We start from the raw sequence: 72,089 nt of genomic DNA on the forward strand, positions 1-72,089 counted from the left end.
TGAAGAAATCCAGTCATAACAACTTGCTGCACCCTCTTTAATCCATTACAAGCATAAAACTTTTTAGTAAGGAGCTAGATGAGTTTAACACAAGTATGTTCCTTTTGGAACAAGTTTTCTGTCTGATGTTTTAACTTTCTCCAGGAAGACCAGGAAATGTGCTCTGCTCTGTCCTTTCATAGTATCTAGTGGCAATCTCTACCCTCACCCTCACCACAATGTATTAGAATATCTGACTTCTCTTTCTGACTCCTTTCACCAGATGGCAGTTCGTTAAGGGCTGAGAGGGGATAAAGTTATACATCTTTCTCTTTTCAGCTCTTAGCTTAAGGTCCAGCACATGGTGGGAAGGATAATACAGTCGTTAAGAATTTAGACTTTGCAGTTAGATTGAGGACTGAATCCCAATTACCTAGTTATATAAATTTGAGAAAACTTCTTAAATGTACTGAGCCTTATGTGATAATTGGCATAATAACACCATACCCTTGTGCCTTCTCTAACATCACATTCCACCTAGAATTTTATTATCTTAGTTTGTTTTAATCTCTGTAAAATTCCCAGATCCCTAGGAAAGGTGACATTAAAAACTGCCACTGGACATTTAAAATTTATCAACAGTGATAGATTTGATGGACTTTTAGATGGCAGGTGGGGGTGGGAGAGAGAAGACTGAAGGCCCAAATAGACAAGGAAGCTTTTGAAAAAGGTAAATAAGCAGAAAAAGAGGGCTGAAGGTGAGTCAGCTTTTCTCGGTCTCCTCAGCTCTACAATGGGGATTATAACAGCATCCAAGGTGTTTGTAAGGGTTAAATGAAGAATTTGTAGTTTTCAAGAAATATTAGCTGTTCTTATTGTTGTTCATAAAGATTTGCAGAAGAAAAACATGACCCCATTCTCAACTTACTTTTAAGATATTATTTCCAGACAGCACATGGATTTAGCAGGGAAATAAGGAAACATAAGTTATTTCCTATATTTTAATTTTTCTCCATTGCCCACAGGTGTGCCTCATGTTTTAAAAGCAGAATGAAAAGAAGATACCACAGGTTGCTATTACAAAAATACCACATATTGGGGGGCTCAAACAGCAAGCATATTTCACAGTTCGGGAGGCTGGCAAGTCTAAGGTCAAAGTTCTGACAGATTTGGCGTCTAGTAAGGATCTGCTTCCTAGTTCATAGGTGATTGTTCTCTTACGGGGCAGAAAAGGTAAGGAAGCTCTCTGGGGTCTCTTTTATAAGAGAATGAATTCCATTCATGAGATACTCCTCTCCATGACCTACTCATCTCCCAAAGGTCTCACCTCTTAATACCATCACATGGGGAGGGGTTAGGATTTCAACATACGAATATTGGAAGGACACAAACATTCAGCATGTAACATCTGTCATAGTTCAGATACTGACTTACTGAACAGAGCATATTACATCACAACTGTATGTTAAAATATAGTTGAGCACTTAAAACATTCTGGTCCTTTTTCTTCCAGAGCACAGAAATGCCCGTGTCTCTTTCTCTTTTCTTTTCTTCTTTTTTTTTTTTTTTTTTTGGAGAATTCGTGATGCCTATGTTTCACAATAAGAAGAAGATACAGAGAATGATTTAGTTACATAGATACTCTATGGCACATATTTTTATTTTGAAGCATTTTCATGTAATGTCATTTTTTTTTTTTTTTTTTAACTTACAGGCCAGCCGTGGCACTTGCAAAAGCCCGGGGCAGCAGAGACAAGAGCCTGCTCTCAAGCAAGCGTCCCGGATCCCCCGGGCCCGGACCCTCGGCGAGCGACACGATTGGCCGCCGTCCGGACTAATTTGCTGTAATGTCATTTTTATCTTGTTTAAAATGTATTTATTTTTAAAGTAAGTCCTTTTTAGTTATGTATTTAAAATACAGTAGAGTGCACATGTCAATCCCAAACTCTCAGTCTCCCCTACCCTTCCATACTGGTAACCATAAGTTCATTCTCTAAGTCTGTTCCATGTCTCTTTATGACAACATTGAATACTCTTTGCTTCACCAGGGGAGGTGAATAGGCTTTAGGAATTCATCTTGATATTCCTTTTCTTACAATAGAAGCAATAATAACTACCTCAGAGGATGTGAAGATTTTGGAATTCCGGGATGAATAGCTATTCTATTAACCTGAATATATTCCTACTGTGCAGCACTGCTCTAGGGAGAGTGGTCAAGATTTTCCTTCAACAAATCCAAATAATACGTAACAGTTCACCTTTGGTGGGATCTCCAGAAATGAAAGGAAAGACACAATTTGAAGTGAACATGGAAGAAGAGACAAGATGACTTGAATGGAAGCTATTTCTAGGCATTTTAGGGCGAAATGAACTCATGGTAGAAATAAGTAACGGAAAAAACTAAAGAAGTAGAAATTGATTGGATGAAATAAGACAATTAATAAGGGAATCTCCAACTATCTTGAGCACATCAGGTTCAAAATAGCTGGTCAAAACTGACCCTTATTATCTCACTTCAAATCATGTGATACCTCCCTCAATCAAAGATACAAATTACATGTTATTGCTGGACACTCCATTTTTATTAAATATGGGATTTCTGGGGCTTCCCTAGTGGCTCAGCAGTAAAAGAATCTGCCTGCAATTCAGGAGACTCAGACTCAATCCCTGAGTAGGGAAAACCTCCTGGAGGAAGAAATGGCAACACTCTCCAGTATCTTGCCTGGGAAATCCTATGGACAGAGAAGCCTGGTGGGCTACAGTCCATGTGGTCACAAAACAGTCAGATACTACTTAGCAACTAAACCACTGAAATATCTACATAGTACCTTAATCATAACTGTTGTAAGGTGGCCTGGGTACTTTTTTAGAATTGTCTTCAGAACGATAAGGTACAAATAAACAGAGGGAATTTACAGGGCAAGAACAGCAGGGCCAAAAAGGTTATAGACACCTTATCTTGTTCCAGATTCTCTATACCAATCATAAAGGGAGAGACCATTGACAATCAGAAATTTTGGCCTACCTTGATTCTGGGCCTTGTTAAGAAAAAAAATTATCCAAACTTGGAAATAAGCCAAAAAGATTATTGCCTGCCTATCAAAGCATTGTCTGACAAGTCAGCCCAAAGGTCATCTGCTTCTGGGAGGAGAGAAGTTCACTCAATTAGATATTATCTATGTTTTTCCCCTATGAGTAGTGGGCTATCAGCAACAGGACAGGTTCTCCACCGCTGACCCAGCTTTCCATCTGTTTTTGCATAGCTTCAAACTAAGGATAATTTTTACAATCTTAAGTGACTGGGTAAATAATTCATGGGGTCGCAAAGAGTCGGACACAACTGAGCGACTGAACTGAACTGAACTGAAAATATCTACAGAATATTTTGTCACAGGTGAAAAGTATATGAAATTCAAATTTAAGTGTCCATAAGGTTGTACTGGAATACAGCCAGGCTTATTCAGTTAGATATTGTCTGTGTTTTTTAACTTCACACACTCCTTACTTTTTGCCTCTTTGTAGGCAAGGCTTGCAGACCTCTTACCTAAGGGCTGTAACTGTGTTTTATTGTTTCTTATTGATAAGGGTTCAAACTCTGGTGGTAGTTATCTTACATCAGAGCACCTAAGTTGGTCAAGATTCCCTAACTGTGAGGCACCATATAACCCAAGGTCTCTGTGTCCCTGCAATGGTTCCCCTCTGAGTAGTGAGCTATCAACAGGACAATCAGCAGACAAGCTCCTAGGAAACCACATTCAGGAGGAACTCCCAGCCTCCTGCCCTTTCAAAGGAGCACTCCAGTCTTTCACTTTGCCATTTCATTTTATAATGTAAAAGAAACAGAAGAAAACTTTACACTGCAAGAAAATTTAAATCTTGAGCAAATAATGAGTGAAAATTTTTACTGTTTTAAGTAAACAGGATATGGGAAGCACCCAGTGATGTCTGAATGAAATTATACTTGTGTGGGGTTTCAGTGTTTTACTGCTGTAGGGAAAAAAGGAAGTTCACCCCTCCACAGCCATTCTCACACCCCCAGAGTAAAATCTTTGCAACATTTCTGTCTATCAGAATATCACTGTCACCCAGCATTTTGTTGAAGAGAATTCAATCCATCCAGAGAGTTTAAATTGGATTATCCCAATGAAGGGCTGGTGCAAAGTGAAAGGGCGGGTGGGGGTAGGGGATGCCCAACTAGTGTTGAGTGATGAAGACAGAAATCCGGATTCTGAATCTAGTTGAATTGGACTTTGATTGGGGTAGTTAGGGTTGAAGTTGGCCCTGGCCCTGTGGACCCAGGCTGGAAGTTAAGGAATGTTTTATCCCCTGGAAAACCTGCCCCATAGCCTGAGTTTGTAGGTCAGAAAGGTTATCATTATCCAACAGCACGTTACTGTTTTTTCTGTCATCCCAGAGTCTTGGGCCAGCCAACCCCACCTCTGCTCTGTCTCCAACGACTTAACAGAAAGGAGCAAACCCCCAGTTGAGTCGCGGGGATGAGACGAGTCAACCGCACCCCGCCCCGCATTCGCAGCTGGAGGCAGCCTCAGCGAAGAGTCTGTCCCCTCATCGCCACGATTCTCCCTCCCCCGACCCCGAGAACTTTTGGAACAAGATGGGCCTGGCTCTACAGATGAGGCCGAGCTTGCCATGGATACGAGACGGCGCCAGAAGCGCTGCTCTTCCTTGTCGGGTTCTTGTGAAAGTTAACGGAGCCGATGAGAGTGCAAAGTACAAAGTCTGGAACAGCATAAGCTGTCAATCAACGGTCCCCATTATTATCACTATCATGAACCCGTTAGCTACACCTCAGGGTAAGGCGGGGTGCGGAGAAATCAACAGAGAACCGAAAAGGTCGCAAAAGAGGCGGGAGGCGGGCATTTGGAATTGAGAGGAGAGGCGGGGGAGAGCCCACGCCAGCAGCCAATCCAGCTGTCCCCGGGAGGAAGAGGAGGAGCCACCGTCGACCCCGGGACCTCCCTGCTCAGTCCCGCGCCGCGCGCCAGCACCCGCGCAGCTGCTCTGTTCCCCGCCTGCATTCAGAGCGTGGCCTCCGCTCCTTCCTCGCCAGACATGTCCTCAGGTGCCACTCCCGCTGCCGTGAAGGTGAGATTAGTCGTCCTGGCTGCTGCGATCCTCCCTGACCTGTACGCTGTCTCTCCCGTCCGGAGGGACAGCGCCTCTGGGCCGTGCGCCTAGCCGGGGCGCCCCCGCCGCGGCGGGGAGGGTCTGCGGCTCTTTAGCCCGGAGCGGCGAGCGAGGGACAGGAAACCATTGCCATTGCCCTGCCTTTGGTCTCAGCTGCTCACGCAGGGCGAAGGCACGCCCTTCGGAGAGGGGCCGCGAATCGGTACTGCAAGTACCTTTCTGAGCAGATGGGTCAGGCTGGGGCTGCGTGTACCACGTGGGTGGGCACCTACAACCCCTGAGGGTCTCCTCGAGCCCTGAGCCCTGCCCGACTTAAACGCTTCCGCTCTGACTTGGCCCTCTGCCCGCGGCCCACGTGAGAAAACTGCATACTTGCTCTTTTGCAAGCTTCCGGCTTTTTGTGTTATAAACGTAGGCCTTCTCCGCTTTGGGGACTCTTGAGAGTTTTTACAACACGGAAATGGAGTATAGCAGTACTGGGCCGTTCCTGTTTGGAGGCCTCTGGCTTTAACCTGCTTTGCTGTTGTTTAGTCGCTAAGTCGTGTGGGACTCTTTGGGACCGCATGGACCACCATAGCCCACCAGGCTCTTCTATCCGTGGGATTTCCCAGGCAAGAATACTGGAGTGGGTTGCCATTTCCTTCTCCATGGGATCTTCCCGACCCAGGGATAAAACCCCCGACTCCCCCTTGGCAGCGAATTCTTACACCATTGAGCCACCAGGGAAGCCCAAACTGCTTTGTGGGGAACCTTGAAAGGTGGAGATCAGTTTCCTTGTGCCCTCGGTCCTCAGGAGTCTCCATATAAGGGATCATTGTGCTGTGGGAGCTTTGACCAGAGGAAGGCCCTAGTTTCGAGGTTTGCAACGAGTTTCCCAGGGGCTTTTAAGCACTTCTTCCTGTTGGTCCCGGTTGCCGGGGGTGGGGGGAGAATGTAGAATTACAGTCCACAGAAGTAAATTAATGATCAAAGTTAACATTGCTTTCAGGCCTAACCAGTTAAGAGGTCAGTTAACTTGTCTGGCTTTAGACATTCTTGGCTGATGAGATAGGAAGGTCCATGATTCCATGTTTTGTGGAATCAGTTTTCAGTTCCCCTGGAGAAAGCAAATCAGTGGTCAGTGTGTACTCAGCCAGAGTGACTACCTTAGTAGCCCTTGCAGCTATCAGAGACACTAGATGAAAAGGGGGTGGGGTGGACAGAGTTGCAGTCACACTTAAGATACTAAATTCCTTTTTCCATTTTGAAAAGAATTTTGCATTAAACAAGTATTTGTAGACTGCCTCTTCCTTATCAGGCATCGAGAACAAAGCAGAATTTTTATGAAGCTCTTCTTCATTTCAGTAAAATGGGAACCTTACTGTAGGGTTTGCTGGGACATTAGAATTGTATTGTCTTTTAGCACATGGCTGAAACTTATTCAGTGGTAGCGCTTTCAAGTGAGAGGGTTGAGATTAATTTTGATTGTCTTTTTTCCAAAAATTAAATTAGGTTGCAGCTTTCAGTGGGCAAGCAAGAAACTATTGCCTTTCTCTTACAGGAATACACTTAAAGTGATGTTAAAGATAGAGAGGGGTGATATTTAAAACAGTATCACTTTAACCTCGTTTGGCATTCTCCCTACCACGCAGTTTCCTTGTAAAATCAGTGCAGTGTATTTAAGTGAAGAATGGGCACTGTGATTAAAACTCTGATATAAATATTGAATGATATATATTTGTTCTTGACCAGCTGCTGAATATAAAATTAATAGGTACAAATAGTGCTGGGCCTGCCTGCTGATTTCTCTTTGGAGTCAGAACAGGTGAAAACTTTGCTGTTGCAATTCCTTCATTCCTACACCATTTCTGCCAGACTGTTGAGGCAACATCCTATATAAAGAACATGAGATGCTAATGTCCTGAGCAAAATAAGCTAATGAAAACCATATCCTAGCCCCAGCTCATAAAATGTAGAGCTAGAGTGTTTCTTAAGACCAATAACCACACATACCTCTTTTTTCAGAGGCCCAGAAAGGTCACCTGAAGAGTCCAGAATTACACAGTTGGACCTAGACAGTGATTGAACTGGTGTAGATATTCCACCAGTTAGATGCTGTGAGCCATTTCTGAACTCTTGACACGTGTGGTCCCTGTGCCCTGTTTTACTGTGTTGAGAAAGGTCATGCAGCTTTAAAGAAGAGGGGTTATAAAGTGTGTCCATACGCAAGCAGCCTCCTAAGTGCCTTCTGGACACTCTCCCACAGAATTAATAGCAGCCATTGTCTGAGAGGACCTCAGAGATACCATATCCTACAGCACCAGGCATGGGCGGGTGGCATGCTTAACCATGTAGAAGGTTTGAACCAGTCTTTACCATTCTGAGGGGCTCCTTTAATGGGCCATGGCTCCCTTAGGTAGCTGCCCAGCTTTTACTCTGAGAGATTAAAAATCTATCGTGTTTACATGACTGCTATGACAAGGAGGGGATGTGGTCCCATCATAGTCGGGTAGTGGGCTGTAAACTAAATGGTAGTAAGGGGGATGATGGGCAAGTTATGGAGTGTAGATTGTGGAGAACAGGCCTTTGAAACTCTCCTTTTTGCTGGCTGAGTGTAGACCTTACACTGAAAAGTCCTTGAGTGACCTTAAAAACTGGTAGACAACCCACAGACCCCAACTGGAAACCAGATGACAACGAGCCTTTGTTTTTTGCCTAGAGACCCAAGGACAGGACGGTTCCTCCCTTAGTAGAACTGTCATGAGCACTGTTGGACATAAAACAAACACATCCTGGGTCCCTTCTCCCCACAAAATGCTGGTAGCACTCCCCCCAGTCATGGTGACGGCCAGAAATATCCCTGTGGGTTCCCAGGCACCTCCCAGGAGAGCCTCCGCACTTGGTTGGGCACCCCTGAGGCACAGACCACCTGGTGAGGAGACGACACAGCCAGGGTTGTGTTCTGAGTAGCAGAGAAAGACAGAGATAAGGGGCTTGTTGTTGTTGCATTAAGGAAAGCTTTTTTTATTTTACTTTTGCTGGAGGTGAGAAGGTGTATAGGAACAGTGACAGATATACATGCATTATTTCATTTGATTCTCACAGTTGTACAGATTAAGGAGAGGCTGGGCTTACCTGGTGGCTAAGAATCTGCCTGCAATGCAGATTGCATTTTTTTTTGATCTCTGGGTTAGAAAGATCCCCTGGAGAAGGGACTGGCAACCCACTCCAGCATCCTTGCCTGGAAAATTCCATGGACAGAGGAGCATGGCAGACTATAGTCCATGGTGTCACAAAGAGTTGGACAGGACTGAGTGACTAACACTTTGACCCATTAGAATAATACCTTGACTTTGCAAGGAGAACTGGGTTAAATTAAAACCATGATGCTCTGACCCTGCAGTTATTTTGGATTAGCGCCCCCACCCCAAGACCTCAGTTAATGTTACTTGTTCAAAGACCATTCTCCAAAAATAGTCAAATTCTGCTCAATGTCACTAATCATCAAAGAAATACAAATCAAAACCACAATGAGATCACTTCATACCTGTCAAAATGGCTACCATCAAAAAGTCGACAGGACTTCCCTGGTGGGCCAGTGGTTAAGAACATGCCTACCAGTGTAGGGGACATGGGTTTGATCCCTGGTTTGGGAAGATTCCACATGTGCAGCAACTAAGCACCTGCACCACAGCTGCTGAGCCTGCACTCTAGAGCTCGAGAGCCACGACTTCTGAGTCTTCACGCCTAGAGCCCATGCTCCCCAACAAGAGAAGCTACTGCAGTAAAGCCCACGGGCCACAGTGAAAAGTAGTAGCCCCTGCTCACCGCAACTAGAGAAAAGCCCACATGCAACAATGAAGACTCACACAGCCAAAAATAAATAAATGAAGGGTCTACAAATATCATGTTGATGGGAGCAACCTAAGTACTCATCAGCAGATGAATGGATAAAGAAATGGTGTGTGTGTGTGTGTGTGTGTGTGTGTGTGCACAATAGAATATTAGCCATTACAAAAAGAATGAAATTCTGCCATTTGCAACAGTGTTCATGGACCTAGAAAGTATTAGGCTTAGTGAAATAACTCAAAGACAAATACTCTTTATCACTTGTATGTGGAATCTATGAACAAATGTCTATAACAAAAAAAAAAACAGACTCAGAGAACAAGCTAGTGATTACCAGTGGGGAGAAGGAAGAGGGTGGGGTAAGATAGGAGTATAGAATTAAGGGATACAGACTACTATGTATAAAATTAAAAACCAACAAGGATATACAACACAGGAAAATAGAGCCAATATTTTGTAAGAACTTTGAATAGAGTATCATTCAGTTCAGTTCAGTCGCTCAGTCGTGTCTGACTTTTTGCAACCCCATGAATTGCAGCATGCCAGGCCTCCCTGTCCATCACCAACTCCCGAGTTCACTCAGACTCATGTCCATTGAGTCAGTGATGCCATCCAGCCATCTCATCCTCTGTTGTCCCTTCTCCTCCTGCCCCCAATCCCTCCCAGCATCAGAGACTTTTCCAATGAGTCAACTCTTCGCATGAGGTGGCCAAGGTACTGGAGTTTCAGCTTCAGCATCATTCCTTCCAAAGAAATCCCAGGGCTGATCTCCTTCAGAATGGACTGGTTGGATCTCCTTGCAGTCTAAGGGACTCTCAAGAGTCTTCTCCAACACCACAGTTCAAAAGCATCAATTCTTCAGCGCTCAGCTTTCTTCACAATCCAACTCTCACATCCATACATGACCACTGGAAAAACCATAGCCTTGACTAGACAGACTTTTGTTGACAAAGTAATGTCTCTGCTTTTGAACATGCTATCTAGGTTGGTCATAACTTTCCTTCCAAGGAGTAAGTGTCTTTTAATTTCATGGCTGCAATCACCATCTGCAGTGATTTTGGAGCCCAGAAAAATAAAGTCTGACACTGTTTCCACTGTTTCCCCATGTATTTCCCATGAAGTGATGGGACCAGATGCCATGATCTTCGTTTTCTGAATGTTGAGCTTTAAGCCAACTTTTTCACTCTCCTCTTTCACTTTCATCAAGAGGCCTTTTAGTTCCTCTTCACTTTCTGCCATAAGGGTGGTGTCATCTGCGTATCTGAGGTTATTGATATTTCTCCCAGCAATCTTGATTCCAGCTTGTGCTTCTTCCAGCCCAGTGTTTCTCATGATGTACTCTGCATATAAGTTAAATAAGCAGGGTGACAATATACAGCCTTGACGTACTCCTTTTCCTATTTGGAACCAGTCTGTTGTTCCATGTCCAGTTCTAACTGTTGCTTCCTGACCTGCGTATAGGTTTCTCAAGAGGCAGGTCAGGTGGTCTGGTATTCCCATCTCTTTCAGAATTTCCCACAGTTTATTGTGATCCACACAGTCAAAGGCTTTGGCATAGTCAATAAAGCAGAAATAGGTGTTTTTCTGGAACTCTCTTGCTTTTATGATGATCCAGCGGATGTTGGCAATTTGATCTCTGGTTCCTCTGCCTTTTCTAAAACCAGCTTGAACATCTGGAAGTTCGTGGTTCACGTACTGCTGAAGCCTCTCTTGGAGAATTTTGAGCATTACTTTACTAGTGTGTGAGATGAGTGCAATTGAGTGGTAGTTTGAGCATTCTTTGGGATTGCCTTTCTTTGGGATTGGAATGAAAACTGACCCTTTTCCAGTCCTGTGGCCACTGCTGAGTTTTCCAAATTTGCTGGCATATTGAGTGCAGCACTTTCACAGCATCATCTTTGAGGATTTGAAATAGCTCAACTGGAATTCCATCACCTCCACTACCTTTGTTTGCAGTGATGCTTCCTAAGGCCCACTTGACTTTACATTCCAGGATGTCTGGCTCTAGGTGAGTGATCACACCATCGTGATTATCTGAGTCGTGAAGATCTTTTTTGTACAGTTCTTCTGTGTATTCTTGCCACCTCTTCTTAATCTCTTCTGCTTCTGTTAGGTCCATACGATTTTTGTCCTTTATCGAGCCCATCTTTGCATGAAATATTCCCTTGGTATCTCTAATTTTCTTGAAGAGATCTCTAGTCTTTCCCATTCTGTTGTTTTCCTCTATTTCTTTGCATTGATCGCTGAGGAAGGCTTTCTTATCTCTCCTTGCTATTCTTTGGAACTCTGCATTCAGATGGGTATATCTTTCCTTTTTTCCTTTGCTTTTTGCTTCTCTTCTTTGCCCAGCTATTTGTAAGGCCTCCCCAGACAGCCATTTTGCTTTTTTGCATTTCTTTTCCATGGGGATGGTCTTGATCCCTGTCTCCTGTACAATGTGACCAACCTCTGTCCATAGTTTATCAGGCACTCTGTCTATCAGATCTAGTCCCTTAAATCTATTTCTCACTTCCACTGTATAATCATAAGGGATTTGATTTAGGTCATACCTGAATGGTCTAGTGGTTTTCCCTACTTTCTTCAATTTAAGTCTGAATTTGGCAATAAGGAGTTCATGATCTGAGCCACAGTCAGCTCCCGGTCTTGTTTTTGCTGACTGTATAGAGCTTTTCCATCTTTGGTTGCAAAGAATATAATCAGTCTTATTTTGGTGTTGACCATCTGGTGATGTCCATGTGTAGAGTCTTCTCTTGTGTTGTTGGAAGAGGGTGTTTGCTATGACAAGTGCATTCTCTTGGCAAAACTCTATTAGTCTTTGCCCTGCTTCATTCCGTATTTCAAGGCCAAATTTGCCTGTTACTCCAGGTGTTTCTTGACTTCCTACTTTTGCATTCCAGTCCCCTATAATGAAAAGGACATATTTTTGGGGTGTTAGTTCTAAAAAGTCTTATAGGTCTTCATAGAACCATTCAACTTCAGCTTCTTTAGCGTTACTGGTCGGGGCATAGACTTGGATAACCGTGATATTGAATGGTTTGCCTTGGAAACAAACAGATCATTCTGTTGTTTTTGAGATTGCATCAAAGTACTGCATTTCGGACTCTTTTGTTGACCATGTGGCTACTCCATTTCTTCTGAGGGATTCCTGCCCGCAGTAGTAGATATAATGGTCATCTGAGTTAATTTCACCCATTCCAGTCCATTTTAGTTCACTGATTCCTAGAATGTTGACATTCATTCTTGCCATCTCCTGGATGACCACTTCCAATTTGCCTTGCTTCATGGACCTAACATTCCAGGTTCCTATGCAATATTGCCCTTTACAGCATCAGACCTTGCTTCTGTCACCAGTCACATCCACAGCTGGGTATTCTTTTTGCTTTGGCTCCATCCCTTCATTCTTTCTGGAGTTATTTCTCCACTGATTTCCAGTAGCATACTGGGCACCTACCGACCTGGGCAGTTCCTTTTTTAGTATCCTATCATTTTGCCTTTTCATACTGTTCATAGGGTTCTCAAGGCAAGAATACTGAAGTGGTTTGCCATTCCCTTCTCCAGTGGACCACATTCTGTCAGATCTCTCCACCATGACCCACCAGTCTTGGGTGGCCCCATAGGGCATGGCTTAGTTTCATTGAGTTAGACAAGGCTGTGGTCCTAGTGTGATTAGATTGACTAGTTTTCTGTCTATTCTGTCTATTATGGTTTCAGTGTTTCTGCCCTCTGATGCCCTCTTGCAACACCTACCGTCTTACTTGGGTTTCTCTCACGTTGGACGTGGGGTATCTCTTCATGGCTGCTCCAGCAAAGCACAGCTGCTGCTCCTTACCTTGGACGAGGGGTAGCTCCTCACGGCCACCCCTCCTGACCTTGAATGTGGAATAGCTCCTCTAGGTACTCCTGCACCCGCGCAGCCACCGCTCCTAGGATGTGGCGTTGCTCCTCCCGGCCGCCACCCCTGGCCTCAGGCCGGAGGTAGTTCCTCTCGGCTGCTCCGGGGCTGTCGCAGCCTGGCACTCTCAGCCACCACCCCTGAGCTTGGACGTGGGGTAGCTCCTTTTGGCCATTCCTGTGCCGTCGCAGCCTGGCACTCTCAGCCGCCGCCCCTGACCTTGGACGTGGGGTAGCTCCTCTTGGCTGCCACCCCTTGGGCATGGGGTCCTCCCGGCTTCTGCCCCTGATCTCGGACGTGGGGTAGCTCCTCTCAGCCACACTTGTGCGCTGTCGCAGCCGCCCGCGTATCATTACAAAAACTGAATCACTTAGCTGGAACTCCAACACTTTGGTCACCTGATGTGAACAGCCAACTCATTGGGAAAGACCCTGATGCTAGAAAAGCCTGAACACAAAAGGAGAGGGAGGCAGCAGAAGAAGAGATGGTTAGATAGCTTCACCAACTCGATGGACATGAATCTGAGTAAACTTCAGGCAATAGTGAAGGACAGGAAAGCCTGGAGTGCTGGAGTCCGTGAGGTGGCAAAGAGTCAGGCATGACTTAGCGACTGGACAGCAACAATGCTATACACCTGAAACAAATATTGTAGCATAACTGTACTTCAGAAATTTTTTAAATAGTCAAATTCTGAGGGGTTAGGAGTTAGAACTTCAACATGTGGATCTGTAAAACACAATGGCATCCATAACCATCACCTACTAGGGTGGCTTACAGAGAAGGGCCTCTTGTCAGAGATGGAGCAGCTGGCTCTCACCATGGACCATATTGCATGTTCTGGACAGGCTCCCAGACTGAGACATTTGGCCACGCTCCCAGACTGAGACATTTGGCCACACTCCCCATACAGCTGACCTTCCAAGATTTTGCAAGACTCTGGCTAGAAGGCCTCACAGCGAGGTCAGCCCATTAAGAGGAGGACTTTTGTCTGCTGTACTTTCAGACCTGTCAGTGGTGACCAAAGCTGAAGGACTGCAGTGCTCAGAGCAGGGGTTGCTGCCAGCTGGAGCTTTGGCTCTTTCCTCATCATGGGCTTGACGAACTCAGAGGCAGCCCATCTCCCTGGCAGGGGCTAGTCTCACCTGCTTAGGGTTATGGTATTTTTGAGAGTGCCTTCATGGAGTTCTAGCTTCCTCCATGTAATATTTCCAGGCTTCAAAGTGATGGTGAGTGGTTGTTGAAAGCAAGTGAGGTATGTGAAATCAGTTGCCAGTAGAGTTGCACACAGAGTAGGGGTTAGCATGAACCCTTCTGGCATCATTGGAAATAACCATTCTTGCCAGCTAAGCCAGCATTTAGATAGAATGCTTTCACAGTCTCAGAAGAAGTGAAGCCCTCTCTTGTTTTTGAAGAGTCTGACTTGGACTGCAAGTGGGAAAAAAAAATGTGGGCAGAATCAACTTAATGTTAAAATCTAGCAGTGGCCTTAAATGACCAGGGGATTCTTATTTCCAAACTTTATCTTGTGTAGTGAAGAAATCCTGGCTGGGCAGAACTGGCACAGAAATTCCATCTCAGACCTTGAACGCTTCTCCTGAGCATTCTAGGGTTGCTTGGATGCATGCCATACCTTGAAGACCTGATAAATATGCATGAGGTCATGGATGGACTGCCCCCTCCGTTCTGAGGTGGTTCACTCAGGCGCCCAGAGTTGCATTTCCATGCTTCTGTGACTGTAGTCCAGAACTTGAACCGAGCATCAGTTTCTTCCTAACATGAAGACAGGTTTCTAATTGTTGTTGTTGTTCAGTCGCAGTCATGTCCAACTCTTTGCGACCCCATGGACTGCAGTACACCAGGCCTCCCTGGCCCTTAGCATCTCCCAGAGTTTGCTCAAGTTCGTGTTCGTTGCATTGGTTCTAATAGGGTAGGGTGTTATTATGGATTCCAGGGTATATTGGGAGGTAATACATCATAGTGGTTGAGTATGAAAACCTGGGTTCCTATCCCAGCTTTGCTCTTTGAAAAAAATTTCTTAATTTTTGTGTTTCTGTTTGCTCTTTGGTAAAATGGGTATTAACACTATAGAGCCTATTTTACAGGATGACCGTGGAAAGTAAATGAAGTAAGGCCACTGAAGCACTTGGCACAGTGCCTATGATGTGTAAATGAGAAGACACAGCTCCTTTATCAAGGCAGATACTGTGTTGACCATTTGAATTTAGAGACTGGAGGGGAATGACAAACACCCTCTTCCAACAACACAAGAGAAGACTCTACACATGGACATCACCAGATTGTCAATACTGAAATCAGGTTGATTATATTCTTTGCAGCCAAAGATGGAGAAGCTCTATACAGTCAGCAAAACACAAGACCAGGAGCTGACTGTGGCTCAGATCATGAACTCCTTATTGCAAATTCAGACTGAAATTGAAGAAAGTAGGGAAAATTACTAGACTATGCAGGTATGACCTAAATCAAATCCCTTATGATTATAGGGATTATAGGGAAGTGACAAATAGATTCAGGGGATTAGATCTGATAGACAGATGTGCCTGAAGAACTATGGATGGAGGTTTGTGACATTATACAGGAGGCAGTGATCAAGACCATCCACAAAAAAAAGAAATGCAAAAAGGCAAAATGGTTGTCTGACAAGGCCTTACAAATAGCTGAGAAAAGAAGCGAAAGGCAAAGAAGAAAAGGAAGGATACACCCATTTGAATGCAGAGTTCTGAAGAATACCAAGGAGAGATAAGAAAGCCTTCCTCAGGGATCAGTGCAAATAAGTAGAGAAAAACAATAGAGTGGGAAAGATAGAGATCTCTTCAAGAAAATGAGAGATAACTAAGGGAACATTTCATGCAAAGATGAGCACAATAAAGGACAGAAATGGTATGGACCTAACAGAAGAGATTAAGAGGTGGCAAGAATACACAGAAGAACTATAGAAAAAGATCTTCATGACCCAGATAACCATGATGGTGTGATCACTCACCTAGAGCCAGACATCCTGGAATGTGAAGTCAAGTAGGCCTTAGGAAGCATCACTGCGAACAAAGCTAGTGGAGGTGATGGAATTCCAGTTGAGCTATTTCAAATCCTCAAAGATGATGCTGTGAAAGTGCTGCACTCAATATGCTAGCAAATTTGGAAAACTCAGCAGTGGCCACAGGACAGGAAAAAGTCAGTTTTCATTCCAATCCCAAACAAAGGCAATGCCAAAGAATGCTCAAACTACTGCACAATTGCACTCATCTCACATGCTAGCAAAGTAATATTAAAAATTCTCCAAGCCAGGCTTCAGCAGTATGTGAACTATGAACTTCCAGATGTTCAAGTTGGATTTAGAAAAGGCAGAGGAACCAGAGATCAGATTGCCAACATCCCCTGTGTCTTTGAAAAAGCAAGAGAGTTCCAGAAAAACATCTATTTCTGCTTTATTGACTATGCCAAAGTCTTTGACTGTGTGGATCACAACAAACTGGAAAATTCTGAAAGAGACAGGAATACCAGATCACCTGACCTTCCTCCTAAGAAATCTGTATGCAGGTCAAGAAGCAACAGTTAGAACTGGACGTGAAACAACAGACTGGTTCCAAATCGGGAAGGGATTATGTCAAGGTTGTATATCATCACCCTGCTTATTTAACTTATAAGCAGAGTACATCATGAGAAATGCCGGGCTGGATGAAGCACAAGCTGGGATCAAGACTGCCGGGAGAAATATCAATAACCTCAGATATGCAGATGACACCACCCTTATGGCAGAAAGTGAAGAAGAACTAAAGAGCCTCTTGATGAAAGTGAAAGAGGAGAGTGAAAAAGTTGGCTTAAAGCTCAACATTCAGAAAACAAAATCATGGTATCTGGTCCCATCACTTCATGGTAAATAGATGGGGAAACAGTGGCAGACTTTAATTTTTTGGGCTCCAAAATCACTGCAGATGGTGACTGCAGCCATGAAATTAAAAGACACATACTCCTTGGAAGGAAAGTTATGACCAACCTAGACAGCATATTAAAAAGAAGAGACATTTACCAACAAAGGTCCATCTAGTCAAAGCCATGGTTTTTTTAGTAGTCATGTTTGGATGTGAGAGTTGGACTATAAAGAATACTGAATGTGGAAAAATTGATGCTTTTGAACTGTGGTATTGGAGAAGACTCTTAAGAGTCCTTTGGACTGCAAGGATATCCAACCAGTCAATACTAAAGGAAATCAGTTCTGAGTATTCATTGGAAGGACTAATGCTTAAGCTGACACTCCAACACTTTGGCCACCTGGTGTGAAGAACCAACTCATTTGAAAAGACCCTGATGTTGGAAAAAGTTGAAGGCAGGAGAAGGGGACGACAGAGGATGAGATGGTTGGATGGCATCAGTGACTTGATGAACATGAGTTTGAGTAAGCTCCGGGAGTTGGTGACGGACAGGGAAGCCTGGCATGCTGCAGTCCATGGGGTCGCAAATAGTTGGACAGGACATGACTGAACTGAACTGAACTGGGAATGATAGAATTATGCCACTGGTGCTTAGGAGTTTCATCCCTTAGTTGTACTTTACCGTGGAACCAACAGGTGGCGACTTTGCCACATCTTTTCACTGCTGGCCTCCATAGGCAGCAAGAAAAAGGTGAGTGATTCAGTTCCCTGGTTTGGCTCAGTTGCTACACTTGTTCTGTATCCCTTATAAGATAATGGGTTTTCATAAACCACTGAAGCCATTTTGACTGGACAGGCTCTCCTGCGGATAATTCTAGTACTAAAGACCATATCCTGGCCTTTCTGAGTTGTAACAGCTCTTGTTTTCACATCCAATACTAAATAAATGAAATTAAAAGATGTTTGCTCCTTGGAAGGAAAGCTACGACCAACCTAGACAGTGTATTAAAAAGCAAAGATATCACTTTGCCAACAAAGGTCTCTATAGTCAAAGCTATAGCTTTTCCAGTAGTCATGTACAGATATGACAGTCCATAAAAGACTAAGCTTCGAAGAATTGATGCTTTCAAATTATGCTGGAGAAGACTTGAAAGTCCCTTAGACTGAAAGGATATCAAACCAGTCAATCCTAAAGGAAATCAACACTAAATATTCACTGGAAGGACTGATGCTGACGCTCCAATACTTTGGCCATCTGATGCAAAGAGCCAACTTGTTGGAAAACACCTTGATGCTGGGAAAGATTGAGGGCAGGAGGAGAAAGGGGTGGCAGAGGATGAGACGGTTGGATGGCATCATCAAGTCAATGGGCATGAATTTGAGCAAATTCCAGGAGACAGTGGAGGACAGAGGAGCCTGGTATGCTGTAGTTCATGGTGTTGCAAATATTTGGACACAGCTTTGCAATCGAACAGCAACTAAATCTTGCCCACTGGGGCTGAGTTAATAGCTACCTAGTGCATGGTCACTATGCAGCCAGAGTGGTATGGGCTGAAGCTTAGGGCAGCTGAGGGTGAGCTCCAGGGCACTGAACTTGAGCAAGACCCCAACTGGCATTTCTTATTCACTGCTGTGGTCCTGGGCTAGCTTGCCTAAACAGAGAGTGGTTTCACAGCCAAGTTAGGTTTGTTTTGTATGTACGAGTGAGTCCACTGTTAAATCCAGAATGGGAGATGTCTTGACCCGAGGAAACAGTCAAGTCAAAGTGGTAGTATTTTTTTAAAAATTAAAAAGAAACAAAAAAAAAAAAAGCACCCAAAGTTTGCATCCGTAGTAGAATCCCCAAAAGTAGGCTGAGAGTGATTTCAGAGTCATCAACTGAATTTGGCGGTCTAGGTGATGACATGGGCTGAACAGTTCATTACATCCCCTACCCATCCCAGCTATGATCTGCAATGCTTTGGCAGTACATAAAATGATAAAATGGAGATGCCAACTGGAGGAAGGATTAGGATTTCATAAAACAGTGTGATTTTAAAATTTTCTACTGAACTAGAATGACTTAAACCCACTGACTTAAGTGAATGAACACTTCCATTGATTTGAAAGCTGCAATACTGTACTGGTTAGTCTTCACCTATGATTAACAAAGCAGAAAATGTTGAATTGCTATACAGTATTTAACCTGTTGTGGTTTCAACAATGTGCCACAAGGTGGCAGCAACCTCAAAAACTGGTTTAGCCACCTGATTGGGAATGCTTTCAAAGTGCTGTCATATAACCTGATTTTGTAAAAATTTTAAAGTTCTTTGTAAAAATCTTACTCAATTGTGCTTTTTCTTACCGTGCTGATGTCTTTTTCTAGGGACTAGAACTAGTAGGGTAAATGCTTTCCCACATATTAGTATAATTCAACTTGTGTAACCCTATCTGAAAATTATTTAGATATTCAGTTAATTCTTAACTTGGAAAATTTTTTTCTCAAGGAGCTACTTTCTTTCGTTGAATAGAAATTTTACTCAGGTGACAATAGATTTAAAGCTATTCATTGAAAAAAAAATGCTCAGGTGACTTTTCATTAGGTTTCTAGTCATGAGTCATCTCTGTAGCTTATTGCTGACAATTTAATATTTTTCCTTTAGGAAGTATCAGCCCAGGGAAGGCTTGCTAATGATTTTAGCTATTTAATTTTTAGTTTACAGTTAATCAGTTATCTTTGTAATTGTTTTTGTTCATGTGTCTTAATCATCAAATTAGATTAACTCTAGAGGGTAATGTCAGGTTTTTTTAATTCAAATTAATCCCTGAGGATAAGCACAATAAAGTTAATCTCTGGAAAATGTAATATAACACTTAAAATTAATTTAGGACTATGGCCTTCGAATTACTTTTATTTACATATGTATGAATGATAGTTGAATTTCATAAATATACATGAGGCTAAATTTAAATTTCTGTATTCCTCTGTGATCCCTTACAGCTCTGATTTTAGTGGCATAGGAAAGAAAATCTCTCATTTCTTTACAAGTGGGGTAATGAGAAATCCTTACCAAATGGAAATACCAACTATTTTCTATCCTAGTTGTCTTTTGAACATTTATTCCATTACTTATTCAATAAAGATAATAAAATTGGTTAGAAAGTACTTTCTCCAACCATATTTATTTATCTTTATGTTTGGTTTTATAACTTAAACTAAAGTACTTTTCTATGCTAATTTGTTATTCAGATAGTCAGTAAAAATGTGATTTAGTCCAAAAAGCTGACTCATGCTTTGGTTATTTCTCAAATACAGAAGGCTTTCGAATACTTGTTGAATAAATGACTGCTTTTCAGTAATGCTCAGATTTTTAAAAATAATTTAGGGCTTAGCAGGAATGGAGAAGAGCATATAAGTATGGATAAATGAATTTGCTTAAAATGATGAATTTGTTTCTACTGAAAAATGATCAAATGTGGTATCTTTTTATTGTCTCTTTTAGATTGGAATAATTGGTGGAACAGGCCTGGATGATCCAGAAATCTTAGAAGGAAGAACCGAAAAATATGTGGATACTCCATTTGGCAAGGTATCCATTTATGGAGACATACTAGCTTTTTTCTTTTTCCTTGCTAGCTTGATTTTTTTAAGTTACAAAAAAAAATTTTAATTGCTTTTGTCTTGGCAGCACAGGGCTGCCTGCCCCAGGCACAGAGGGGCCAGGAGTTCTGCCAACTGAGACGGTGTCCCTAAGGATGCCTTGTACTTGACTACCAAGAACATAGCTTTTAAATACGTACAAAAAATTTCTTAATTATATCCCTAGAAGCCAGATGCTCATTTCAAACACAGGAACTGTACCCTCTAGATCAATGCATTCAAATCAGCTTCTAATTTGGGGCCTGTTGGTCATGCCACAGTCTTTAACAAATGGGAGGAAATATCAAATGGTCTTTTCTTAGTAAACCCTGGCTCAAGGGGAGATTTTGGGGGGGACTGAGAACACAACTGCGGAACAGAATTGGAAGTAAAACATTCCTCCTTGTCTATTAAAAGGAGGCTGTTTAGTTTTCCCAGACCATGCGTCATCCAGCCAGGGGGAGGGTGTCTGTCTTCTCCTAATTCCATGAGGGTACTTCCAAACCTGTGGTTCCTCTGATCCTCCTGCAAAGATCCCTGCACCCGGCAGTCCCAACCCAAATCCCTCTTTTCTGCCAGGTCCTTAGATTTGATCTCTCATCCTCCCAAGTCCTGCTGTCAACTCGCTGACATGTTTTCTTCACCTCCTAGGTTCTCAGACCTTTATCTGAAACCTAGTTAACACAGTGAATGCTCCCAGTGCTGAGCTCATAAATTGCCTGAGAGTGGCCTCCTACTCCTTTTGCATTTCACTCTCACACACCTGTTCTTGAATCTGCCAAAAACCCTTGACACATCTGTGTATGATCAGTCTGGCATCAGAGTCCCCAGGGGTGCTTGCTACAAATAGATCTTACTAAAGGGTACCTACCCACGCACCCTTCTAAGTCTTACATGTCTCTGTGCTAGTAGAGAGGGCTCAGTAAGTACTGAGTGATTAAGTTGAACCATCAAATCTAGACTCTTTTATGTCTTTAAAATATATCTTCAGATCTCAAGTTTCTATGAATCCTGTAGGTGAGCAATTGAAAGGGCAGCTTTTTTTGGTTGCTCTATGTATTTTCAAATCACTGACTTGTAACCGTTTTTTCATTATGTGCAGCCTTCTGATGCCTTAGTTTTGGGGAAGATAAAGAATGTTGATTGCGTCCTCCTTGCAAGGTAAGGTATTTCAATCTTTTGAATGTTACTACTAAAGGACAGTTTAACTTAAATTCTGAAAAGAGTATTGGTGCAGGTATGAGTTTTTAATGTGTTGGTGGAGCCATAACATCTGAGTCCTCTTTATTGCTTATGGTTTGGGGGTAGGTTTTACTGACTTAGAAGATTAAAGATCTTGCCCATACACACTTAGGTTGGGAAAATGCTTAGAAGAATCTAATAACTGATGTGATGATTTGACTAAACTTGAAGCTCTGCTTTCAGTTCTAGCAGCAAGAAGCAATGTTTTCTTCTGTTCTTTTTTGTCTTTTATCAAGATCAAGAAAAACTGTTTTATTCGTGACCCTTTGTTTAATAATAGTTCTGGATCTTTGGGAGAGGGTTTCAGGTCCCTGAAGTTGAGTTCTCTATGGTGTCTATACCCTTGTTCCCTGGACAAGGCTCATGCGCTTCCGTAAAGAAAGGAACAAGTCATTTTTCACGGTTAGAAATTAGTGAGACTGCATATATTAGCTTTCTATTGCTGCATAACAAATGACCACAGATTTAGCAGCCTAAAACAGCATACATTATCCCACAGTTTCCAAGTAACCAGAGTGTGGCCACAGCTCATCTGTGTCTTCTTCAGGGTCACACAAGGTCACATGGGTATATTTAAGTGCTTGTTTTTATCCGGAGCTCTGGGTCCATGCTCAAGCTCACATAGTAATCGGCAGAACTAAGTTCCTCGGGGTTGAAGGACTGAGGCTGTCACTCCTAGAGGCTGTCCATGTTCCCTGCACTGTGGCCCTCCCCATGGCCATTTCAGGAGACAGTAACTTGCTTCTGCAAAGCCAATGAGAGGTCTCTGGTGCATGCTGGAAGGAGGGGCCTGATCATGGGAGTGACTTCCAGCTCCTGTGTGTCTGTGTTCTATTGGTTAGAAGCATCTCAGGTCCATCCACAGTCGAGAAGGAAGGAATTATTCAGAGCATGAAAATGAAGCCCACCCTAAGGTCTGTGCCACACTTGAAACAGAAGTGGCTTTGCTGAAACCAGTGAAACTAAACTTTAGTTTTAGATGGTCACACAGGGTTGGTTTCAGGCAACCTTGTTGTTAATCTGTGGTCATTGCTGGAGAAACACTTAATTTCTTCCAGACTTTTAAGAGAAAGTGGTTGGTGTTGTAGCCCCATGGTGAAGGTTTTATACTCCTACCAGCTGATCTGAAGTGTGTCGAATTGTGAACCACTCTGTGTAGTGGTTCATAACTCCTTTTGATGTTTGAACTTCTGTTGAAAATCTAATCAGAGATTTGGAGACCAGCCTTAGAAAAATGCATGTAGAGTAGTAGTCCACTCTCATTGGAGATTTCAGTTACCCATAGTCAGCTGTGGTCCAAAAATATTAAATGGAAAATCTAGAAAGAATTCATAAGTTTTCATTTCTGTGCCATCCTGCTCCATCTGCTTGGACCAGGAATCACTCTTTATCCAGCGTATCCACCTGTTGTAGGAAAAACCTGCATAGCAGCCACAGGGGGTCTTGTAATGCATTTCCTGTGGATAAGGAGGGGCGGCTGTACTTTCTGGGCATTCATGGACTTCCACCTACTGAGAGGCCATTTTTGACCTTGGGGTAAAAACCCTGATATGCTATGCTTATCTGCAGTTAACGTACAAATTATTTTGATAGTCTTAATTCTGTTGTTAGTGATCAGAAGAGATAAAGTTATTTCAAAATATAAATATGGAATGATATAAGAGATACTAACAACCCTGTGGTACTGGTTTTTATTATCTGTTTTAACAAATCCACCCCCCCTCCCACCACCAAAAAAATCGGGGCTGAGAGAGCTGAGTGACTTTGAGGTCACACAGCTAGTAAGTGACAGAGGTAGGATTTAAACCCAAGCAGTTTTACTTCAAAGCCCAAGCTTTAAATCATTATGGTACACAGTAAGATTTTTGTGTGTCAGTCACTTCCTTGAGAGGCTGCTTATTTCGTTATTATGTGTGAAGACCACTGGTCTCCTGAGACTTAGCCTTGTTATAGTCTAATATTACCCGTGATGTCTGTAGTTTTTCAAGCAGCTCGGGATAATTTTAACTCTGAAATACTGCTTGTAAATATACAAGGTGTGAGTTTTTAAAAAATAATTTTAGAAATTGGGTTCCCTTCACTGGCTGTTTCCTGGCACACTGGAAACACTGGGTGGGTGGCACTGGAAACACTGGCACACCCACACTGGGTGGGTGGGTGTGGGTGGATGTGAGAGAGAGAGAGTGGGGAAAGAATGTGTGTGTGAGTACTGTTTTTTGTCCAATGAATGAACTACTCATGGCAAGTCCAGTTCTAGGTACCAGCAGAGAATACAGATAAGGAGCTCACCCTCTCAGCACTGATGCTAGTGGGAAGATGGGTGTTGAGAAGGAAATATATAGTCTGAGTGGCCAGTAGGTGCCAGGAAGAAAAATAAGGTTACGGGTAGTGATGTGTTGTAGATGCCGTGGTCATGGAAAGCACGCCTCTGGGGAGGTGACGTGGGGGCCAAGCCTGAGCAGCCATGAGTACAGCTGAGCAGCCAGGCCAGCAAGGCCAAGCAGGCGGGGCAGGAGAAAGGCGAGGGCTGAAGCGGCCATTTGTGGGCTGGGCCCAGATGACCTGAGGGCCATGGTAAGGTGTTTGGATTTTGTGTGAAGTGTGACAGGAAATCATTAGTGGCTGTATGAAGTTTCCTGGGGCTGCCACAATAAGAAGCCACAGGCTGAGTGAAATGGGAATTTGTTCCTTACAGTTCTGGAGGCCAGAGGTCCGAGACCAAGGGATCATCAGGATTGGTTCCTTCTGAGGTTAGGAGGGAAGGCTCTATTCCAGGGCCCTCTCTTTGCTTGTAGAGGACTGTCTTCTCCAGGAATCTTCACATGTTCTTCTCTGTGTGTGTCTGTCCAGATTTCCTTTTATAAGAACACCATTTGTGTTGGATTAGGACCCACCCTAATGACCTCATTTTAACTTAATTACCTCATTAAACAGCCTGTCTCCAAATACAGTCTAAGAATTTGGAGGGGACATAATTCAGCCCATAACAGTGGTGGTGTGTGAGGTGACCCCTTCCTGGACCATACCTGCTGATGTCAAACAACTGGGAAATCTGGTATTTTAAATGTTTCAAAATTTAAATTTATTTGGGTGATCAGGCAGAAAAGAATAGATTAAACTGGAGTTTCTATTTCTGTGTGTTTCTTCATTGGCACCTCTTGTTTTCTGTGTTGTGGCTTAGGGGAGACCAGATGCCTCGGATTCTGGGGTATTGGTACCCCACAGGATAGATATGGCATGTCTTCCCGGGGAGTGAATTCTAAGTTAGCTGTTACCTACTCTCAATAGGAAAGTCAATATGGAGAGTAAAGTGAGTCCACACTTTAAAACCAGATAGTTTAAAGTTGGCCGGTAATTGCCTGACCTGTTTGCGTTCTTCCTCTGCCAAGGAAAGCACTTTGGTGAAAAGGGCTGGAAGGCACTGCTGGAAATGAGTTTTCTTTTCCAGGAGTGTGAAAATGCCCTGCTCACTCCTCTCCTGTGTCTACTCTCCTTCCTTAGGCATGGGAGGCAGCACACCATCATGCCTTCGAAAGTCAACTATCAGGCGAACATCTGGGCTCTGAAGGAGGAGGGCTGCACACATGTCATAGTGACCACAGCTTGCGGTTCCTTGAAGGAAGAGATTCAGCCTGGCGACATCATCATTATTGATCAGTTCATTGACAGGTGAGCAGTCACCTAAGATGCTTCGGGCTCCTGTAAGGTATTCCTAGCCCCGGGGGATAGTGTGGGGACCTGGGGGAGAGGTGGCACAGGCCTACAGAAACAAAACAGAATAATCCTCGTGAACTCTCAAGTTCCTAATTCCCAGCTTCAACATTTATCAGTTTGTAACTTTTAAAGATAAGAATTCTTTGAATAACAAATTACTTCGTGTTTCTTTAGAATTAGGTATCTAGGCAATATTTTTTTCCCTGTTGTCTCACAAACTTTTTTATAGTTGATTTGTTCAAATGAAGATCCAAAGAAGCCTGTTTTTCTGTTTTTTTGTCCTTTAGTCTTCCCCACATGCTAGATCTTACTGATTGCATCCTCAAGTGTCATTTAGTGTGTTCCTCTGTCCCATGCATTTACCTTCTAAAACAGTGCTTAATTCTGGAGGCCTGATCAGAACCAGGTTCGAATTCTTGGCAAGAATCTTTCTGTGTCATATCAGGAGGCATGTAATGTCTGGTTGTCTTTTTCTGATGTTAAGATCAATAGTTTGTTCATGAACTAGGGGATTTTTTTGTTACTGAATTGCACAAGGAATATATAATGTTCCTTTACTAAAATATTAAACGAGGATGGACTGCCAAGATCCTGGGCTTTGCATTTAGAAGTAGGAGAAGAAATGACGAGAGAGAGTGGATGGTCTCCTAGGGATCCCATCCACATACTGCCTTCACCTCCCATTCCTGGTGGGAGTAACCGCCTACTGGAATGCACTCGATGGAGATGGGTAACTGCACTCTGCTACTTGAGATGGGGAGAAGTACCACAGAGAATAAACCACCCGGTAGCTCCTATCGGAGTCCCCCACCCAGTCACCCAGACCGTCACCTCTGTCTGTCCTGCTCTTCCTGCTCGCTATACCCAATGCCTCTCCTACCGCATCTGTTACAGGAGGAGGAAAGTTTATTCAGTCCTATTCTGTGTCTTCTGTTTTCACGGATTTAAAATGATCCCTAGTCCATCAGGAACATTCTCAAATGTTTCCTGATGAAATGAAGCTCCTAGCTTGAACCAAATGCAACTGTTTGTTCTGTAAGTTAATGGCTGAATCCCAGCAGTTTCATGTGGTTCAGTGTGAGGACAGAGTAAAATCATTACCTGCCCCTTTGATTTTTTTCCAGTCATTTTTCTGCATCTGACACTACATGTTTTACAGTTTGCCCTCTAGAATGTAAACTGTGAAGGTTACAGACCCCATATCTCCTGTTTGCCACTTTATGCCCAACACCCACCACACTACCTGGCCTGTGGTTGTTCAGTCAGTAGTTCCTGAGTGAGTGCGTGAACATGATTGTTCGAAGGGAGAGGGAGGCTGGAGTCTGTGTTTAGGGGGTATCTTGATAAAAATCTCTATGGCTGTCAAAGACGAGTGTTTGCAGGTAATGACTTAAGAAAATGGGTGTAATGTGGTTTTTTAATAATGCAATACACAAAGCTCTAGAATGATGCGGATTTATAAAGTATTATATATGATACTGGAAAGAAAAGTTTGGCTTGGTTACTAAGCCTGGGATTAATTTGTTACTTAAGTGGTGTAACTATACACTGTTGTATTTCCCAGACCTTTTTCTCACGTAGTAAATGTAGGTGTTTCACATACTGGCTCCCATGAGAGCATTTGGGACACAAAGAGGATAGAAAGAGTGTTGCCATCAGACCTGGTTTCTTCCTGCCTTGGCACTTAGCTGTGTGACCTTAAAGTCTTCTGGTATCTGCTTCTGTGTACCATGTCCATTAACCTGCCTCCTTACTCTCGACTTGGAGAGTGCCTTTAATGGAATCTAGTTTGTGTTACCTGCCCATAAACACCTTTACTGTGAGTCTGGGCTGGAGTATGTCTACTAGTTAACATCACTTGGTAAAGACAGAAGAAAAGATCTGTTAAAAGGAAGAATCCCCTAAGAATCATTTAGAATGCAATCTCAAATTTTATATTGATTATATAACAGTAACACTTTTTATATATTAAGTTACATAAGATATAAAGCTAATTTTACCTATTTCTCTTATACTTTTTTAATGTGACTGCTAGAAAATTTTAAATTACATATGTGACTTGCATTATATTGCTCTTGGAGAGCATCTTGAAAGTATTACTGCTGCTGGCTGAGCTGTGTGGTTTCTATTAACCAGGCTTGAGAATGTCTTATAGGATAGGAGAATCAGAACTTTTTACCTTGTGGAAATGGCCTATATGTGTTTTACTGATAGTACTTTATTACTTTAACGGAGTAAATCCTGGTGTGTTGAGGCAGGCACCTCCACTTACTCCTGTCATCAGGGAGGAACAGTGAGCTGGAGGCTGTGCTGTTTGTAGACTGAGTGCCCACAGCTATAACCACAGCCTCAACATGTTGAGTAGAATTGCAACATCCTGCCAAGCTGCACAGTGGATTAGCGCTGTGGGGGCAGGAGCCCTGGACTAGAAGGATTCATCCTGGCTCTGTTTGGCCTCAGGCAGATCATTTTACTCATGTGGGCTTTGGTCCTCTCTTCGGAATTACAAGTTGAATTCTATCACCTAAGCTCCTTTTCCTTGGACGATCCATGGGTTCTTCTCCAGGGATTGATCTGGAAACACATATTTGCCTACTGCTATAACTTTGCCAGCACATCATCTAAGAAACAATGTCCTCGTCCTAAAGTGTCTTCAAAGGCTAGAAGGATTGTTTTAATCTCGGACATACACTCATGATAAAGAATCAAAAGGGAAGAGTGTGGCTATTCTTTTTTTAATAGATGACAGAACTGGAACCTCTTGCTTTCTCTGCCCTTGGTGCTTAGCATAGGGAAAAAAGACATCAACCTGGCCTCTCACCTATGCTGTGCATACCTTAGAGGTCATTAACATTTAAGAGTGACAGGCAGCTTTGATTTTTATGGTTGCTTTTTAAAATCATCAGATTTTTATAAGCTAAAAATGAAAAATATCCTTGAAAGGTATCTGACAGGCTGAAGGCTCTTTTAAGAAAATAAGATCATTCTCTTCTAAAAATCATTGGGATTGCTCATGCTACCTTCCAGCCTGTGAAAACTTGAAAGCCTGGGCATGAGAAAAGGGGAATCCTGGGTGTGGCTGACCTGGAGAAATCAGAACAACAGACAGGTGGGGAGAGGAGTGGTTGCAGTATTTTGGGGTGTGTCCTCTTAGTCCTTCTGTTTCTCAGACATGGAAGGAAATAACCTTTGCTAACGCGCAAAGTGAAAGTAATTATTCATTTGTGATTAGGGCTGCTGCATAAAGGAAAACGGACATGGATCTAGCACTTAAAGCTGAAAGAAGGAGTCCTTTTGTCATTTTCCCATGTCTGTTACACAGTGACAGGTTTCCCAGTGACTCTTCCCTCATCCTGGCTCACATGTGCAATATTCTTCACAAACCAAAAATAGTAACTCATTCCAGGGACCTGTAAGAGGCCCACCCACAGTAAATGTCCTCAGCGCCTTGGGCCTCCTGATGCACTGGTTTGGTTAATCCCTTTCTTCTGCCTGGTGGAGGCCTCCACTAACAGAGTCATGAGTCATTTGGCAATTCAGGATAAAACATGGTTAAGCATGGGGCTTGTTTTGCTTCTTGACCATCATTTAACAGTCCGTATGAACTGTGGACAGAATGTGGCTGACCTTTCATCTGTCTTAAGAGAAAGCTGTGAGGCTATTTCTACTTTAAAAGGATCTTATAAGCGACACGCTCCCAAGATTCATAATCTGGGGTACTTCTGTGGTACAAGTCTGTGCCTGAGCAGGGCACACCTGGTTCTCACAGTATCACTGCTGGGGAAGCAGGACTCTCTGAGCGAGGGAGAGAAAAGATTTCATAGAAAATCCTAGTCCATTCCCCTCCCCAGAATCTGGCTTTGCTCAGGAAACTGAGACAGCAGTCTAAGAGCTCAGCTACTCTCAGGTTTTCACTACGCTTTTCAAATTGTTTCTCTGTTGTGCTTTATACCTGCCTGCATCCTTATGGTCTGGTGCTCTCCCATGTCTATTTGCCACCACCCAGCAAGCAGTTTGGACAGTCAGCTGGCTTTGTTTGTTCATTGGTTCTGCTTCCCTCCCTTCCTGCTGATAGAAGTGCTCCCCTCCTTTGAGCCCAGCAGGATCAGTGATACTTGTTCTATGGAGCTGGGTCCTCCCTGCCTGAGGTTTGGTGATGGCTCCATATAAGACTAACCAAATTCTGAGATGAGACTTAGAAATTTAGAGGCATGACTATGCATTTACTTGGCTTTTGTTTCGTTTTTGCTTTTCAGCCTTGCAGGTAAAGACATAACCGTCCCTCACATCCTACCCCACTTTTAAAGCCTGACTTTAATGATACGTTATAAATGGAGTGTAGAGCTGATCTCTGATGAGATTTTTGCCATTACAGAGTAAGCAACACTGTTTCCCCACTAGCTGCTTTTTTCAAAGCATGAGGCATTTTGTTGTCTCTTCCTGTTTTCCTTCTGTTGCCCATCCCTGCCATTGTGGACCAGTTAGGTACTTCCACAAATTCATTTGTCTTTGGGGTGGGGGGTGAGCTGATTATATGGCCTTTCACTCCAAACTAGTAACTGTCCATGCCATGGAAGACGCACATGGGCAGGGGATTCTAGAAGTTTCCACAAATGACCTTTCTCCTCTTCACCATCAATCCTGATTATTATCATTGAAGGGAATTCAACTTACACATTTATTAAAGGAACAACTGGCTCTGAAGAGTGTTTGGAAAGATGCCCACATTATATTAGGTTTTAAAAAAATGCAAACTAGTTGGATCTCTTAAATTGCTTCTGTTTCTACCAGAAATATCTCAAGGTGAGGCTGGATAACATCCATAAGGGTAAGAATAAGATTGTCTTTTTAATAGTGGCCTCTTAAGGGGTGTTTTTTTGTTTGTTTTTTTAATAATGAGAAAAGTATGACCAAAAAATTAAGATTAAAAAAAGGCAGGAAGTAATTCCTAATGCCAGGTGTTTTTTGCAAAACGCTGTTAACACACTGGCCTGCAGCCCCCGGTTAGGTTCTATTAAAAGAATGCGGTAGAAGTCCTGGCTTGGAAGTGAGGACATCCAAAATTGTTTCCTGGCTCTGCCCCCAAATTCCTGTGTCACTTAGTGTCCTCATCTGCTAAGTGAGGGTGCTGGATTGATTCCTAAGAGTTCTGATGTCCACCCTCTTAAGAGAATTCTTTTCTCGCTAGAGTCAGGAGAGGTTGGGGGTTGGGACAAGCGTTGGCTGGTGATGCAGACTTACTCATCAGGAAAGTCCCGCTGTAACAGTGGTAAGGGATTATGTCAGTTTATTTCCCTCTCCCAAAGACACAGCCCAGCCTTGGGCTTCCCCGACGGTGTCACAGTGCAAAGTTCTTCCTCCCCACCCTTGGGAGGTCAGCCTGGGGAGGTTAAGATGTGTACTGATGTCAGTTCATGAGTCCTTCCGCCTCTTGGGCAGGGGTGGGTTCTCACCAATAGAAATGGAGGTTTATGATAAAGAATTATACAGCAAACCTTTGCTCCCATTCCTGTCAGCAGTTATTTTAAAACCTTACTGTTCTCTCACAGCTTCCTGCTCATATCCTTCGCTCTTGGTTGAGACGGTTGCCTCTTTACAAGAAAACAGATGTTATTAGGCACAAACACGTCATCTTCCTTCACCCTCCCTTTCACCAGTTACTTGCATCCCTGTTTGTCATCATGCTATTGTCCTTGAAGTGGGGGCCTTTATTCCCTGTGTGAGGTTAACTCCTTTCCTTGTTCTGCAACCTACCTTCTCACCTTCTATCCTTACTCTTGTTTAAAAATGCTAATAAGCTCCCAGTGTTTGAGTTCCCACCAAGTGCCACAAATCAATTAACCCTGTTTATAGCTCAGTCAATAAAGAATCTGCCTGCAATGCAGGAGACCTGGGTTCAATTCCTGGGTTGGGAAGATCCCCTGGAGAAGGAAATGGCAATCCACTCCAGTATTCTTGCCTGGAAAATCCCATGGACAGAGGAGCCTGGTGGGCTACAGTCCATGGGGTCGCAAGAGTCAGACACGACTTAGCAACTAAACCACCACTGCATAAAAGGATCACTTCTTCAGTTTAAATTGACGTTACTTAAGCTTAGAAATACTGGTCATTTGCTAATAAGTGGGGCCTATGGGATCTGAATTTGAGTTCATCGCCAAAGACTGACCTCAGCCACTCCTGATCTGTGGACTTCCCAGATCTGTCCTCCCCCTTGAGATCCACACTGGCTCCCAGATACAGGACAAGGTCCCAGAGACATCTCACACTTTGTAATTCATGTGTATGTTATCAGATCAAGTGTATAATATTGTATATTAATACATATATGGACTCTAGAAATTGGTACAGATGAACCTATTTACAAAGCAGAAATAGACACAGAGAGAAAAGGTATGGACACCAAGGTGGGAAAGGAGAAGTGGGATGAACTGGGAAGTTGGGACTGACATATATTCACTACTCTGTGTAAACCAGGTAACTTAATGAGAACCTGCTGTACAGCGCTGGTAGCTCTTAACTCAGTCCTCTGTGGCAACCTGAATGGGAAGGAAGTCCAAAAAAGAGGGCATGTTATGTATAACTCAGCACTTCACTGTACAGCAGAAACTAACACAGCATGGTAAAGCAACTATACTCCAATAAAAAGCTGTTTTTAAAAAGACTGAATTATCCCCCTTGGTTGTCTTCTAAGCCACACCTCCCCCTATCCTGAGCTCCCTCCTCTCCGCTTGGTAAGTTGCTGCGTTGGTAATACCATGGCACTGCCATCCACCGTGGTCACTGCTGAGGATCTGTCACCCCTGTGTGCAGTTGGTCTCCCAAGTTGTGCCCGTATGTGCCCTGAATCCACCCTGTTGTCCATCACCACTGTCCTCATCTGGGTTATTAATGTTTCTTAACATTTTTGCTTCTCTCAGCTCGACTCCCTGGTTTCCATTACTACTCCCTGGAAATAGAAAGAAAGACACAGTCACAAGAGAGCTGGAAACCAAGCCCAAACATCTGTTGCCTCTGGGAGGGCTTGCCCTGAAATCTGTTACTGTAATTTGATGTAATTTTTCCTCGTTCCTTTTGTCACTGATGGTAAAATCTTTGACATAAACTGAAAACTGTCCCGTCACCTTTGTGGTGGTTTCTTCACTGCTTTTGTACTTTGCATCCTTGCTCATGTTCCTTTCCCCAGTGAAGCATTAATGTTTATTATTTGGTCATCTCTGGTCTTTGGAACATGAAGTTATTTCTGGATATTTATGAAGGGGGGGCGGAATACTGAGTTGTTCCCATCTATGCGATGCTGTTAGGTCCTGGGTAATTAACATACATGTATGTATTACTGGTAGAGATGGTTAGAATCATAAAAGGCAGTCTGCCACATAACTGAAGTTTTAGGACACACGCCTTTCCAACCAGCCTTCCCCCTTTTGCAGTTTGTAATCTTATGAGTAACTGCACCAAAGGATGTGTTTTTCAATTAGGGGTTCTCCTGAGACAGACTGGATAGACCTTAAGAGATGTGGGTGCAGTCATTTCCCTGAAACCAAGCTCTTCATAAGGAGGCCTTGGCACCACCTTGCTGGTAAATTAACTGCCTAGTATCCCTGTGTGCTGAGGCTTATGGACACGTCCTGTGCTCCAGAACTACCTTGGAAGTGTGCAGGTGTGTGACAGGTGTTTCTGCTGTGGGACAAGTGTTTTCTCTCAACTTGTCTGCAACTCAGCATTTCTTCAAAGGAAAACTATTAACAGATAGCAATCTTTGTGTGCAGATTCAAGGTCTTGATCCTGAAAGAACCTACCAGTCATTCTTTCTCTGCGTTTTGTTCCCTGCTGTGTCTGAAAGTGCCTGGTGTTCTCTCCTCGATGGCCTTGAACTCATTTCCCTTGCCAATACACACGATAATTTTGTCTCCTTCACTCCTCCATAGCAGTTTGTTGTTTGTTTTCTAACTTTTATTATCACATATCCCTTTTGGGGGGTACCCTTGACTTGAGGCCCACGTACAAGTCACCCTCAGAGGTTGGCAGACGAGAAATGCAGAAGCAGATTTCGACGGGCAGTGATGACTTGGGCTGAGCACTTGCTTCATGTGCTCTCTGTCTTCACACTGACCGTATTTCCTCTTCATGTCCCCATTTTAAATATGAGAAGACCGATAAGAGACTGAGGTAGACAGAGGTCAGGCTGACTTTCCTGCAGGCACACAGCTAGCCAGGGAGTAGTAAAGCCAGCCAGTTGGGCAGTCCCTGAAGTGTATTTCCAGTTCGTGTCCCAGGATGATGGTGGGGTTGGGAGTGAGAATTAGCAGTCCCTTTGCTCCGTTAGGAGGGTTCACCAGTTGAAGCAAGAGTTGGAGAAAGACTTTTGGCATCAGATCTTTCCTACCAGAGAAATTACACTGTGTTAACCAGGTTAAACCATATGAGCACATGTATTAGCTTCCTTTTGCTGCTGTAACAAATTCCCACAAATGCAGTGGCTTAAACAACACAACATTATTAGCTAATTCTGCAGGGTATGAGTATAACATGGGTCTCAGTGGGCTGAAATCAAGGGCTGAATTCCTTTCTGGAAGCTCAGGAGAATCCCTTTCCTTGTTCTTTGTCACCTGCATTCTTGGCTCCTGGCCCCCTTCCATCTACAATGGAAGGCAACATATGTTCTGGGCATTAGGGTATGGATATTCAGGGGTATGGTGGGAGGCATTATTCTGCTTACTACCACATGCCACTGTTACAGGTTGGTAGGATGGAGCCACTGCCCCCAAACTGTCATCCTTGGTCTAGGTTGCTTCTAGCAACTGGGTGATCCTTCCTGTTCTTCTCACCCACAGTCTAGAACACTGCTTCCCCATGGATCCAGCCAGTCTGACGTGGTCTAAGGCTAATTTTTTTCCTATGGCCCAGGAATGTATTTCAGTTCTATCTCTTGATGGAAGGAAAAAGATATCCCATTAAGGCCCCTCTTTATCAGGAAAAGATGCTCACGTGGGCACCGCTCCAGATCTAGAGAAATCTGCAGGTGTCTTGCATTGATGGGCTCCATGTGCTTGCTTCTGCTGCGCCTGCATCCATCTGTAATGTGGCTTGTGTGATCTGTGTGCTGGATGCTTTGTCTGTTCCCTCACTGATCCTCAGGGCAGTAGTAGTAGTGCTTTGTAACAACTATTGTTTATCCCCAAACTCACATACTTGACATAAAAAAATGGAGGAGTTATTGCATCTGCCTGTTGGGATGTCACTACTGGAGATTTCTGTGACCATGTTTTCATATTTAAACAAGGGTGTAAGTGTATGTTGTTAATACCTTATGAAGAACGAACTCACAGAGGTTAAGTAATTTGCTCAAGGACACATGAAAAATCAGTAACAAGATTGAAATCCGTGTACAAAACTGAGGATGAGCCACTATCCTGTCTACAGAAGAGCTTTTCTTTTTTGACTAGAAATTAGGAGTGAACAGGCAGGGGAGTCCCATCAACACAGGCTCAATCAGGTCACAGTCCCCCCGGGGATGTCCCTTGCTTCTTGCAGACTTGTAGAACCTCTGACTTCTATTTAAAGTTCTCAGGAGGATAGGAGATATTAAAATTACATGTATTTTCATTTTAGAATTTCCCTTGGGTGTGTCCTTCAGTACCTTCACTTGTGATTGCATACCTCATTGTTCTTGATCTGAATTTCACTCAGCATAATCATGCCTCATTTTATGCAGTATCAGAGTATTGACAGTAATTTAAATTCAGATCATTACTTGAATGTATTGCTATCTGAGTTATGTAGAACACCATGACTAGGTGGGCAGGCTGTGTGAAGAGATGTTTCTTATCAGCATTTTCCTTCCTGGGATCTTAACAGTATAACCCTGAAACTATTAGACACATGGGTATTAAAGTCCCCGGGCCTTCCTGGGGCTACCCCTCCTGCAAGGCTGGGTGTTCTGAGCACCAACTACAGCTTCTCCTTGGTGCTGACTCCTGATTCAGCCTCCAGCTCAGACCTCAGTTCTGAGCTGCTGTGGGGAAGCTGGGCCTCAGGGCTGACTTAATCCTCGTAGCACTCTTACAAATGGGTGGTGAACAATACATTTTATAACTGGAAAATGAAGAATCAAAAAGATATAGTGGTTTTGCTATAAACTGTACAGGTGGAAGTTGGGGAGCTTTGTTTAAAGAGAAAAATGTAAAATGTTAAACTGTAGGCAGTTAACATCACGTGTTTATAGCATAACATAAAGAATTACTCCTTGGAAGGAAAGTTACGACCAACCTAAACAGCGTATTAAAAAGCAGAGACATTACTTTGCCAACAAAGGTCCATCTAGTCAAGGCTATGGTTGTTCCAATAGTCATGTAAGGGTGTGAGAGTTGGACTATAAGGAAAGCTGAGAGCCAAAGAATTGATGCTTTTGAACTATGGTGTTGGAGAAGACTCTTGAGAAACCCTTGGACTGCAAGGAGATCCAACCAGTCCATCCTAAAGGAGATCAGTCCTGGGGTGTTCTTTGGAAGGACTGAAGCTGAAACTCCAGTACTTTGGCCACCTGATGCGAAGAGCTGACTCATTTGAAAAGACCCTGATGCGAAGAGCTGACTCATTTGAAAAGACCCTGATGCTGAGAAAGATTAAGGGCAGGAGGAGAAGGGGATGACAGAGGATGAGATGGTTGGATGGCATCACCGATTCGATGGACATGGGTTTGGGTGGACTCTGGGAGTTGGTGATGGACAGGGAGGCCTGGCGTGCTGTGGTCATAGGGTTGCAAAGAGTCGGACATGACTGAGTGACTGAAGTGAACTGAGCTGAAGAATAATACGTTATTGTTGCTTAGTCACCAAGTCAGGTCTGACTCGTTTGCGACCCCGTGGACTGTAGCCTGCCAGGCTCCTCTGTCCATGGTATTTCCCAGGCAAGAATACTGGAGTGGGTTGCCATTTCCTTCTCCAGGGGATCTTGCCAAGCCAGGGATCGAACCTGCATCTCATGCATCTTCTGCATTGGCAGAAGGATTCTTTACCACTGAGCCATCTGGGAAGCCCAATAATGATGTCTTAAGGTAAATGTTCAGAACAGAGAGAGGACTAATTAGGCGAAGAAGGGACGGAGAGAAAGAGGGACAGAATAGATAAGATGGGGTGTTACTGCATAGATGTCTGCTGGGACATAGCCCCTGCTGGGTTCTGTGGCCCTGTTTTCACATTTAATCATGGTTGTAAATAGGATTATTGCTAATATTTGACTCACTGAAGGCTGAAACCAAGCCAAAGCTGGAATACGTGGCACCATTTTATTAGTAAGTTTTACAAAAAGAAAACAGCCTCTGTTTATATAGGCCGGAAGAGTCATTTGACCTGTTCTTCAACCCCATCTGGAATTGCTTGGGGTTAATTTAGCCTTTCCCTTAAGACTCATGTGATAAGGGGGTTGAGAGGAACATGAACTTTGATTTCATTCCTCCCAAGCTCTGAGGCCTAATCTCTGAGAGAGGTGGCTTTGATGCCAGCTGGTATCACTGTTTAATGTGTGATGGGGAGGAAGTGACAGGTTAACTGTGAGAGGTGGACATGCCAGCTGGGTAAACTGAACCAGAATGTTTCTCCATGCTGTTCTCTACCTTCCCAGTAGAAGTAGAAATGAAGTGATGTTCCTTCAGCTGTTGGTTTCCCATGCCCTGTTGCTACCCTGCTCTCCCCTCTCTAGGAAAATGAGGACTCTCTCTTTCCTATATTACTCATGAGTTCAAGTTTAGAACAGTGCAATGGATATAAAAAGTGCTTTATTCTGAAAACTTTGAGAGAGAAGTAGCTGGGTGACTTGGCACTGGGTTAATTTTGGACTCTCTTATGGACTCAAAAATGTTTTATCAGAACGTTAACTTTAGAACTTTCATGAGACTTCAGAATTAATTCTGGCAGGCAGACGCACAAGTTTAAGCAAGACAGCAGAGACAGATGTTTCGAAATACAGAGCTGGATGAATGGCTGCTGTCTTCAATGGATCAAAGGCATGAAAAAATAAGGTTGAGGGTGGAGGGCAGGAGTTACTCTCAATTTAGTGACAGGGCAGTCAAGTGCAAAATTTAGACCTTAGACCTTGTTTGGAATATGAAACTAACCAAGCAACAGTTTTTAAAAAAAGAAAAAAGATTTTTTATTTTTTGAGGACACCAGGGAAATTGGCAGATGGTCTATATATTAGATAATACTTGGGAATTGTCATTTTTATCAGTTGTGATAATGACATTGCCATGGAAAATAATCCATATATTTTGGTCCATTTGAAGTAGGGATAAAGTGACAAAGTCTGGGATTTGCAATAAATGAAGTAGGTTTGACGAAATTTAGGAAATTGTTGAATCTAAATATATATAAGGGGTTCACTATACAATCCTCTATATCTGAGATGATGGAAAATGTTCATAGTTGACTTCTTAAGTGTTTCACCTGGCCTCCTGAGCCCACAGTTGACTTTCACCTACTGTTCAGTGTGGTTATCCTGTCACAGTCACCAGACCTCAGATACTTTAACTCCTGTTGGGAAGCAGGGTGCTACCAACTCAGAGCCAGAAAAGCCAAGTACTATCAAGAAGCTCTCTCTCTTTTTAAACAGTTTCTTTCAGCTTATCCAGAACTACTGATTCTAGAGTGAGGACCAAGATACTGACCTAGATACAACTGATTACCAGCTCTAAAGGGTGGAGAGGTAACTTTTTAAAAAAATAATCTTTTTTACTTTATTTTGTAGGACTACCAGAAGGCTTCAGACCTTCTATGATGGAAATCATTCCTGTGCCAGAGGAGTGTGCCATATTCCAATGGCTGAGCCATTCTGCCCTAAAACAAGAGAGGTTCGTAATCTTTCTGGAAGGTGCGCCAGAATAAATCATGAGGGCTTGGGGTGGCATCTACAGACAGATTAGTTGGCCAAGCATGTGGTCTCTCTTCCGCTCTTTAGTTTGATGCTTACGTAAGGTTTTAGGAAGAGTTGTTTCCCTTTGTTAATAATCCCTCCACTACTCTCAGTCATCTATAAGCTGAATCGCTCAAATTTGCAACCTGCCTTTTTTTTTTTTAGTAAGTTTTGATTTTAGTGTCAGGATATCTGGATACCTTTTAAAATAATTTAGACAGCATAATATGGAGTATACACTCTGGAACCAGATTTCTTAGGATCAGGTCTTTATTCTTCAACTTAATTGTTGCTTGTTTCTGGATCAGAACCTTGGACTCTGGTTTCCTCATTTATAAAATAAAGTAATGATAACATATTGATACCTCACAGGACTGTGAAGGATAAAAGAGTAACTTATAAAGTGCTTTGAATGATGCCTGTCAGTTATAAGACATCTAGTGACTGGTAACTGCTTTTATGAATTAAATGATTAATAATCTATAAATAGATTGGCATCATTTGCCTTTGAGCTGAGTTTGACTTTTCCTGTCCAGCCTCCTCTCCTCTCCAGGATTATAGTAAGATCTCAGGACTGTAGAGGCAACCCTTACAAAAGCCAGTGGTGGTATAAAGAAAGAAATCCTAGCCTTAGCTTTCAGAGAATAAAACTGGCTACCATGGTTCACAAGTCCATCCATGGTACTTTTCTTATAACCCCAAAATTTGAAAGTCAGATGCCACCTAGTAGGTCAAAAGTACTGTCAGAAGCAAACTGCCTAGTAAAATCTTACTTAGACAATACAAATAACTAAACATGTTACTCATTCAGATAATTTTAACATGTGATGTGAAACACAGATTTATGTTCAACCTTGCATAATCATGTAAAACTAGCCTCTTTACAGGCAAAGCTGCTGCTGCTGCTGCTGCTAAGTCGCTTCAGTCGTGTCCGACTCTGCGACCCCAGAGACGGCAGCCCACCAGGCTCCCCTGTCCCTGGGATTCTCCAGGCAAGAACACTGGAGTGGGTTGCCATTTCCTTCTCCAATGCATGAAAGTGAAAAGTGAAAGTGAAGTCGCTCAGTCGTGTACGACTCTTAGCAATCCCATGGACTGCAGCCTACCAGGCTCCTCCATCCTTGGGATTCTCCAGGCAAGAGTACTGGAGTGGGGTGCAGCTAGAGTGCCCTAAATAACCACACCCTGGTCTCAGAAATCTAGAGTCCAAAGCCAGGCGTTGAAGGGAGCTATTTCAGATATATCACTGCATGTTTATGCTTTGTGACTTCTGTGAAAGCACATTTTTAAGTAGGCGTTTAGATATACATTTGAGCCTTGAACAACGTGGGGCGTGGTTAGAGGCACTGACCCATCATGCAGTTGAAAATATGAGTATAAATTTACAGTTGGCCCTCCATATCTGGCAGTTCTGCATCCAAGGATTCAGCCAACCCACAGAGTGAACAGCATTGTAGCATGAATCTATTGTGAAAAAACATGTAAGAGTACACCACACAGTTCAAACCTGTGTTGTTCAAGGCTCAACTGTATATGTTCCTGGGTAGTTATCAGCAGAATATATCAGAATGATGTTGGTCTTAACCTCTGAAACACAGATCTGTCCACAAAATACATGTGCTCTCCAAGAGAACTTAGAAGTGTATAATAACATTTTTGTCCACTTCAGATTGGGAGAAGCTTGGAAGAAATAGACTAGTGAGAGAATATGCATGTTAATAGTAAATCTGAGGTATTGCCCCAGAGATTTGGGTACTAGGAGTAGAGGTGTGTAAGGGAAGTGCTAATGAGGTATTCAGAGTACATGTAAATGTGGTGGCTGAGTGATAGTTTCCAGTAATAAATACAGTTTGGCCTCTTTTGAGACTGAATTAATTCAGCTATTATTAGTCTAGCCAAGCTAAGGACCCTCACATAAAGATTAAGAGTGCTAGGGAAGGCAGTTTAAGAAAATGGGGAGGAGGGAAGAGGCCTTCACAATATTATTTTATTCTTATATACCCTAAAAGGGATTTTTAAAATACTATCCAAAAATGTAAAGAGTAGATGGTGTTGCCCCTCGGTAATCATCACTTAAACTTTCAGTATCCTTGTGATCTTTTGTGTACTGACGACAGATTGTCAAGATGAATTGTCCAGTGGCAAGCAAGGTACATAATGGTTGTACTGTATCTTATCATTTGTGTTAAATATGTGTGTGTGTGTATATAAGGGGCTTCCCTGGTGTCTCAGTGGTAAAGAATCCACTTGCAATGCAGGAGACATGGGTTCAATCCCTGGGTCCAGAAGATCCCCTGGAGGAGGAAATGGCAACCCAATCCAGTATTCTTGCCTGGGAAATCTCATGGACAAAGGAGCCTGGCAGGTTACAGTTCATAGGGTCGCAAAGAGTCAGACATGACTGAGCCTCTGAGCGCTCACGCATGTGTATATAAAAGAGATAAATATGAAAATATTTATGTGTGTGGGCTGCTGTCTATGGGGTCGCACAGAGTCGGACACAACTGAAGTGACTTAGCAGTAGCAGTAGCGTGTTTCTGGAAAGCTGACCAAAGAACTAGGAACAGTGATTTCCCATGGGGAAACTGAAGCCCTTGTACACAGGCAGAAGAAATACTTGTCACAGAATAAGAACCTTTGTGCTGTTTACATTTTGTACCATGTGCAAGTATTACCTATTCAGAAAACCGTCACTTCTAGTCAAAAAGTAATCTGAAACAAATTTCTTCAAAAAGTCCTGACACATTAAAAAGACCTCTCAGGCTGGAGCTGTATTTCTGGCACCTTACAATGGCATTATCTGTTTGTGTGAGAGTGCCAAGTGCTGCTTCGGGTGGCAAGCCCTCAGGGTCTGCCACTGGCTGGGCCATGCCCATAGCCTCCACTTCCTCCTCCCCAGCGTGGCACCCACCCCAGGGTGATAGTGAAGACTTACATGCCATATGCCACTGGCTTTTGAGACTTGTGATCTCCCTTCACACATCTTTAGAAGCACTCTGAAGTTTGGCCAAGACAGACAGCTCAGTTATTTGGGACTTTTAAAGACATTTAATGAAGACAGGACTGGGCTGGTTATACCTTAATTTTGAAAGGGGGTGGGGACAGCAGGGGAAGGAGTGATTTAATAAGGCTTATTATTTATAACTTCTGCTCCTTAGGAAACAGTTTTGATTTAGCATAGTCTTATTTTCAGCATGTACAGGATAAATAAACATGCTGCTGCTGCTGTTAAGTCGATTCAGTCGTGTCCGACTCTCTGTGACCCCAGAGACGGCAGCCCACCTGGCTCCCCTGTCCCTGGGATTCTCCAGGCAAGAACACTGGAGTGGGTTGCCATTTCCTTCTCCGAAGCATGAAAGTGAAAAGTGAAAGTGAAGTCGCTCAGTTGTGTCCGACTCCTAGCGACCCCATGGACTGCAGCCTACCAGGCTCCTCCGTCCATGGGATTTTCCAGGCAAGAGTACTGGAGTGTGGTGCCATTGCCTTCTCCAAATAAACATGATGGAGCATCAACTAGTCATTGGCTAGGGCTTGTCATGGTTCTAAATTTAGAGTTGCCAAGGCTCTTACTAAAATTCTTTCTTCTATTGCCATAGGACAATGTTATTTTTAAGGAAATAGGTTAATTTGCCTGTGTGTTTCAGACATGTGCAGGCAAGACTTTGGCCTAAATTGGAGCTTTCTATTGACTTTGAGTCACTCCATTTTGTATACAGTAACCTAGGAACTTTGACCAATTACTTGGGAAATGTGTAAAAGCTGCCAGTGTTAATAATTTGAAGAGGACTTCCGTGGTGGTCCAGTGGTTAATAATCTACCTGCCAATGCAGGGAACATGGGTTCGATCCCTGGCCCGGGAGGATTCCACGTGTCGCGGTGCAACTAAGGCTGTGCACCACAATGAGCGAGCCCGCGCTCTAGAGCTGGTGGGCTGCAACTACCGAAGCCTGCACGTCCTAGAGCCTGTGGGCCATAACAAGAGAACCCACCTCAATGAGAAGCCCAGGCACTGCATTTAGAGGAAGCCTGTGCACAGCAGTCCAGACCCAGTGCAGCCAAAAGGATTAAAAAAAAATAATTAGAAGACCAGTTAAGCACTTATATATTGTATTGGGCACTCCTTGCCATTTATTCCTTGGAAGTGTTGCCCAGTCGTGTCCAGCTCTTTGCAGTCCCAATGACTGTAGCCCACCAGGCTCCTCTGTCCATGGGATTCTTCAGACAAGAATACTGGAGTTGGTTGCCATTTCCTTCTCCAGGGGATCTTCCTAAGCCAGGAATTGAACCTGCTTCTTCTGCACTGCAGGCATTCTTTACTATCTGAGTCACCAGGAAAGTGGAAGTGTATTCCTTAGCTCGTTTAATCTTCACAGTATCTATGAGTTATATTATTACTCCCATATCACTGATGAAAAAACTAGGACATAGGGAAGTGAATTCTTGTCAGTACTTTAATAGTTTAAAGGACTTTTTTTCAATTAAACAGGAATGTTTAAGCACAGAGTAAGAGAAAAATGAAATTAGATTAAATATACATTATTAGACACTAGAAAAAGTGATCAAACTTTTAAATAATGTTTCTAAACTCATATATGGCCTTGCCTCTAAAGGGTGCCAAGATAAGTTTATCTCTGGATAGAAGAAATCAGCATAGCTGCATTCTGTTTTTTATTGTATGTCTTTAGAGAGGCAGCAGGCAAAGAGATTATGAAAGTACCTTCTACTCCAGAAAAGCTTTCACATAAGCCCTCAGGTTTTATATAGAAGAGCAATGAGAATCGGTTTCTCAGGAGCTTGGAAACTTCACTCTGCACATCTCTGAGACGTGGATGAGGAGGGCGCCTTGTGTTGCTTTGAAGGTTAAGAGCTCAGACTCAAGCCCATATTCACAGTCCATGATAATCTATTAAAGCAGCTAAAAAGTGAGATTAAAGCATGTAAACAAATGCCTGGTGTAAAGAAAAAGCCCAGTATTTGCTCTTATTGCTGTGAGCTAGAGGTTGGGTGGGACAGAGCGTTATGTAAATAGATGGGGAGCTAGGAAACTCCCTTCTGTGATCACCCAGGTTCTCTTTGAGGGCCTGCAGGTACTGGGTATTTATAGTAAGAATCTTTTAAAGTAGCAGGGAAGAAAAAATAAAGCTTAGCTTCTGTTTGTATGTTTTGAGTTTGGTTCTTTCTGTTCTAGGTCCTCATAGAGACTGCTAAGAAGTTAGGACTCCGGTGCCACTCAAAAGGGACAGTGATCACCATTGAGGGACCTCGTTTCAGCTCCCGGGCAGAAAGCATCATGTTCCAGACCTGGGGGGCAGATGTTATCAACATGACCACAGTTCCAGAGGTGGTTCTTGCTAAGGAGGCGGGAATTTGCTACGCAAGTATCGCCATGGCGACAGATTATGATTGCTGGAAGGAGCATGAGGAAGCGGTAGGTGGAATTCTCTTTGGTACATGTATGGCCTGGGTTTCCAAGTGCCATGAGAGCCAGTGACAGAGTGTCTTAACTTTTTGTTTCTATTACATTAGTTCCAGAAAGTGCCTTTATACCAAGTTTTAAAGTCAGCTTTTGATACATTATCATTAGGTGTTACCAGATTTTTTTTCTGTAGTTCCCATTGGAAGAACAAAATCTTCATAGAGAATGAAAGGACACTTAGGCAAGGATCAACAGGGAAGAGTACATTGCAAACATGTAGGTGTGTTGGGAATCTTACTGAGACTCAGCTCTTACATTACAGATAAAGACTCTTGGTTATAAGTTCTTTATGCTCCTGTTTATTATGTAGCAGGGAAACCTATTAATGTACCTTTCCTGGTAAGAGGATTCTGTATTCATGTCTAACCTGCCATGGATGGGTACTGTGCTTGGTATAAAAATACAATAGCAGACAGACAAGTCCATAAGGAGCTAACATTTTGGGTTTTGAAGGAACTGGGTAGAGGTCAAACAAACCAGCGTGAGAAGGCTCGGGGTTATATAGAAATAATGTGGTAGGATACAGAAGTACGTATCGAATGGGCCCAACCAAATACTTGACATCCAGGAAGCCTGGCTTAAGTGTGATGGGAAAGAGGGCCATGCTGGAGAGGTGAGGAGCGGGAAGAGGGAGGCAGGGCCGTGTAGACTATGTAAGGATTTCAGATGGGAGGTCAGTGAGGGTTTTGAAGCAGAAAAAAACATCAAGATCCAGCTGGTATTTGAGGATAATGGGCCACTGAGGTCAGGCTTCCAAAACAAATATGTCCTTTGTGGAAAACTTCAAAACATCTACAAAAGTAGAGTTTAGTGTAATGAACACCCCAGGTGCCCATCACCCAGCTTTCCACAATCATCAGCCGTGCCAACTCTTGACTTACTTATATGCCCCTATTCAGTTTTCTCCCCCCTACCCTTATGATTTTGAAGTAAATTTTTCTAAAAGACCTCTCTTTTAAAAATAATTTTTTTAAAACCACACCATCACTGTTGTACAAAAAAATTAGTGATATTAATTCTTTAAAATCAAATGTCCAGACTTGTCACATTTTCCCTCCTGTCTCATCATTTTTAACTGTTCAAATCAGGATCCCTTATAATCCACACATTGTATTTGAATGATAAGCCTCTTAAATCTTTAACCTAATATTCTCCTCCCTTTTCATTGCTTGCATTTTACTTGAAGAAACCAGATCATTTGTCTTGTCATTTATCTCATCTTAAAAAGAGAAAAGGACAAAACTGCAGCCAAGAAATTTTGAAGGAAGGAGTATGGCAGTGGCTGTTCTGGAGACATTTAGGGGAGGTGACATCTTCTCTAGGGGGACTGTAGCACCATCTCAGAGCTGCTTGTTTCACCATCCAGTTTCATGTAAAACAGGCTAAGATATTCTAGCTGCCTCTCCATCCATGGGTATGGAGTTTAGGTCATGGATGAACACAGATTCTTTGAGGATGTTTGTTAGTTAAGAGATTTGCAAATCCTGACCCAATGTAGTCTCTGACTTGGCAGCTTTGGTCACCTCAGTGGCAGCTCTGCCTCATGATGTTGAGAAGTTGCTTCCAATTAATAGGAGACTCCAGCCTCTGCCACTCCCCGAGAGTAGACTGCTTCCTGCCTGTGGCTTTCTGCGTGGTTTCATAACATTTGTCTCCTTTGCAGAGCTAATGGTGCTTTCATTTAGTAGGCCACATGAGGTTTGGAAAACAGTCAACTGGAGCTACTTCAGTTAAAAGCAAAAAAACTAAGCTCTGTGTAAGTGGTAAGGCATGAAAGCAAATAATGTTAAATCCCACAAGGAAAGCATAGACAAAGATGGCATCATCTCAGTCAGCTATGTGTGTCATTGTGCTTTAAACCAGATGTGCAGCCTGGCACAGAAAAAGGTTCTAGAGTTGCCTAACCCCTTCTTCAAATTCCCATTGTTCTTATTACTTGTAATATTGGGTGACTTCTTTAACCCTTCCACATGAGTGGGGGGTGTTAATTACATTTCTGACCTTGTAGGATGACTGGAAGAATTAAACATGATAAATACGGAGCCAATAGTATAGTACTAGGGCTTCCCAGGTGGCACTAATGGTAAAGAACCCGCCTGCCAATGCAGGAGATATGAGACACAGGTTCAATTCCTTGGTCAAGAATGTCCCCTGGAGGAGGGTATGGCAACCCACTCCAATATTCTTGCCTGGAGAATCCCATAGACAGTGGAGCCTGGTGGACCACAGTCCGTAGGGTCGCACAGAGTTGGACACGACTGAAGTGACTTAGCACGCACAGTATAGTACTGGCCCCTAAGAGGGTCGTAGTCAGATGATAGGTGTGATGGAATGGTGGAGGGATGTAGTTTCCGAAGAAAACTCTGGAGATTTAAGCTGGATGTTGAGTGAGAATTTATTGTGAGAAAGCAGAAAGGACTTCTGGGTGGAGCACAGCAGCAAAAACACAGAGGAAAAGGAGGTCAGAATCTGTATAGAAATAGCAGCCACAAAGGATGAGGAAAAGAGTAAAATATAAGGCAAATCTCTTGGTTGTTTCACGACGCTGCAGTTGACGTTGCCTACCTGGCAGGCACCCAGCTGGCCGCCTCCTTCTGCTGTGATCCCTCCCACAGTGATGGCACTCCTCTCTGCTACGGTGCTTATCATTTTGTTGTAAACACATCTCCATATTGTGGGAGGGGTCTAGGAAGGTAAAATCATGGTGCCCCTGAATCTTGGGTTTCTTCTAAGCATAGTTAAGCATGACAAGTACTCTTTCTGGTCATCTGTCTTATACTCAACTTCCTTCAGCTTCCTTAGGAAGCAGTTTCAGTCATACACAGAAGCAATGGGGTAAGCTTCCGTGAATGCAACTTCAGTCATAAACATAACAATTTTAAGCCAACCATGTTTCATCTACATGCTGATCCATGAACTTATCTGTGAACATTTTAGGAGACATCTAACATAACCACATTGCTGTTATCACAGTCCAACAATAATTCCTTAATATATCCAGGCAAAGTTCAATTTTCTAGTTATCTCAAGTAGCGTAAGTGATTTTTTGCTTCCAGGTGTTCTTAAAAGAAACCAGGTCATTTGTCCTATAGAGTTTCCCACAGTCTGATTACTGAAATCATCTCCTTAGGATGGTTTATCCAATTTCGCAGTGTTCTATATTTTCTGTAAATTGGCAGCAGGATCCAGAGATTTGATCTAATTCTGACATCATAATCCACAAGGAAGCTCATGAAAGTGGACTGTTTGTTTGGTTTGGGTTTCTGGTTTTGTGATGTTAACAGCCCATCCATTAATTCACTGGGACTATAAAAATGGTGATGCTTTGATTCCATTATTTCTATTAAAGACTTCTCTAAAGGGAAATGTTCTTATCTTCTGATTTATCCAGTATAGCAACAGTTTTAAAACTGGAATCCATTCTGTGGACATGAGAAGAGCCACAAGCTTTCTAGGCCATGCCAACACATTATACAACTGAAAAGGTTTCTCAGACACCATGTTGAAAACTAGTTGTGCTTTTCAGAGATGTCATTGGATTTCTCTATGACCTCTCCCCTAATAAATGCAGAACTTGGGTTCAAGTTCTTGGGAGTAAACTGACTTCAACAGATCAAGTAGGAACTCAGAAAAAAATGTTCTGTGAAAAGCAGTGGAATTTTAAATTGCTGGTAATGTCCTGTGCTGTTGTTTTTCTAGGTTTCAGTGGACCGGGTCTTAAAGACCCTGAAAGAAAATGCCAATAAAGCCAAAAGCTTACTTCTCACTACCATACCTCAGATAGGATCCATGGAATGGTCAGAAACCCTCCATAACATGAAGGTAAGTATCCTCTCCATCTACAAGCAGACACTTCCATAGACTCTCAGCTGCCCTTTTCTCTAATTTGCATTGGACCCTTGGTCCATCTGTTCATGCATTTTATACTAGACTAGATGTTTTCTACATGTTTTCATGTCATTTACTAGCATACTAACCATAAATGGAAGAGAGATATATTCTGGCTGGTAATGCAAGAGCACTAAAAGTTGAGGTGAAGGAGTTTTATTATCTAGTCTATCAGGTTCTTGACACTGTCCTGCTTTGCAGTGTATCCGTAAATTTTACTTCAGAAGATTGGTAGTGTTTGCTCTGTACACGTATTATACTGCAGACAAGGCTGTTTTCTCTTTGGCTGCTGCTGCTAAGTCACTTCAGTCGTGTCCGACTCTGTGCGACCCCATAGACGGCAGCCCACCAGGCTCCCCCGTCCCTGGGATTCTCCAGGCAAGAACACTGGAGTGGGTTGCCATTTCCTTCTCCAATGCATGAAAGTGAAACGTGAAAGTGAAGTCGCTCAGTTGTGTTCGACTCTTAGCGACTCCATGGACTGCAGCCCACCAGGCTCCTCGGTCCGTGGGCAGACCTATGCTAAGTACTGGCAGCCTTTAAAGCCAAAACACTGGCATACAATACCAAAATGGTGCCAGGGACTGTTTACTTATAGTTAATGTTGCATCAGACAAATTAAGATAGTAATAAACATGTGGAGGGTTGCAGATTGGTAGCTTTTCAACTCTAGTATTAATTCCCAGAATATGATTTGAACTGATTGCTGAGCTCAGATGTGTGGTTTTTATCTGGACCTCTTGTGTCTCTTGATTAACCACCTTAGATAAGGGGTTGGCTGAAATTGATCAGATGTTACATTCACCTAGTATCCAAAGAGGGTAGCCAGCATATCCAAAGGTCTCCTAGAATACATCTCTACTCTTAGGTGTTAGAGTTGAGAGAGGATTTGAAAAGTTGATAAAAGCCCCTCTCAACCTGAATAACCACCGAGGAACCCTGGAATGACAGCCATTGTTTTAGTGTGATGACAATACTGTGGTAGTAAATGACTGCCGACTGCTGGGCATGGAGGAGCCATGATTTGTAGTTTGCTGACTGCCATAGTATAAAATGCTCTTGCACAGCCCATTTCAAGCTATCAACATGAAGCCACCGGTAAGCTGGGAAGTGATATACATAATGAGTTTTTACAAAGCTGGTACAAGCAGGCTCCAGAAAACCAGTGTAAAATGTCTCTCAGCCTTGAGGACTGGCAAAACCAGGAATACTGGCATTTTGTACTCTGTCTTCCCTGCTGCTGCTGCTGCTAAGTCGCTTCAGTCTTGTCCGACTCTTTGTGACCCCATGGACTGCAGCCCACCAGGCTCCTCCGTCCATGGGATTTTCCAGGCAAGAGTACTGTCTTCCCTACTAGATTTTAAATCCATAAGGAACAGGAAACACATCTGTTGGTTTCAGCCTATCTACTCAGGAGATAAATGTTCTTTAATGATAGGTCCTTTCCCTCATGAATTATTTCATCATAATTGAAATATAGGCAACTCTTTTTATATGGATGAAGAAAAAGGGAACAGAAAATCAGTTCTAGGAATTGGAGAATGTCACTTTAAACTAGAAACAGTTACATCTGGTGAAACGTAATGAGTGTAATGCGATTGAACAGTATGACTTTGGCTTATCAAAACAAACACACTGTTGACTGGCAGGAAATGTGATTCATTCTTTTGGTACTGCTGAGGCTGTTACCTGCTGGATGGGATGGTGAGGTTTGGGGTTTGGGTTTTTTTGGGGTTTGGGGTTTTTTTGGTTTTTTGTTTTTTTAAGGTTTCTGATCCTTGGTCAGAATTTTACTAAGCCAATTTGACCATAGCCCCTTGAACTTTCAAAGATAATTTGTCAAGGAATAAATTTATTATTTCAGCTTCATTTTTAAGTAAAAATATTTGGATAGTAGATTGGTGTTCTCTATTCCTTCTGTGAAGCTTCTGAAAGTGTGTGTAAAACGGCATTTTTTTTAAACGGGTTAATATGTGTAGAAGAGAGAAAATGAAGAATTGCTACTCTAGACAAAATTGAGAATCATAGCCTCCATTCTGTAACATATAAGGAATACCACACTAATAATCCCTTATTCCAAGGCAGTATTTTCAGCTCTCTGAATACTGAAGTGTGTATCATTAATTCACTAATTCATTTCAGAATCACTTAGTGAGCACCAACTATATGTCAAGCTATGGTTTACACAGATATGTAAGATGCTGTTATGGAGAAGCTCCTAGTCTATTTGGAGATACTCGCATATTAAAATTTCAATGACATTTTTCAGTGGAATAAGACAAAGGCTAGGGGTTGGTGTAAAAATATGTCCCAGTGGATGTAAAGGGGCAGGGGTGGAGATAAGTGAGAATCAGAACAGTCCTCTGAGATAAACATTCTAAACCTCACTTTACATGAAAGGAGAATAAAGAACGAACAGTTAAAGATTTATGCCCAAAACTCCATATGTGGTTAGTGATTATTAAACTTTCAGTGAACATGAGAATTTTCTGGAGAGTTTATCAAGTATATATCCCATGAGTCCTCACTCTATAAAAATCAAAGTGAAAATAAGCACTCCAGGTGATTATCATGCCCCCAAGCATGAGAATTCCTGCCTGTACTAATTGTTTGATTAATCATAATCTGTGCCTACTTCCTTTCAGAAAATGGCCCAGTTTTCTGTTTTGTTACCAAGACATTAAAACAGCATGGCTGCCCAGGAGACTTCGAAATTCCAGTCCTTTTGGGAATTCCTGCTTGAGAAAACATAGAAAAGATATGCAGCTTTCATGCCCTTGCTCCCCAAGGAAGAAGTGATAAGACATTGCACTCATCAGAGATGCCTTCTCAAACACTTGGACTGCTTCAAATAATTGAAGGAAAGCAAATTACACTTCCAGAAAAGAAAAAAAAGAAGACACCTTTCACCATTCCCCTATTAAATTTGTAACAATAAAGGTAGTCAGTAATATTCCTGTGCTGCCAAGGAATTTGAAGAAGAAAAGCTCTTAGACTATTTACTGGTGTGACTGTAAGTTGGTATAGTCTTTTTTGAGGGCAGTTTGGTAAAATGTATCAAAGGCTTAAAAAATACTCTTTGTGCTGGTTAAACTCCTAGGAATTTATCTTTAAGGAATTATCAGAGATACATATAAATAATTATGAATAAAGAAGGATGTATAACATAGTTATCATAGCAAATATTCAAAACAATCTGAATATCTAACAAATGGAGGTAAATCATGGTCAAGCTCTTAATTAGACTGTGAAGCAGCCAACTGAACATCATAGCTTCACATAATGTACAAAAGACATTGTTGCTGTATAATATGGAATGAGGATATGTAAGCATTTTACAATACTGATTTTGTTTTAAAATTCTACATAGTTATGTACAAAGAATAGAAAGAAATATATGCACTCTTCTGTTATTGTATTTGGGAAGAGGGATACTGGATAATTTTTTATTTTTTCCATTTCTTCACATTTTTCTACAATGAATATAATCGAATAGTGAAGTTTTAGAAATCAAAATGGGATTAGAAAGATCCAGTTCTTGAAAACCCACTGTTTTTGGTAATGCAACAGAAGTTAAAATGGCACTGCTAAGAGGAGTTCTGTTTGAGTTCCATCTTTATATTGTTAAAAAGGCCATTAATGACTGTATGGTTAGAACAGTATTTGGATTTGCAACAATGTGAGAAAAGCTGAGTGTTTAATATGGAGCTAATCTTAAATTATTTAAGAGACCATATACACACATTATAGTGTGTGAGATATTTTTAAAACTGGTATTTGACTTTTTGTTTCTACACCTTTTCATGATTTGATGAATTATTTTACATGAGTTGAGTTTTTTTAAATAAAAAAGTGGAAGCTTCTTACTGTTTTTTATTCTTAATTTTAAAGGAATGTGGTTTGTTTTCTTATCAGAGAGAGATCATTTTTCCCTCAGAATTACTCCTCACTGTAGTCTGTTACTCAGTCCTTTAGTAATGTATATCTCTTGGCTGTTTAAAGAGAATGTAGAATGAATGTGTTTATGTCTAAGGAATTGTCTTCAAGATAATGAGCTGCTAACTGTAAATAATAAACCAGTTACCCTTCAGCGTTAATACAGAGCTGTCTGGGTTACATGTAAGTATGGCTCTTGGACTCTGATGCAGCATTTCAGCTCTGTGCATGAGACAGCCACAGAGGACGTGATGAATCTGAACCCAGGGTTCTCTGGCTCTGTACACCATGATTGTTTTCACTACCCTGTAATATACGCTATGCCTTACTATCCTTCTTTCTTGGTAGACATCTGAGGATGTCAAGGCCGAAATGTAGGCATTTTTCTTGTTCCTTCAAAAGTACGGTGGTTTCCAAATTCCGTTCAGTTCAGTTCAATCATTTAGTTGTGTCCGACTCTTTGTGACCCCATGGACTGCAACACGCCAGGTCTCCCTGTCCATCACCAACTCCCGGAGTTTACTCAAACTCATGTCCATTGAGTCAGTGATGCCATCCAACCATCTCATCCTCTGTCATCCCCTTCTCCTCCCACCTTAAATCTTTTCCAGCATCAGGCTCTTTTCAAATGAGTCAGTTCTTTGCATCACATGGCCAAAGGATTGGAGTTCCAGCTTCAGCACCAGTCCTTCAAATGAATATTCAGGACCGATTTCCTTTAGGATGGACTGGTTGGATCTTCTTGCAGTCCACGGGACTCTCAAGAATCTTCTCCAACACTACAGTTCAAAACATGAATTCTTCCACAGTCAGCTTTTTTTATAGTCCAACTGTTACATCCATACATGACTACTGGAAAAACCATACCCTTGACTAGACGGACCTTTGTTGGCAAAGTAATGTCTCTGCTTTTGAATATGCTAAGTTGGTCATAACTTTCCTTCCAAGGAGCAAGCGTCTTTTAATTTCATGGCTGCAGTCACCATCTACAGTGATTTTGGAGCCCAACAAAATAAAGTCTGACACTGTTTCCACTGTTTCCCCATCTATTTCCCATGAAGTGATGGGACCAGATGCCATGATCTCAGTTTTCTGAATGTTGAGCTTTAAGCCAACTTTTTCACTCTCCACTTTCACTTTCATCAAGAGGCTATCTTTAGTTCTTCTTTGCTTTCTGCCATTAGGGTGGTGTCATCTACATATGTGAGGTTGTTGATATTTCTTCCAGCAAACTTGATTCCAGCCTGTGCTTCATCCAGCCCAGCATTTCTCATGATGTATTCTGCATATAAGTTAAATAAGCAGGGTGACAATATACAGCCTTGACGTACTCCTTACCAGTCTGTTGTTCCATGTCCAGTTCTAACTTGCTTCTTGACCTGCATACAGATTTCTCAGGAAGCAGGTCAGGTGGTCTGGTATTCCCATCTATTTAAGAATTTTCCAGAGTTTATTGTGATCCACATAGTCAAAGGCTTTGGTATAGTCAATAAAGCAGAAGTAGATGTATTTCTGGAACTCTAGCTTTTTTGAGGATCCAGTGGATGTTGGTGATTGATCTCAGGTTCACAGTTCACATATTGCTGAAAAAAAAAAGAAATAGCTCAACTGGAATTCCATCACCTCCACTAGCTTTGTTTGTAGTGATGCTTCCTAAGGCCACTTGACTTTTCATTCCAGGATGTCTGGCTCTAGGTAAGTGATCACACCATCATGGTTATCTGGGTCATGAAGATCTTTTTTGTATATTCTGTGTATTCTTGCCACCTCTTCTTAATTTCTTCTGCTTCTGTTAGGTCCATACCATTTCTGTCCTTTACTGTGCCCATCTTTGCATGAAATGTTCCCTTGGTATCTCTAATTTTCTTGAAGAGATCTCTAGTCTTTCCCATTCTGTTGTTTTCCTCTATGTCTTTACATTGATCACTGAGGAAGGCTTTCTTATCTCTCCTTGCTATTCTTTGGAACTCTGAATTCAAATGGGTAAGTCTTTCTTTCCTTTTCTTCTTTGCCTTTCACTTTTTTTCTCAAAGGCCTTGTCAGACAACCATTTTGCCTTTTTGCATTTCTTTTTCTTGGGGATGGTCTTGATCATCGCCTCCTACACAATGTTACGAGCCTCCATCCATAGTTCTTCAGTAACTTTATCAGACCTAATCCCTTGAATCTATTTGTCACTTGCACTGTATAATCGTAAGGGATTTGATTTAGGTTATACCTGAATGGTCTAGTGGTTTTCTCTACTTTCTTCAATTTAAGTCTGAATTTGGCAATAAGGAGTTCATGATCTGAGCCACAGTCAGCTCCCCGTCTTGTTTTTGCTGACTGTATATAGCTTCTCCATTTTCAGCTGCAAAGAATATAATCAATCAGATTTCAGTATTGACCATCTGGTGATGTCCACGTGTGGAGTCATCTCTTGTGTTGTTGGAAGAGGGTGTTTGCTATGACCAATGCATTCCCCTGGCAAAACTCTCTTAGCCTTTGCCCTACTTCATTCTGTACTCCAAGGCCAAATTTGCCTGTTACTCCAGGTATTTCTTGACTTCCTACTTTTGCTTTCCAAATTACAGAAGTTATTTTCTTGATTCAGTAGTGTTTTATTGCAACATTTTTAACTTCTCAAATGAAGTATACAGTTCACTTACTTTGTTGCCATCATTCACTCCTTAAGCAAAACCAACAATATAATTTTCCTCATAGCTCATCCTTGAGGACTTTGCTGACCATTTCTCCCTGGAATACTTCTCAATTCCATGGTTCTTCACTCCTTTTCTTAGCTACAACAATAAGTAAACACTGTGATGAGCTCTGAGTATGTCAGAGTTTCTCCAGAGAATGATAGGAATATTAGAAAAGTTCTAGCTTAGCAACTCAGGCCCTTAGAAGAGTGCTGAATTACTAATTAGTACATCCGCATCTACATAAAAATATTTTACTGGCATTGTGAGCTGCTTATTTTTATTTTGCATTGTTTTTCATGATTTTGAGGAGTAGATAACTAGAATAGTTCATAGGCAGAGTGTTAACCAAAGAGTGGAGAAGGCTGGAATAGTAGGGTTACATTTGAGAACTGAAAATACTTTGCAGATTAGCTTCAGTGCATCCTGGATTTGTTCATAACAGGTAAAAAGTTAAGAACGGCTAAAATTCTCACTGGTGTGGGGAAATTTAAATAAGATGCATTAATTCAAATCAGTGTCTTTATACACCAGTATAGAACAATGTCTATGACAAAAGTAGAAATCAGAAAATTATGTGAAATAAAGCAGTTTGTGTTTGTGAATAGCATATTTATGTTTTATGGCCACAAAGTTTCTGGAAAGAAGCTGAGTGACCACCTCTGAGGTATGAATCAAGAGACCTACTATCTACCTCACACCTTTCTGTACTGTTTGGACTTTTTACCATAAGCATCTACTTAGTAGATGCTTATACGTTTTGAGGAATGGAGAATAGAGACCTTGCTTTGTAGCAGTTTATATAAAATAATCTCTTTAGCCTGACATTGATTTCTGTTAGGTCATGTCCAGGTCAGTGTGTCCAGTTCTGGGCACAATACTTTCAGGGGAACTCTGACCAAAAAGGACCAGCAGAAGAGTACAGGAACTGGGAAAACAATGCCCACATATGTAATGGTGGAAGCAACTGAGTACGTCTAACCATTTAAGAGAAAATCTTATGTGAGCATTTCAAATATTTAAAAGGCTGTCATTCAGTTATAGACTAATCTATCTCACTATTGAGTAAGCCTCCATAAAATCATGAAACATCTTTTTATTTATGAGATCCTTTGTTCCTTGAACTTATTATCACAAGATCAATCTATATTTGTGTAAGTGAAAATCTGATCTTATTTTTCCTACATAAAACCATCATCAGCTCTTCATGAACCTTCCCCTCTATGTCAACTTTCAGCAGGTAACTTCAGTTCCTTATTCACTGACAAAACTGAAGCCTCAGCAGAGAACTTCCAGGCATACCCCCCTTTACCATTCCCCAAACTCTTTTCTCCTCTCTTGTTATTTCTGACAATATACATATCAGCAGCACCTGGAGGGCTTCTTAAAACAGACTGCATGGCGCCACCCTAGAGTTTCTTTTTTAAAAGTCCTCAGTCTGGGACATCGTAATCTGGGCTTTGCAGCCATCTTGAAATTATACACAAATTTCTGTCCTGGTGTCTCAGTCCCCCTTTCTATCTTTGTGTCTTCCAGCCTCTACTGAGCTTGTTGACTGGTGCTCCCAACATAACCCATTCCACTGGTGGACAAAGGATACTTAGAAAAAACTCTTAAATTTTGAAATTAATCTACCTGTAACTTTCATTTCTCCTTCTCTGGAACTGTTTGGGTGTCATCTAATCTCTTCCACACAGCACAGTTCTAATATTTGATGGCGGTCTATCTGTCCTCCCAAGAGATCTTTTGCCTGAACATCTTTAGTTCATTTTCTTTTCCAGTGTTCCTGAAATAAAATTACATTTGATACTGTAAGTTTAAATCTACAGCACAATGGCATATGTATATATTGCAAACATTACTGCAGTTTAGTTAGCATCCATCACCTCATCAATTCAGTTCCATTCAGTTGGTCAGTTGTGTCCGACTCTTTGTGACCCCATGGACTGCAGCATGCCAATATTCCCTGTCCTTCACCATCTACCAGAGCTTGCTCAAACTCACGTCCATCGAGTCGGTGATGCCATCCAGCCATCTCATCCTCTGTCATCCCCTTCTCCTGCCTTCAATCTTTCCCAGCATCAGGGTCTTTCCCAGTGAGTCAGTTCTTTGCATCAGGTGGCCAAAGTATTGGAGCTTTAGCTTCAGCATCAATCACCTTAGTTACAGAAAATCACCATAGTTACAGAAAAAAAATTTTTTCCTCGTGAGGAGAACTTTTAGGACCTGCTCCCTTCAGCTCAGTTCAGTTCAGTTCAGTTGCTCAGTCGTGTCCGACTCTTTGTGACCCCATGAATCGCAGCATGCCAGGCCTCCATGTCCATCACCAACTCCCGGAGTTCACTCAGACTCACGTCCATCGAGTTAGTGATGCCATCCAGCCATCTCATCCTCTGGCGTCCCCTCCTCCTCCTGCCCCCAATCCCTCCCAGCATCAGAGTCTTTACCAATGAGTCAACTCTTCGCATGAGGTGGCCAAAGTACTGGAGTTTCAGCTTCAGCATCATTCCCTCCAAAGAAATCCCAGGGCTGATCTCCTTCAGAATGGACTGGTTGGATCTCCCTGTAGTCCAAGGACTCTCAAGAGTCTTCTCCAACACCACAGTTCAAAAGCATCAATTCTTCGGCACTCAGCTTTCTTTACAGTCCAACTCTCACATCCATACATGACCACAGGAAAAACCATAACCTTGACTAGACAGACCTCTGTTGGCAAAGTAATGTCTCTGCTTTTGAATATGCTATCTAGGTTGGTCGTAACTTTTCTTCCAAGGAGTAAACGTCTTTTAATTTCATGGCTGCAGTCACCATCTGCAGTGATTTTGGAGCCCATAGCATCTTTCAAATATGCCATAAAGCACTATTAACTATAGTTATCATGTTATATATTACATCCCCAGTACTTACTTATTTTATAACTGGGAGTTTATACATTTTACCACATCCACATAATTCCCCTATCCTCTACAGCCTACTTCTGGCAACCTCAAATCTGATCTGTTTCTATGAGTTTAGTGTTCTATTTTAGATTCCACGTGTAAATGAGACTAAACAGTATATGTCTTTCTCTGACTTACTTCACTTAGCATAATGCCCTCAAGGTCCATCAGTGTTGTTACAAATGGCAGAATTTCCTTCGCTTTACGGCTGTAGCATATTCCATTGTTTCTATATATACCACATTTTCTTTGTTCATCCCTCAGTGAGTACACAGTTTGTTTCCATGTCTCAGCTGTTGTGAATAATGCTGCAAAAAAAAGGACATGGGGGTGCAGAGAGCTCTTCAACATAGTGATTTTGTTTATTCTTGCAAACATCCAGTGTTTTCCATAGTGGCTGTACCAATCTACATTCCCACCAGCCTTGCACAAAGGTTCTCTTTTCTCTACATCCTGACAAGCATCTGTTATCTGTTTTTTGTTTTTTTGGAGGATAGACATTCTGATGGAATGGCTGACATGTAATCTCATTGTGGTCTTGATTGCAGTACCCTAATGTTGAGCACCTTTTCATGACCTTTTGGTCATCTGAATATCTTAGAAAAATGTCTATTCAGGTCCATTGCCAATTTTTGAATTAGATGATTATTATTTTGCTATTCAGTTGTATGGGGTTTTTTATATATTTTGAATGTTAACCTCTTGTCAGATACATGATTTGCAAATATCTTCTGTCATTCTGTAAACTGCTCGTACATTTTGTTGACTGTTTCTTTTTGGCATTCAGAAGCTTTTAAATTGGCGTAGTCCCATCTGTTTACCGTTGTATTGTTGCTTGTGATTTCAGTGTCATATTCAAAAAATCACTGCCAAGACCCATGTCAATAAGTATTTTTCCCAAGTTTTATTCTAGCAGTTTTATGGTTTCAGGTCTTACATTTAGGTCTTCAATTCATTTCAATTTAATTTTTGTGAGTAGTATAGATATAAGATAGGGTTCAGAGTTTCTGATTCAAGACATCTGAGATAGGGCCTGATAATTTACATTTCTAATATAAGTTCCAGGTGACACTGAAGCCACACTTTGAAAACTGCTATCATAGATGTTTTTCCCTGCTCATCCACTTACTGGATCTTGTAACTCTTACCTAGTCAAAGATGTCACTCTGACACTTGACCCTCTCTAAAAATCAAACCATCTCTCATTACTGGATCATTGCACCTCAGTGCACAAATATGCTATTCTTTCTCCCATTAAAAAAAAATACTTCTTGACCACAATTCTGTTTACTGATTGTCTTAATGCTTTGACTTTCATTGAAATATGACCTCTTGAAGAGTTATATATTTTCACTGTCTCCAACTTGTCTTCATTCTTTGTTCAGCTCACTCCAAATCAAATTTTGCCAGCAACCCACTTCCAATACCACCGAAATTATTCTCAAAGTCATCTCTAGTAAATCTAGGTCAACTCTCCAACTTCATCCTTTTCCTATCAGCAGCATTTGATACATTTATCCATTCCTGCTATTTGATAAACTTTCTTCACGTGGCTTTCAGGGACATCACACTTGATTTTTCTTCTATGTCGATAGCTGCTACTCAGTCTCCGCTGTTCCTCCTCCCTAATCTTTCAATATTACCTGCCTTAGGGCTCAATCTTTGGATTTTTCTATCTTCACTCATACTTTGGGGACCATTTCTCATCTGCATCCCAAATCTGCCCTCCCTGCACAGTTGGCAGTTCCTTCCTTCCAGTTACTCAGACCAAAAACATGGAGTCATCCATGCCACTTCAAAAGCCATATTCACACCAGGAAAACTTTATTCACTCTGCCATCAAAACACATCTGGAAACTATTCCTCACAGCATCTACTGTTTCTACCCTGATCTGAGCTGCTCTAATTTTTATGTGACTACTGAAATAATCTTCTAACTGGTCTTCCAGCTTTTACTCTTCTCCATGAGACCTGTACCTTTCCCTTATCTCTCTGAATTCCTTTCTAACTATCCTCAAAACTCACTCTGCTCCATACCACCAACCTTATTTTTCCTATAACACACCAGGCCTTCTCCTCCTTAAGTATTTGCTTTGTGTCCCTCTTCCTGAAAAGTTACCCCGGATAAACATGTGGCTCAGGCTTGCAGCTCCTTCAATTCTCTGCTCAAAATAAACCTCGATAGGTCAACCTCAACCATCATATCTTAACAGAAAGCAAAGATCCTCACTCCCCTACACACCCCCAGCATTCCTGGCTCAACTTTTCTTTTTTCTCCATAGCTCTCAATGTTCCCAACATATGCTAGTATTTGTGTTTGCTTATTTGTTTTTGTTGTTTGCTGATACCCTCCCCCTACTGCCTTCTCAAAAATGTAAACTCTGCAGGAATCCTGTCATTCATTGATACATATTCCAAATGACCAGAACAGTGTCTGTCTGGCACTTAGAAGGCTTTCAGCCAATACTTTTAAATGTACAGTTTCCCCTTCCTTATCACAAGCCCTGCATGTTCTAACATTTTCTGGCCTACTACAGCCTCTTCTCTCACCTCCCACACCTCATGGCACTCTAGATCAGAGCTAGCCTATAGAAATATAATGTGCACCAATATTTAATTTTAAATCTTCTAGAAGCCACATTTAAAAAGTAAAAAGATAGTGGAGGAGCTGTTTGGCAGCAGCAGCTGCCTCCTGCTTTCCTTTCCCACCATCCCACATCAGAGTGGAAGAGACAGAGTCTGGCACTGTAAGTGCAGATGGCCAGCAGTCAGCCAGCAGCCAGTTCACTGCCTCCAGTTCTCCAGTTCTGAAAAAAAAAGTCCTTTTTGAGAGGACACAAGAAGGTAGAGTAGAAGGAAGCCAGGTCACCTCTTCTTATGGAAACACCAAAATCACAACTAACTGCTGAACCCCACTGACAAAAAAAGCAAACAAACACTGAAACCTACCAAAAGAGACAGCCTACATCCAAAGACAGAAAAGAAGCCACGACAAGATGGTAGAAGGGACACAATCATGATAAAATTAAATCTTGTACACACAGGGTGTATGGGATACACTTCGGAAATAGTTATACCACAGAAGTTCTCCCACAGGAGAGAAAGTTCTGAGCCACCATGTCAGGCTTCCCAGCCTGGGGGTCTGGCAACAGGAGGAGTAGCCCCCAAAGAATCTGCTTTGCAGGCCAGTGAGGTTTGATCACAGGAATTTCACAGGACTGGAGGAAACAGAAACTATACTCTCGAAGGATGCACATAGGGTCTCACGTATACCAAGACCCAGGAGAAAAAGCAGCAACCTCCTAAGAGGCTGGGGCAGACTTAGCTGCGAGTACTAGAGGGTCTCCTGCAGAATTGGAGGGTGGCTATGGCTCACTGCAGGTACAAAAACACTGTGGTGGTAGTTCTGGGGAATACTCACTGGCATGAGTCCTCTTGGAAGCTGCCTTTTTCTCACGAAGACTTGGTCCCACCCAACAGCCTGTAGGCTCCAGTGATGGGATGCCTCAGGCCAAACAACCAGAGTGGGAACACAGTCCAACCCATCACCAGACAGACTGTTTAAAGTCTTCCTGAGTACACAGCTGACTGACATGACCAATAATCACATTCCCTGACATGGCGCTGCGACCAGATGGACAAGACCCAACTCTACCCATCAGTGGGCAGGAACCAGTCCCTTCCACCAGGAAGCCTGCACAAGACAGCCTCATTCACCAGGGGACAGACAGCAAGAGAAACAACTACAACACTGAAGCCTGCAGAACAGAATCCACAATCACGAAAGACAAAATGAGACAGCAGAGAAATATGTCCCAGATGAAGGAGCAAGATAAAACCCTGGAAGAACAACTAAGTGGACATAGACAAATTGCTTAGGAAAAAAAGTCAGAGTAGTGATAGTAAAGATGATCCAAGATCTCAGAAGAAGAATTGAGGCACAGATTAAAAAGACATAAGAGATGTTTAAACAAAGACCAATATGAACTAAAGAACAAACAGAGATGAATCAGTACAATAACTGAAATTAAAACTATGGTAGAAGGAGCCAATAACAATAACTGAGGCAGAAGAACTGGTAAATGAGCTGGAAGACAGAATGGTGGAAATCACTGCCATAGAACAGGGTAAAGAAAAAAGAGTGAAAAGAACTGAAGACAGTCTAAGAGACCTCTGGGACAATAGTATAAATGCACCAACATTCACATTTAGGAGTCCCAGAAGCAGAAGACAGAGAGAAAGGCCCTCAGAAAATATTTGAAGAGATAATAGAGAACTTCCCCAACATGGGAAAGGAAACAGTCACTCAAGTCCAGGAAGCACAGAGTCCCAAGAAGGAACTCGGAAGAACATGCTGAGACATACAGTAATCAAACTGACAAAAACTAAAGACAAAAAATATTAAAACAACAAGGGAAAAGCAACAAAAAATATGAGAGAACTCCCATAAGAATCAGGAGAAAATCTGCAGGCCAAAAGGGAGTAGCACAATATATTTAAAGTGATGAAAGGGAAGAATGTACAGTCAAGAATACTCTAGCCAGCAAGGCTCTCATTCATATTTGAAAGAGAAATCAAAAGCTTTACAGACAAGCAAAATCTACGAAAATTTAGCACCACCAAACAAGCTCTGCAACAAGTATTAAAGGAACTTCTCTAAGCATAAAAGGCCACAACTAGAAACAACCTTACAAATGGAAAAGCTCACTGGTAAAGGCAAACATACAATAAAGACAGGAAATAATCTGCAGACAAATATGATATCAAAACCAGCAATTGTGAGAAGAGAGCACAAACACAGGAAATTGGAAATGTATTTGGAATTAAAAGACCAGCAACTTAATCCTATTTATATATATAGACTGCTATCTCAAAATCTCATGGTTTACCACAAGCTGAAAATCTACAATGGATATACACACAAAAAAGAAAAAGGAATTCAAACACAACACTAAAGATAGTCCAATCACAAGAGAATAAAGAAGAAGGGCATAAAAAAGGCCTATAAAAACAAATTCAAAACAACAAATTGGCAGTAAGAACACACATATTGATAGTTACACTAAATGTAAATGAATCAAATGCTCCTACCAAAAGACAACTGGCTGAATGGATACAAAAACAAGACTCATATATATTCTGTCAACAAGGGACCCACTTCAGATCTAGAGGCACATACAGACTGAGAGAGAGGGGACAGAAAAGGTATTCTATGCAAATGAAAATCAGAAGAACCTGAAGTTGTAATACTCATATCAGACAAAACAGACATTCAAATACAGACTGTGACAAGAGACAAAGAAGGACCCTACATGATGATCAAGAGATCCATCAAAGAAAATAAAACAACTGTAAATATTTATGCACCCAACATAGGAGCACCTCAATATGTAAGGAAAATACTAACAGCTATAAAAGGACAGAGCAACAGTAACACAATAATAGTGGCAGGCTTTAATACCCCACTTTCATCAATGGACAGATCATCCAGACAGAAAACTGGTAAGGAAACACATGCTTTAAGTGACACATTAGACCAGAGAGACCTAATTGATATTTATAGAGCATTCCATCCAAAAGTAACAGAATATATATTCTTCTCAAGTGTACCTGGAATACTTTCCAGGATTGATCACATGCTAGGCCACAAAGAGAGCCTTGGTCAATTTAATAAATTTGAAATCATATCAAGCATCTTTTCTGACTGAGCATCTTTTAATCTTAATATCTGTGAGATTAGAAATCAGCTACAAGGGGAAAAAAAACAAGCCTGTTAAAAACAAAAGCACATGGAGGCTTAACAATATGCTACTAAAGATCACTGAAGAAATCCAAGAGGAAATGAAAAAACACAGAGACAAATGAAAATGAAAGCACAATGATCCAAATAGTATCAAAAGCCATTCTAAGAGGGAAGTAAATAGCAGTATAATCGTACCTTAGGAAACAAAAATCCCAAACAGCCAACCTAACCTTACACCTAAAGCAACTAAAGAAAGAACATCAAAACTCAAAAGTCAGTACAGTACATATGAATGAGTGCCATTACAAGAGTGAGTGTGTAAGTCCAATTTGTTCATAAGTCCAACAAATTTCCCTAAGTACTTGACTAACACAATTGTCTACATAGTCAGTCAGTTCAGTTGCTCAGTCGTGTCCGACTCTTTGCGACCCCATGAATCGCAGCACAGGACAGGGAGGCCTGTCCATCACCAACTCCCAGAGTTCACCCAGACTCAAGTCCATCGAGTCAGTGATGCCATCCAGCCATCTCATCCTCTGGCGTCCCCTTCTCCTCCTGCCCCCAATCCCTCCCAGCATCAGAGTCTTTTCCAATGAGTCAACTCTTCCCATGAGGTGGCCAAAATACTGGAGTTTCAGCTTCAGCATCATTCCTTCCAAAGAAATCCCAGGGCTGATCTCCTTCAGAATGGACTGGTTGGATCTCCTTGCAGTCCAAGGGACTCTCAAGAGTCTTCTCCAACACCACAATTCAAAAGCATCAATTCTTTGGCACTCAGCCTTCTTCACAGTCCAACTCTCACATCCATACATGACCACTGGAAAAACCATAGCCTTGAATAGACGGACCTTTGTTGGCAAAGTAATGTCTCTGCTTTTGAATATGCTATCTAGGTTGGTCATAACTTTCCTTCCAAGGAGTAAGCATCTTTTAATTTCATGGCTGCAATCACCATCTGCAGTGATTTTGGAGCCCCAAAAAATAAAGTCTGACCCTGTTTCCACTGTTTCCCCATCTACTTCCCATAAAGTGATGGGACAGGATGCCATGATCTTCATTTCCTGAATGTTGAGCTTTAAACCAACTTTTTCACTTTCCACTTGCACTTTCATCAAGCGGCTTTTGAGTTCCTCTTCACTTTCTGCCATAACGGTGGTGGCATCTGCATATCTGAGGTTATTGATATTTCTCCCGCCAATCTTGATTCCAGCTTGTGTTTCATCCAGTCCAGCGTTTCTCATGACGTATTCTGCATATAAGTTAAATAAGCAGGGTGACAATATACAGTCTTGACATACTCCTTTTCCTATTTGGAACCAGTGTGTTGTTCCATGTCCATTTCTAACTGTTGCTTCCTGACCTGCATAAGATTTCTCATAAGGCAGATCAGGTGGTCTGGTATTCCCATCTCTTTCAGAATTTTCCACAGTTTATTGGGATCCACACAGTCAAAGGCTTTGGCATAGTCAATAAAGCAGAAATAGATGGTTTTCTGGAACTATCTTGCTTTTTTGATGATCCAGTAGATGTTGGCAATTTGATCTCTGGTTCCTCTGCCTTTTCTAAAACCAGCTTGAACATCAGCAAGTTCATGGTTCACATATTGCTGAAGCCTGGCTTGGAGAATTTTGAGCATTACTTTACTAGCATGTGAGATGAGTGCAATTGTGTGGTAGTTTGAGCATTCTATGGCATTGCCTTTCTTTGGGATTGGAATGAAAACTGACCTTTTCCAGTCCTGTGGCCACTGCCGAGTTTTCAAAATTTGCTGGCATATTGAGTGCAGCACTTTCACAGCATCATCTTTCAGGATTTGGAATTGCTTAACTGGAATTCCATCACCTCCACTAGCTTTGTTCATAGTGATGCTTTCTAAGGCCCACTTGACTTTACATTCCAGGATGTCTGGCTGTAGGTCAGTGATCACACCATCATGGTTATCTGGGTCATGAAGATCTTTTTTGTACAGTTCTTCTGTGTATTCCTGCCAGCTCTTCTTAATATCTTCTGCTTCTGTTAGGTCCATACCATTTCTGTCCTTTATCGAGCCCATCTTTGCATGAAATATTCCTTTGGTATCTCTGATTTTCTTGAAGAGATCCCTAGTCTTTCCCATTCTGTTGTTTTCCTCTATTTCTTTGCATTGATCGCTGAGGAAGGCTTTCTTATTCTCTTCTTTCTATTCTTTGGAACTCTGCATTCAAATGCTTATATCTTTCCTTTTCTCCTTTGCTTTTCACTTCTCTTCTTTTCACAGCTATTTGTAAGGCCTCCCCAGACAGCCATTTTGCTTTTTTGCATTTCTTTTCCATGGGGATGGTCTTGATCCCTGTCTCCTATACAATGTCATGAACCTCATTCCATAGTTCATCAGGCACTCTATCTATCAGATCTAGTCCCTTAAATCTATTTCTCACTTCCACTGTATAATCATAAGGGATTTGATTTAGGTCATACCTGAATGGTCTAGTGGTTTTCCCTACTTTCTTCAATTTAAGCCTGAATTTGGCAATAAGGAGTTCATGGTCTGAGCCACAGTCAGCTCCTGGTCTTGTTTTTGCTGACTGTATAGAGCTTCTCCATCTTTGGCTGCAAAGAATATAATCAATCTGATTTTGGTGTTGACCATCTGGTGATGTCCATGTACAGAGTCTTCTCTTGTGTTGTTGGAAGAGGGTGTTTGTTATGACCAGTGCATTTTCTTGGCAAAACTCTATTAGTCTTTGCCCTGCTTCATTCCGTATTCCAAGGCCAAATTTGCCTGTTACTCCAGGTGTTTCTTGACTTCCTACTTTTGCATTCTAGTCCCCTATAATGAAAAGGACATCTTTTTCGGGTGTTAGTTCTAAAAGGTCTTGTAGGTCTTCATAGAACCGTTCAACTTCAGCTTCTTCAGCATTACTGGTTGGGGCATAGACTTGGATTACTGTGATATTGAATGGTTTGCCTTGGAAACGAACAGAGATCATTCTGTCGTTTTTGAGATTGCATCCAAGTACTGCATTTCGGACTCTTTTGTTGACCATGATGGCCACTCCATTTCTTCTGAGGGATTCCTGCCCGCAGTAGTAGATATAATGGTCATCTGAGTTAAATTCACCCATTCCAGTCCATTTCAGTTCGCTGATTCCTAGAATGTCGACATTCACTCTTGCCATCTCTTCTTTGACCACTTCCAATTTGCCTTGATTCATGGACCTGACATTCCAGGTTCCTATGCAATATTGCTCTTTATCAGCATCGGACATATGTATACATATGACTAATTCACTTTGTTTCACCGCAAACATTATAAAGCAAATATAATCCAATAAAATTAATTTTTAAAAATTGAAGAATAAAAATCATGATCATCTCAATAGATACAGAAAGTGCTTTTGACAAAATTCAACACTCATTTATAATACAGACAAAAACTTTCCAGAAATTAGGCATAGAGGGACCATACCTCACAAATGCTACATATGACAAACCTACAGCTAACATCATACTCAACCAGGAAAAGCTGAAACATTTCCTCTGACATCAGGAATGAGACAAGAATGTTGACTCTCACCAACTTTATTCAGCATAGTTTTGGAATTCCTAGTTACAGCAGTGAAAGAAGAAAAAGAAACAATGGGAATCCAAATAATGGGAAAAGAAGACCTAAAACTGTCACTGTTTGCAGTGACATGATATTATACACAGAAAATCCTAAAAATGCTGCCAGGAAACTACTAGAGCTCATCAATGAATTCTATAAAGTTGCAGGATATGAAACTAATACATAGAAATCTGTTTTAAAATATCTGTGGATATTTTTACACACTAACAATGAAAGATCAGAAAGAGAAATTAAAGAAATAACCCCATTTACCTCGACATCAAAAAGAATAAAATACCTAGGAATAAACCTATCTGAGGAGGCAAAAGACCTATACTCTGAAAACTATAAGATGAAAGAAATCAAAGGTGACACAAATGGAAAAATATACCATATTCTTGGACTGGAAGAATCAATGTTGTCAAAATGATTATACTATCCAAGGCAAAAACTATAAGATGAAAGAAATCAAAGGTGACACAGATGGAAAAATATACCATGTTCTTGAACTGGAAGAATCAATGTTGTCAAAATGATTATACTATCCAAGGGAATCACAGATTCAGAGCAATCCCTATCAAATTACCAATCGCATTTTTCACAGAACTAGAACAAAAAGATTTTAAATTTGTATGGAGACACAAAAGACCCCAAATGCCCAAAGCAATCTTGATAAAGAAATATGGAGTTGGAGGAATCAGGTTCCCTGACTTTAGACTATACTACAAAGCAACAGTCATCAAAACAGTATGGTATTGGCACAAAAACACAAATATAAATCAGTGGAACAGGACAGAAAGCCCAGGATAGAAACCCTCACACATAGGGTCAGTTAATATATGACAAAAGGGGACAAGTCTATACAATACAGAAAAGTCAGTCTCTTCAATAAGTGGTGCCAGGAAAACTGGAAAGCTACCTATAAAAAATAAAATAAAATAAAATCAGAACATTCTTTAACACCATACCCAAAAATAAATCCAAAACGGATTAAAGACCTAAGTGTTACACCTGATACTACAAAACTCTTAAGAGGAAAACATAGATAGAATACTCTTTAACATAAATCACAGCAATATCTTTTTCATCCCATCTCCTAAAGTAATAGAAATTAAAACAAAAATAAACAAAAAGGACCCAATTAAACTCAGAAGCTTTTGCACAGTAAAGGAATGCAAACAAAATGAAAAGAAAATGAACTCACAAAATGGGAGAAAATACTTACAAACATTGTGACCGACCAACAGGGGATTAATCTCCAAAATTTACAAACAGCTCATGTAGCTCAAAGTTTAAAAAAAATGCATTAAAAAAATAGGCAGAAGACCTAAGTAGACATTTCTCCAAAGAGGACATAGAGATGGGCAAGAGGTATGTGAAAAGATGCTCAACGCTGCTAATGATTCAGTTCAGTTCAGTTGCTCAGTCGTGTCCGACTCTGCGACCCCATGAATCGCAGCACGCCAGGCCTCCCTGTCCATCACCAGCTCCCAGAGTTCACCCAGACTCACGTTCATTGAGTCAGTGATGCCATCCAGCCATCTCATCCTCTGGCGTCCCCTTCTCCTTCTGCCCCCAATCCCTCCCAGCATCAGAGTCTTTTCCAATGAGTCAACTCTTCCCATGAGGTGGCCAAAGTACTGGAGTTTCAGCTTCAGCATCATTCCCTCCAAAGAAATCCCAGGGCTGATCTCCTTCAGAATGGACTGGTTGGATCTCCTTGCAGTCCAAGGGACTCTCAAGAGTCTTCTCCAACACCACAATTCAAAAGCATCAATTTTTCTGTGCTCAGCCTTCTTCACAGTCCAACTCTCACATCCATACATGACCACAGGAAAAACCATAGCCTTGACTAGATGGACCTTTGTTGGCAAAGTAATGTCTCTGCTTTTGAATATGCTATCTAGGTTGGTCATAACTTTCCTTCCAAGGAGTAAGCGCCTTTTAATTTCATGAGAGATGCAAATCAAAACCACAGTGAGATATCACATGCAAAGCAAAACCACAATGAGACATCACCTCACACCAGTCAGAACAGATGTCACCAATGCTGGAGAGGATGTGAAGAAAAGAGAATCCTTCTACACTGTTAGTGGGGATGTAAATTGGTACAGTCACCATGGAGAACAGTATGGAGGTTTCTTAAGAAACTAAAAATAGAGCTACCACGTGTGCTTTATGCTATAAGTCGCTTCAGTTATATCTGACTCTTTGCAACCCTATGGACTATAGCCCACTGGGATCCTCTGTCCATGGGATTCTCCAGGCAAGAATACTGGAGCAGGTTGCCATGCCATCGAACCTAAGTCTCCTGCCACTCCTGCACTGCAGGCAGACTCTTTACCACTGAGCCACCAGGGAACCTACCATATGATCCAGCAATCCCACTCCAAGGCATATATCTAGAGAAGAACATTGTGTGAAAGGATACAGGCACCCCAGTGCTTACTGCAGCACTGTTTACAATGGCCAAGACATGGAAGAAACCTAAATGTCCACTGACAGAGGAATGGATAAAGATGATGTGGTACGTATGTACAACAGAATATTACTCAGTCATTAAAAAAATGAAATAATCCTACTTGCAGCAACATGGATGGATCTGGAGATTATCATATTAACTAAAGTAAGTCAGACAAAGGAAAGACAAGTATCCTATGGTATTGCTTACATGTGGAATCTAAAAAAAAAAAAATGACACAAACGAACTTATTTATAAAACAGAAACAGACTTACAGACTCAGAGAAAGAAACTATGGTTACCAGAGGGGAAAAGGTAGAAGGGAGGGATACACTGGGGGTTTGAGATTGACATGTACACACTGTTGTATTTAAAATAGATATCCAATAAGTACCTCTGTATAGCAGAGAACTCTGCTCAATACTTTGTAATAACCTAAATGGGGAAAGACTCTGAAAAAGAATAGATACATGTATATGTATAACTGAATCACTTTGCTGTATACCTGGAACTAACACAACATTGTTAATCAGCTATACCCAATATAAAATAAAATTTTTTTTAAAGTAAAAAGAAACAGGTAAAATTAATTTAAGTAGTCTAAAATATCCAAAATATTATGTCAACATACAGTTAATATTAAAAAGTTATGAAATTTTATACATTCTTTTCCAAACAAAATCTTTGGAATCTGGCCTGTACTGTACACCAACAGTCCACCTCAATTCAGATGCTAAATTGTCATAAGACATATTTACTCTTTATTTAAATGTAATAACGTTTACTTTGAAAAAGCAGATTCACATAATCAAGTTGTTATTTGTTCCAAATATATTGAAACATATCAATTTTTAAGCTTAAGTTAATTAAAATTAAATAAAAATCTGGTTTCTTAGTCGTATTTGCTCCATTTCAAGTGTTCATCAGCTGCATGTGACCAAGGGCCACCATAGTGAGCAGAGCAGTTCTTGGGCTCGCAGCTCCAAGCAGCCTGGGTAGGCCCCTTCTTGCCGCTGGCCCTTTGTAACCATTGTCCCTCCACCTGGAAGACAGTCCTCTTTACTCCAATTTGGCTCATTTGCTATCTGTCTTTCCTCTGTGTTCCACAAATACCTTGTTCTATTACAGTACTTTGTCACACTATTATAATTGATTCATTGTCTATTTAGCATAACAACTGACACATAAAAGTTACCATGTATAATTGTCAAGTAAATGTATAAACCTATGCTATTTCTGCCTATTGAAATTTCAGTCATCCATCCATTTCCAGTTCAAATCACTTCTTTCCAAGAACCTGGTCAGACCAACTCACAGTAAATATTTTCTTGTTTGTACTCCCAAACTACCTGGTCCATATTTCTCACAGACCATTTATTGGAGTAATTTTACTTTTGTACAATTTCTACTCTCCAAACTAGATACACTGGAAAACCAGGAACTCTGGAAAAGAAACTTACTTACATAATAGGTGTTCAATCAATAATTAAATGTACTGCCTGGTTTGAATCTTGGGTCTGGTAACTGCATTTTCTTAGATAATCCTATGACACTTTTTTCCCCTGTTTTAACTATGATGTTAAAACCTACTTTCTTTCAATCTTTTGACTGGATTTTAAAAGCAGTTTTCATAAAAAAAGAAAGTTTACTTTCTGAATGACTCCATGTGTCTTCATGTACATGAAGTCAATCATTCATCAAAATGTCATTTATCTCCTCAACTTCTCCATTTACCTTTGACAACCTTCTTCCTAGGAACTAGTCAGATCTGATTCATTGTCTACTCTACCACTGCAGGTATCTGTCCATCTCTCGGAAAATATAAGTAATCAATCACTCATCAAAACATGGTTATATACCAACCTTGTTCATTTCATTTATCACTGATGAGCAAGATCCTAAATATTCAATTAAGAGCAAAGCTTATTTCTCCCTTTTACAAAAACATGCCCTTCAATAGACAAACTAAAGGGGAATACAGCAAACCAAACTATAAAACTGCTGCCAAATGTGTTCTATATGATTTAGTACAAGCGTTAAAAGACTGTTTCTCTACCAGACTGAGGACGAGATGGTTGGATGGCATCACCGACTCAATGGACATGAGTTTGAGCAAACTCCGAGAGATGGTGAAGGACAAGGAAGCCTGGCATGCTATAGTCCATGGGGTCACAAAGAGTCAGACACGACTGAGTGACTCATCAACAACTAACAGATTGAAGAAGAAAGATGAGTGTGTACAGTTATTGTAGATAAATCATAATTTCTCAGCCTCTCACACACTTTATGAACATAGCCCTAATAAATAACCCCAAAGGGAAAGTGGGATCTGCCTGTGGGTGGCTGTGAGCCTGGAGTCCCACTACCTGTTAACTGTTCAATCCATGATAACGAAAAGTCCACATATTCCAAGAGAAGGAATGAATGTAGAGATCTTATGTTGGTGCCTAAATTAATTTTAACAGAGTCCTTTTTCCCAACTAATGCCCCCTTGTTATCTTAGGGAGGTAGGGAATAATCAGGGTATATTATAGCTGAAAAATACCTCAGATGGCAGAAATTAGGAATTTTGGGTTTCAAATTTTTAGTTGGCAAAAAAACTCATATAATATTTATTCTGTTGCTTTGGTGATTATTTGTATCTTTTGGAGGTTGTTCATCTTGTCATGTAGTATGTCTTCCCCAGGACACTGTTGTTTTCAGTCGCTCAGTCATATCTGACTCTTCGTGACCCCATGGACTGCAGCACGTCAGGCTTTCCTGTCCTTCACCATCTCCAAGAGTTTGCTCAAATTCATGTCTGTTGAGTCAGTGATGCCATCCAACCATTTCATTATCTGTTGCCCCCTTCTCCTCCTGCCCTCAATCTGTCACAGCATCAGGGTCTTTTCCAATGAGTTGGCTCTATGCATTAGGTAGTCAAAGTATTAGAGCTTCAGCTTCAGCATCAGTCGTTCCAATGAATATTCAGGATTGATTTCCTTTAGGATTGACTGGTTTGATTTCCTTGCTGTCCAAGGGACTCTTAAGAGTCTTTTCTAGCACCACAATTAGAAGGCATCAATTCTTCAGCACACAGCCTTCTTTATAGTCCAACTCTCACATCCATACATGACTACTGGAAAAACCATAGCTTTGACTAGATGGACCTTTGTCAGCAAAGT

At 41.7% G+C, this 72,089-nt stretch overlaps 1 protein-coding gene across 1 annotated transcript; it reads left to right on the plus strand.

Moving 5' to 3' along the window:
- Positions 1–4,925: 4,925 nt before the first annotated feature.
- On the plus strand, positions 4,926–51,655 carry MTAP (methylthioadenosine phosphorylase). The gene is made up of 8 exons (XM_005887856.3): positions 4,926–5,085; positions 20,217–20,303; positions 21,456–21,514; positions 25,097–25,264; positions 38,051–38,153; positions 43,404–43,643; positions 47,391–47,513; positions 50,225–51,655. The coding sequence occupies exons 1-8, from the start codon at positions 5,053–5,055 to the stop codon at positions 50,261–50,263; spliced, it is 852 nt and encodes a 283-aa protein (XP_005887918.1). The 5' UTR covers positions 4,926–5,052; the 3' UTR covers positions 50,264–51,655.
- Positions 51,656–72,089: the final 20,434 nt, after the last annotated feature.

Source organism: Bos mutus, chromosome 8 (genome assembly GCF_027580195.1).
Source record: "Bos mutus isolate GX-2022 chromosome 8, NWIPB_WYAK_1.1, whole genome shotgun sequence".
Classification (NCBI taxonomy): Eukaryota; Metazoa; Chordata; class Mammalia; order Artiodactyla; family Bovidae; genus Bos; species Bos mutus.

What these genes read in the sequence shown, in the direction of transcription:
- MTAP (XM_005887856.3), top strand. Translation starts at nt 5,053, where the DNA reads ATGTCCTCAGGTGCCACTCCCGCTGCCGTGAAG. An exon ending in TCTGCCCTAAAACAAGAGAG is followed by an intron (nt 38,154 to 43,403) that starts GTTCGTAATCTT and finishes TTTCTGTTCTAG; the next exon opens with GTCCTCATAGAGACTGCTAA. An exon ending in AAACCCTCCATAACATGAAG is followed by an intron (nt 47,514 to 50,224) that starts GTAAGTATCCTC and finishes ACTTCCTTTCAG; the next exon opens with AAAATGGCCCAGTTTTCTGT.